General features: G+C 42.7%; 1 protein-coding gene across 1 annotated transcript; it reads right to left on the minus strand.

Annotated features, from left to right (window-relative positions):
• Nucleotides 1-460: 460 nt before the first annotated feature.
• LOC124594882 (cytochrome P450 9e2-like) lies at nt 461-43970 on the minus strand. The gene is made up of 8 exons (XM_047133354.1): nt 43895-43970; nt 34182-34575; nt 16263-16400; nt 14436-14644; nt 14146-14338; nt 13214-13435; nt 4041-4304; nt 461-2634 (listed from the first exon to the last, which is right to left on the minus strand). The coding sequence occupies exons 2-8, from the start codon at nt 34564-34566 to the stop codon at nt 2468-2470; spliced, it is 1578 nt and encodes a 525-aa protein (XP_046989310.1). The 5' UTR covers nt 34567-34575; nt 43895-43970; the 3' UTR covers nt 461-2467.
• Between the last annotated feature and the right edge of the window lie 27782 nt (nt 43971-71752).

The raw sequence follows: 71752 nt of genomic DNA on the forward strand, positions 1-71752 counted from the left end.
ATGCAGTCAGCTCCATGCACTCACCATACCTCGATCCAATTAAGAACAAACATCTGCCTCCGAGATTTAAAGCGTCCACAATAAAGGCAGACGCTTCGCACTTCGACATTCATCTGTCTGAAAGTGCTTGGATTCAATTCTCCAGATTATTAGGCGATGACGAATGTTAGAATCCCACAGCAGTTTTCACAATATGCGTATTACTTATTACTCATTCCTAGGTCCTGGCTAAGGCTGCGTACTTTCTGACAGTGATGTGCTGTGGTCCATCTTCATCTTGAAAGTTATGCTTCCATAATTTAGTAATAAAAGAACATGTTCTGCACCCATTGCGTTATGAAAAACGGTGCTCCATAATATAGTGTAAATCTTAATATCAAGCCTTGGAGTAGTAATCCTTCAAGAGCAAACATATTGTAGAACTGATACGAATAGTAAAGGGTTGTTCAAAAGATCCATGTTCAACATATTACAAAAACATTTTATTAAAAATATAGTGTACAACAAATAATTCATCAGTATATCTTTAAATCGTAGAAAAAAAGACGAATCTTCATATGTTACAAAAGTTCCACTTACAGGCAAATAGTGTTAATTATCCTCACTTACTGATGACTTGCAGGATGAGTCTGTTGAAATGTATGTCAACAGCGATTTAACTCATTAGTATGTTCTGCATTCAACAAAGCACTTAAAGCAAGTAGATACATTGAAGAGATCTGAAAGTAACATCACAATCGATGTATCGCAGATCATGTTCTGAAGTAAACAACCAGCAGAACAGCTGCGCAACAACATCCTCTTTGCCTCTTTGAGGCAACAATAATTAAAGGTTCTCGAAAACGTTTTAATGAGTGTAATTTAATTACTGCACAAGTTTATTCACAGCTGGAAATATTCCAATATAACTTGTTCTTAACTGTCAAAAGTAACGTTGTTATTGTCATAAGGAAGGTAACCTTTTCAAGCAGATCTGGGGCCTTACATTACAGGAATTATATGAAGAGACGCAAATGTCACGTTGAAGACAATGTGAAGAATTAGCAACTATAATCTGGTGTGAATGATTTACTTGGAGCGATAACTGAATGCAGATTTTATAATTATTGCGTAATTTTAACATGGGTATGAAATATACATGCTCTAAATTTTATTTCATTACCGAAGCTGAAAATAAAGAACCGACTACACAAAGCGACAAAGCACTATTTTCTTCTCTGTAAAAGAGCTTGCAAGGATGCTGCGCAAAGCCAACGTCCTGGTTTCTGTTTTAGCCTTGCTGCGAAGCCTTGTCCTGTGTTTTGTGTGTAGCATTTGTTTTCGCTGTTAAAGTATGATGCGATATCACAATGAAACAAAGCGCTATTTACAGGGCGGGACACAGTGGCGAGGACTGGTTTCCGCAGTTAAATGACGCAACGTATCACTCCACGTAGCATGACACAGCAGTGTTTCTTTTTGCCGACCAGAAACAGGAACTTCATCTTAATACTTTCTTTTGAACCATCACATGTTTTCCTCGCGGTGCCTACGTCAAGCGAGAAGTCTCCTTGACTAGGTCAGCTTTTGTTTTAGGTCAAAGCGGAAGCGCAGCTTTATAACCAGCGTCTAACACTATACTATATCCCCTAACGGATCCTCAAGCAGAAAAATGTTAAAACTCCTAGAACACCTACTTGACGTGGATCATAGAAAAAGACGAGAAAGCCATTTCTGCGACTACTTCGCCAAAGATAATGAACGGTAAAATGTAACTTGCTGCTTACAGTCACGGTTAACATACGGGTAAGTTATTAATCAAATACTTTACAGTATCTCACCTGAACCAACAAAATTGTACACAAGATAACAATCGTCTTAGAGAGAATACCACCATCCTCTTGGTTAATGTATCAAGATGTTGCAGGACATCAAGACTACAGCCTTTAAATATCTCGATAGTTGTGCGTGAAGGAAAATAAGCTATAGTAACTTCGCTATTAAAATATACGTAGTTCGGTATTCAGTATCATCCTACGAATCTCGTGTATCCCGTGCCTCTTACTGCTTTCTGTGTCTGCGAAAAACCTAACCATCCTCATGATATCCGTAAGTGCCACCACTAAACAAGTCATAAATTTCAAGCGCCCTCTTCTAAAGAAGTATGTGCTTCATTTCTCAGTGGATTACTATTTGTATAGGACGTATAGAGTGCCATTAACGTCAGTGGAGCAGCACGAACATTCTACAATTACACACATCCAAACATTTTCGGAAACACTGTGTGGTGTTATTTAAGGCTGTAATACTCATTAATTCATACTCAAAGTGCGAAGGAGCGGAAGCGCTTAATTTCATCTTCGCTGTAGTACATCATGAGGCATTCCTGTTATTGACTTCCAGGAGAAATTTGTCTTTCAGTTGCACCACAACTTCTCGAAGTTGGCACATCTCTTCTTGGTAGTTCCTCCAGCGCTGTGGAAACAGTTCAGGATCTGCGTCGAACTCCAAGCCAGGAACCGCCCTTGATAGCGAGGAACATGCTGTCAGGTTTGATCTCGAGGGGCACCGGCGTCTTGGAGACCAACTGGAAACTGAAGCGGGAGAGGAAGTACACCAACAGCACCTTCATCTCCATCATCGCGAACCTCTGGCCTGGAACAACAGAAGTTCCATAAGAAATGCAATCATCAGTTTACTCTTTTCTCTACAGTTCTGTTTTTCTTTGTTGCATTTGAAGCTCCACTGACAGAAAAAGAATGGTTCTTGAACTAATTTCGAACTTGGTTGAAGAAATGATGTAACTGGTAAAGTAAAGTGGGCTTGAATGTGAGACCTTCGTAAAGAATCGGTGGGAAATTTTATTTTATTGTAAGAGCTAAAATTGTATGTTACTGCATCGGTGGATTTGCTTTATGGTCCTCATCATCGAAACTGTTAGCACCTTTTGTGCAATTGTAACTGTGACTAGGAACACAACAGGATTTTTTGAAGAGCTTAGGGACCCCATTCCTTAGAATAGTGCCGAAAACATTACAGAGTTGAAAGAGAAATAAAGATGTTAGACAAGGACTAAGGATATTCAGTCTGATTGAGGAGATAATGAAATACTGGAACGAAAAACAGTAACGTGTAACACGATTTTGCGCAAATAGAATTCCAAAAACGCTGTTGAACTGCAAGCCAAAATACACGGTGAGGATAGCCTGGGAGAGATGGCTGAACCAAGACATTCAAATGCGGAACAAACGGGAAAAGGTTTACTGATCCATGCTGGTGATGTGCCTATTTCTTACAGGTGATTTTTTTGAAGAAGTTCCTGGGTGCATTACGCGTTACCTCTCTCGTCACTTGAGGATATCAGCGTACGTCAAGCATTGCCGGTCATGGCTTTTTGGCAGTACAGGGGTTGTAGTGTGGGAAAGTACAAATTTGCATAGGCGCACCGACCTCCAGATCTTTGAAATGCTACACTCACAGGTCAACCTCATTCGCACCGTCCTAATTTACGTTGTGACAGGGGTTCATTCGTCCATGACTTCATTGTGATGGATGACAGTGTACGACAATAGCGCAGATGGCGGAACTCTTGTAAGAAGAGGCTATCCAGCGAATGGACTGGCCTGCCTATCCCACCGACCTAAATCCCATCGAGCACGTGTTTGATGCTTTGGGGAGGGGTAATGCAGTCGGCCCACAGGCGCCAACGACCATCCAGCAGACGCCAACCACCCTGGTGCAGGAGTGCAGCGTCCCACCACAAGAACTCCTCATCAACCTTGTCGTCAGCGTGGGAGCATCTTGTAGAGAATGTATTCCCGTCCATGGTGTTCACACACCCATGGCCCATGGCTTGTAATATCCAGGCGACCATCACGAGTCGCGGTGACTACGGCGTGATTGCTATGTTAATTGGAACTGACACATCAAGCGAAGTTACTTTCGTCTTTAAATTATGCGCACCACTGTAGTTGTGAATATAATGAACAACGGAGTTCTTTCTTGTGAAAAGAACAGAACAGAAAGCAACATAACACGAGAAAATGAGGATAAATACTTACCAATGCAGATGCGAGGTCCAGATCCAAACGGGCAGTACGTGAAGGGTTTGATGAGGTGTTTGTTCTCTGGGCTGAAGCGTTCCGGGTCGAAACGCTCCGGTTCCGTATAGTATTTCGGGTCGAAATGGATGGCGCGGATGGGTAGCCATATGACGTCTCCAGGTCGGAGGTCGATCCCCGGGCAGGTCTCAGTCGCCGGCAGTCGGTAGGGCCGCACACACTGTCGGTCCAAAGCAGAGAGCGGCGGGTACATGCGCAGCGTCTCTGTGAACAGTGTAACAGCGAAGGGTGAGTGGTCCCACTGGCACTAAGTGATCTGAAACGAAAAGAATTCTGATAGGGCACTAGGTGAGATATTTGCGTTTGTTCACTTTGGGTATCTTACTGTAGTGACTAGTATTCAGACCATCGGATGTATGTGAATGCTTAATACTGTGGCTGGCGCAGGACTTGGATGTAGACACACGCTCTCTGGGAGCATAGCGCGACTGAGCTAGCCACGTACCCTTCAGAAGTCGACTCACAGTACCAACCTGTCAATCACGTCGGTCGCGGAGGACAGACGTCTGGGATTGGATGTCAGTGAGATAAACATTTTCAAATAGTGACAAATATATACACTTTGTGATCAAAAGTATCCCGACACCTGGCTGAAAATGACTTACAAGTTCGTGGCGTCCTTCATCGGTAATACTGTAATTCAGTATGGTGTAGGCCCACTCTTAACCTTGATGACAACTTTCACTCTCGCAGGCATACGTACAATCAGATGCTGGAAGGTTTCTTGGGGAATGGAAGCCCATTCTTCACGGAGAGCTGCACTCAGGAGAGGTATCGATGTCTGTCGGTGAGGCCTGGCATGAAGTCGGCTTTGCAAAACATCCCAAAGGTGTTATAAGATTCAGCTGACAACTCTGTGCAGACCAGTCCATTACAGGGATGTTATTGCCGTGTAACCACTCCGCCACAGGTCGTGCATTATGAACAGGTGCTCGATCGTGTTGAAAGATTCAGTCGCCACCCCCGAATTTCTCTTCAACAGTGGGAAGCTAGAAGGTGCTTAATACACCAATGTAGACCTCTGGTGTGATAGTTCCACGCAAAACAACAAGGGGTGCATGCCCCCTCCATGAAAACACGATTACACCGTAAAACCACCGCCTCCGAATTTTACTGTTGGCACAACACACGCTGGCAGGTGACGTTCACCGGGCATTCCGCATACCCACACCGTGCCGTCGGATCGCCACATTGTGTACCGTGATTCGTCACTCCACACATCGTTTTTCCACAATTCAGTCGTCCAATGTTTACACTCCTTACACCAAGCGAGGCATCGTTTGGCATTTACCGGCGTGATGCGTGGCTTATGAGCAGCCGCTCGACCATGAAATCCAAGTTTTCTCACATTCCCCCTAACTGTCGTAGTACTTTCAGTGGATGCTGATGCAGGTTGGTGTAATGGTCTGGATGCATGTCTGCCTATTACACATTACGTCCCTCTTCATATGTCTGTGGTCTTAGTCAGTCAACAGACGAGGTCGGCCTATACGCTTTTGTGCTGTACGTGTCCCTTTATGTTTCCACTTTCCTGTCACATCGGAAACAGTGTACCTAGGAATGTTTAGGAGTGTGGAAATCTCTCGTAAAAGGCTATTACACAAGTGACTCCCAATCACCTGACCACGTTCGAAGCCCGTGAGTTCCACGGAGCGCCCCATTCTGCTCTCTCACGGTGTCTAATGACTTCTGAGGTTGCTGATATGGAGTACCTGGCAGTGGGTGGCAGCACAATGCACCTAATATGAAAAACGTATGTTTATGGTTGTGTCCGGGTACTTTTGAGTACACAGTGTATGTATCTTGTAAACTTTGTGAATTTATTAATGTAAAACTGTATACAAGAGTATGTATAGGGATAATGAGTGGTAAATGTTTCCAGAATGAGATTTTCACTCTGCAGCGGAGTGTTCGCTGATATGAAACTTCCTGGCAGATTAAAACTGTGTGCCCGACCGAGACTCGAACTCGGCACTTGCCCGCGAAAGGCAAAGGTCCCCATGCATCAGACACAGACGGCCAATGTGATGGATCTAACACAAGTTTTTCATTTTTAGAACCAACAAATTACTACATTACTGACTACGGTACAACAACTACAGGCTGCGCAAGCTGCGTCGGCCGCACAGCCACAACGGGCCAACCAACCAGCCCAACAATGTCTCCGACCAGCATACCAAAGTTCTGGCAGTTTAAGGAATCAGAAGAGGAATGGATTGAATACCTGACTCACTTCAGCGCATTGTCATGTTCGTTGTGTGTGTTCAAGGTACTGTAAAGTTACAATACTTCCTTTCACTTATGGGATCCCCAGTGTTCAGATTAATACAAAAACTGTTCCCAGCCGTGTCTACCGACGAACTCAGCTCTTACTTGCTGCATTAACTCAATACTGCGACCAGCAAGTCCAAGTTGCTGCAGCCAGGTGTCAGTTCTTTCGCTTGCAGAGAAATCCCGAACAGACGTACCGCTAGTGGTACTCAGAATTAACGTGCATGACTAGGAAGTGTAAATTTAAATGTAGTTGTGGCAACTCTTACGGTGGCATAATGAATGTTCCGTGATGTGTCCCAGACAGCAGAATACGGGAACAGATCTTAAAGTTCTCTGATCCATCACTTCCCCCAGTATCGCAAATCTTACAGCAATAGGATTCGGGTGCCATTACGGCCGACAAGTCTGACGAGGCCGCCATTTGTCGGTTCGAGTCGGCCCTTGCTCGCGACCGCCCCGAGCATCCACAACAACGAGCGCGTGCACAGCCCCGAGAACAGCCACGTAGAAGTGTAAACAGGCCTGTGAACTTAGTGAAATCTTGCCCTAGATATTTTGTTCCCCATAAAAGACAGGATTGTCCATCACGTAACGCAACATGTTACAAGTGTGGAGAAACAGATCGTGTCCAAGCAATATGTTTGCAACGGCACAAAAACGCCAATTTTACCCGCTCCCAGAAAAAACAGGCTCGTGCACATGCAATGAACGCTGTGTTTTCAAAACCTACAACAAGTTCCGACAAAAGCAAGACTAAGGTTGTGCCCCCTCCTCGTCCTATTGCTGTGCAACGACGTTCTAACAAACTGTTTGTCTCATTACGAATTGCTGGCCGTCGTGTGACCTTTCAGCTAGAAACAGGTGCTTCAGTAACTTTGCTTACCATACAAACAGTAAGGCTCACCACACCTTTCGAAATCTAGCAAGCAACTCAGTGCTTACAACGGACAGAAAATTCCAGTGCTTGGACAAGATAGTTTGCCTGCCACTTACAAATCTCACACTAGAATGGTGAATTTTACTGTGTTGAAATCAAGAGACAGTGACAACATGTTCTGTTTAGATGCCTTTGATTTGTTTGCCCTTAGCACACAAGACAATCTACTTTCAGTGACTGCTTTTACTCCAAAATACAGAGTAACTAGCTTGCTTAAAGAACTTCCTCAACTATTTTCAGAAGGAATGGGAAAAGCTAGTGACATTGTAGCGCATCCTACATTGAATGAGAATGCACAGCCTAAGTCTTTCCAGGCCATCCGCGTTCCAATTGCTTTAAGAGAGAAGTAGCCAGTGAATTGAAAGAATTCCAAGATTGTGGTGTAACTGCTCCCATTCGAGCTAGCCAATGGGCAAGTTCTCTAGTTTGGTTGCCTAAGCCTTCTGGTCGCATTCGCATTCGTGTTGACTTCAAGTCTACAGTCAACCCAGAAGCAGTTTGACACTTCACTTACGCATTACCTCGTCCTGAGGCACTCACGGACGGGCTTGGTGAAGGCGTTACTTTTGTAAGATATATTTGCGTAATGCCTACTTGCAAATTCCATTGGATGAAGAATCACAGAAAGTGTTTGCTGTAAATTCACACTTACGAGTGTTCAAGTATTTGCGTTTGCCACTCGGCAGTGCTTTCGCACCCGCCATTTTCCAGCGTTACTTGCTACAGCTGACTGCAAAAGTGCCATTTTGTTCAAACTCTCTCTCTCGAACCCGGGCCCCCTGGCGCGGCATTCGATCGCGCTGACCACTCAGCTATCGGGGCGGACGCCATTTTGTTCAGACTACCTTGACGATATTGTCGTCTCAGGCAGTACACCAGAGGAACACACTGGGAATTTGCGGAACCTTTTTCGAGTGTCGTCTCGAAAAGTATGACACTTTTCACTCTGAACTACAGTGCTTAGATCATGTGATAAAGCCGCACGGAGTGGCCGCGCGGCTTAGGGCGCCATGTCACGGGTTGTCGGCCCCTCCCGCCGGAGGTTCGAGTCCTCCCTCGGGCATGGGTGTTCGTGTTGCTCTTAGCATAAGTTAGTTTACGTTAATGTAAGTAGTGTGCAAGTGTAGGGAACGATGAACTCAGCAGTCTGGTCCCATAGGAATTCACACACGCGCACACATGTGATAAACAATGAGGGTGTGCACCCCCTCCAATGTCATGTGCTTGCAATCCGTGACCTGTCTGTTCCTCGCAATGTGTCTGGACTGCAGTCAGTACTGGGCAAGATGACATACTGCATTCGGTTCACACCCAATGCTGCACAGGTCGCCGACCCATTGCATCGCTTGCGTCGGGAAAATGTGTCTTCCGTGTGGGCCGAAGACTGCCAAGAAGCATTTCAGGAATTCAAAAATGCCTTGCTTAGTGACTATTGTTTAGTGCAATTTGACCTGCCAAGCTAGCAGTTTTGTAAGTGGACGCTTCTTCCTACGGAATCAGCGCTGTGCTTTCGCACAGAGTTGGTGCACAAGACAGACCCATTGCTTTTGCCTCAAAGTTGTTAGCTCAGTGCAATTATTGTCTAACAGAAAAAGAGGCTCTCGCTATTGTTTGCGGTGTGACCAAATTACATCACTATTTGTGTGGTCACAAGTTATTTTTAGCGACAAAAATGGCTCTGAGCACTATGGGACTTAACATCTGAGGTCATCAGTCACCTAGAACTTAGAACTATTTAAACCTAAGTAACCTAAAGACATCACACACCTCCATGCCCAAGGCAGGATTCTAACCTGCGACCGTACCGGTCGCGCGGTTCCAGACTGAGGCACCTAGAACCGCTCGGCCACAACAGCCTGCCTTTTAGTGACAGATCACAACCCTTTTCGTCATTGTTTCATCGATTGAAGCCGTTTCCTACACGCAGTGCCCGATAAGTGCAACGTAGGGCTTTCTTGCTTTCACAGCATCAGTGTGAAATTGTGTACAGACCTACGCCAAAGCATGCCAAAGCACACACCCTATCTCGCCTTCCGATTGTCCCACACTCTGATTCCGATGCCTCTGCCGCCTCTTGTTGCCAAATCGATGCGCAGCACTCTGAATTGCTGGACTCTTTTTCCTGGCACAACAGAAGAATTGCACAGGCCGAGGAAGCAGACACAGATCTCAAGATTTTGTTGCTTTACATTCGCACGTCTTGGCGCTGTGCATTGAAGATTATCTAGAATTCAATTCTGCGTCGAAATTTTGCACGTCAGCGTAACCTTTCAGTTCAACATGGTGTGATTCTAGTTCAAAAGGACTGTGGACCATCGCGTGTACTTATTCCCAATGCGCTGCGAAAGGATGTATTGCGATTGTTCCAGCAAGGACACTGGGAATTGTTCGCACCAAACAGTTAACGCTACGGCTCCGAACTTGGCAGGGCACGGATGGCCATTCTGAACAGATGACACCACAGTGTCCCGCATGCGCGGAAGACCAATCCGCTGCGCCACAGACATTTGCAGCTTGGCGTAAGACTCAATCCCCGTGGCAACGAGTGTACAGTGACTTTGCAGGACCATTTTGGAGCACTCTTTGGCTCATATTGGTAGACTCTTTTAGCAATTTCCCATTTGCCGTGCCTATGGCTTCTACCACATGACGGACCACAATTCAAGCGTTGACCTATACATTTTGCATAGAAGGTTAGACAGAAGTACTCCACAGTTCTTTCACTTGATTTTGAACAGTGCCGGCCGCTGCGGCCGAGCGGTTCTGGGCGCTTCAGTCCGGAATCGCGCTGCTGCTACGGTAGCAGGTTCGAATCCCGCCTCGGGCATGGATGTCTGTGATATCCTTAGGTCAGTTAGGTTTAAGTAGTTCTAAGTCTAGGGGACTGATGACCTCAGATGTTAAGTCCCACAGCGCTTAGAGCCATTTTGATTTTGAACAGTTTTGTGGACGAAATGGCATTGGTCATCTAACAAGTGCTCCGTTTCACGCCCACTCAGTGGAGAAGCAGAACGCTTTGTACGCACTTTCAAACAACAGACGGTCGAGCTTCGCACCACCCACACACAGGAACAGCCGCTGGAGCTCCCTCACGCCTGCTGTCGCCCCCACCCACGAGGCGGCACCTCTGCATGGCCGCCGCCATGGGACGCTGCTACCCTTGCTACACCCACTGCAGCGTCTGGTGCTGCCACCGGTCCGCGAGTACCGTTTTGCGCCGAGCGATCCGGTTCTTTTCAAGGTCTACGGCAACCGTGGGCGCTGGGAAAGAGACGTGATCCAGGAACGCATTGCCTCTTTCATGTACTAGATTGCAGGTCCACATGGTTTGCCGCGCCGCCACCAGAACCAGATTCGTGCGCGTCATTTTCCCCGTGGTTCTGCTGCTTCTCTCCTCCCAGATTGGCGGCCTCACGGGACCGCGCGGCCTCTGCAGCAGCCCGCTGGTGACACCGGGGCAGCCCAGCAGGAGCAGGTTCTGTAGAGACCCGAACTGCCATGTATGAAACAGGCTCAGAGTCTGATTTCTCTGTTACCGGATTAATGTGTTAAATATTTGGCGTTAATCATCCAACGCCTTTGTGGTTGAAGACGCAAACCTTAATTATGTTCGTTTTATTAGTTTGGGATTAATTACCCACAGAAACAATTAAAACCAAAACTGTTTAAAGTTTGTTGAAAGGGGCTAAATTGTCTCATTATCAAACACTGGAAGACTATAATGTGTATAATTTGTGTTGCATTATACGAAAAGTTAGTTTATCACGAATGTCAATTTTTATGACGACATATGTCCATGATGGACAATGTCTGAACTACTCATCATCGGTTTCCCTCCTACATGACGAAAGACGTCTTTTCAAAGTGGAGAGTGCGGTGCTTTCATGGAGTACCACAGTAAACCCTTCCAGTTACAAACGTACCTGTTTCTCGTAACCATTGTTGTGGTCGGACGAAACTGATATGTGATATCATAAGTACAAGAGACACTGGCGATGTTGTGGTTTGGCAAGACAGCCAAGCCACTATGAGAGGAAGCCGAAAGGCACGCGTTTAAGCTCACGCAGGCTGGCGTGAGGTCTGGAACAGTTAAAGGAGTTGAGACTAGTAAAATAAGTACGTAGCTTCTGGAATACTTAACTTTAATCCATAATTGGTGAACATCGGTCTGACGGTACATGCATCACAAGATAAATAGCAAATGATAATGGTGCCTTGCTCCGTCGTAGCAAATAACGTAGCTGAAGGCTATGCTAACTATCGTCTCGGCAAATGAGAGCGTAATTTGTCAGTGAACCATCGCTAGCAAATTCGACTGTACAACTGGGGCGAGTGCTAGGACGTCTCTCTAGACCTGCCGTGTGGCGGCGCTCGGTCTGCAATCACTGATAGTGGCGACACGCGGGTCCGACGTATGCTAACGGACCGCGGCCGATTTAAGGCTACCACCTAGCAAGTGTGGTGTCTGGCGGTGACACCACAGGCGACATGGTCCTTTTCTTAGTTTATGGGTACCTTGAAGCGGGCTCCTTATCAAAACTGTACCTCTAGAGCCCTGTACAGGAGTTTTCAAACAGTGTGTAGATACGTTGAAGACGATCCATGTCGGCTTTCGTCCTATTGGTCCTCCTCCAGAGGTCGTACCGTTCGCACTCGTGACAGGGTCGCGTGGCGGCGTGCACGATCGACCGAGCGAATGTGCGGAGTGAGCGGCAGTGACACCGTGTGGCTGGTGGTGGACACGAGAGGCCGCCTTGGCGGCGAATCCCGTCGCGATGGAAACGTGCACTCGGGTCGGCGCAGGCTGCATTGGGCGTGTTTTGGGATGGACTGCGTGGCGGAGAAGTTTGGCGGTCGTCAGCTGATGCGTATTGTTGGGACGTCCTCGTGAGGTGCCAGCAGGCAACTGCAGAAGGTCAGCACCGTAGACACGGTGTCGAAGTCGGCGAAGAAGAATTTCAGCGCCTGGACTGCCGCATTCTCGTCGGTGATCTACATTTCCGATACTGTTGGACATAGACGTAAACTGACGTTATGAGGTGAAATCATTGTATTTACGTCATTCGTTGGAGACATATTTTCTTCTCTCCGTGTTGCAAGTGTGATGAACCTGAGACAGATTACGGTTTGATTCTCAATCACGAAACTCTTTCTACAATTTATCTTGTTATTCGCCGCTACGAAACTTGTTGTGCCATTTTGACTGTAGTAATACGTATTGGTGTCTAATGGCGTCAATATTCTGGTTTACCGTTGAAACCTTAAGGTTTACTGTATATTATTTCTCAATCTTAGTGTTTAGTCTGTTTCAGAAAGCCCTGTGTATCACACAATCGATGCACCAATGTATGGCCATTCAGTCAAATCGTCCTGCGTCTATCAAGGACGTTTAATTGTTGTAACTCTAATGTATCGTTTTACGCGTTTCCTTGAAGTAACCTTGTATGAGTGTGATTTTAGTTGCTTGTTTTAAATGCCAGGGGTTTGAGTGTGATTCGCTTTCTGCTTGGAGGCAGAGACAATTTGTTTAACGTGTTTTGAAGCTAATATGATGTTGTTTTATCTAATATTATTCTAAGTGGACTACTTTGGGTTCGTTAGGGCAGGACTATTTATTTAAGGAGTTTAAATCGTAGCCGACCCACTCCCATGTCCTGAAAGTAGCGCTTTAACACACCCATGCGGATCACTGTCAAACCCTACAATGGAGACTGATCGTATGGGACTCCCTTGTGTAGCTGCTTTAACCGTTATTATAGTTTGGATAAACATAATCAATGTTTCTTCCTTTCAGCAACGTACGTAGAACACGAAACAGCACCAATATAAAGACAGCCAGTGAAAGACCGTACTCCCGACAATGCAATAGATTCCTATTTCCATGAAGAGGGTTCCAGCTTACCAGAGAGCACCATGTCGAGGTACTGGCAGCCCATGACCTGCTCGTAGCTGGGCTGCCCCCCACTCTTCTGCATCAGCTCGTCCACCTCCCTCTGCAGCCGCTGTTGGACGTCCTCGTGAGCTGCCAGCAGGTAGCTGCAGAAGGTCAACACCGTAGACACGGTGTCGAAGCCGGCGAAGAAGAATATCATCGCCTGGGCTGCCACATCTTCGTCGGTGAGGCCTGCCATCATGCAGAGAAGGTAAGCACTATTCTAAAGAACACATAAATTGTGAAAAAACAGAAATTTCATTGCGACGTCTCCTACAGACGACAGTTGAAAATTAGATGGGCTGATAAGGTAGGAAATAAGAAGTCTCTTCGGAGAATCGGTGAGCACTACATGGAAAACACTGAAGAGCGGCAGGGAGAGGACGATAGGACATCCGAGACACCAGGAAGTAACTTCCATAGTACTAGAGGAAGCTGTAGAGGGTAAAAGCTGTAGAGGAAGCAAGAGAGTGGACTACATGCAGCAAAGAATTGAGGGCGTGGATTGCAGCAGATACTCTGAGATGGAGAGGTTGGAACAGGAGAGGAATCCGTTGCCGGCCGCATCAGACCAGTCGAAAGAACGACGACTCAGAAAAAACTCATTTTAACTCTCTCCATCGTCAGAAGAAAAATGAACTTAGTACATGCAACGTCTCGCGTGGGGATAGTACCTCCACGACGTGAGTTTACAGTTAGTGATGGTCCGGGGGAGTACTATTCCTGACGCGATACACTGTATCTGTTGCTGTAATTTCGATCCTGATACGAAACTTTGCCTAAACCACATCACCGTCTTACGAGAAAGCTAATTATGGTCGTAAAGAACTGCAGCCAATGCACTAGAATACTGCGTTAGTAACTAATGCGGAAAATGAAAAGTCCCCAGTGAACAGACTTACGCCTGGCCTTGTGTCCAGCCGCCCCGTCCTTCTCTCCTTCGTCCGCCGCCAGTTCGCCGCGTCGTGCCTGCATCAGCAGGTGGAGCATGTCGGGTCGAACTATTCCCTGCTTCTCTCTCGTCTCAATCGTCTCCCACACGACAGATTTAAAGTACTCCATCGCCTTCGTACTGACGAACGGTATGCCCAGCAACTGCCGCGAACGGGAAAAGTAAAACAATCGTTAAAACAGAGGTTACGATTATTCAGAGAAATTAGAAAAACTCTTTAATTCCGTGTGCTGTACTCACCACCATGAGCGACGGGAACAGCATGTAGCCAATAGCAGCAATCACGCGGATGTTGGTCAGCTCCCGGCCCATGCAGTAGAACAGGTTCTCTGGGTCCGACAGCGAGTCCACTTTGACACCAAATGCTGACGTCGCTATCACGTCGTTGGTAATGCGAGTGAAAAAGTCCTTCGTCTCCACTGTCAGAACGTCATCCTTACTGGAAGAAGCTGAAAGAAAACGATGTAAAAGAAAATCTTTGTACTCAGTTCTCTTCAAATTTCAGGTTTTGGTTTGATTGGAAGAGTACAGCAACGGAAAGTCTCCAGTGTCCAACAGTAGCATCTGTTTCTAGTTTACGTAACGCATGTTGCTTCAGACTTATGAGCGAGTGCAATGGGACCTTTGAGATACGCAATGTATACCAACATATAGAAGGAGGTATGATTTATGTACTTACTTAAAGCTAAATAAATGATTCAACAACCTTTTGAAATTTCCCCGGAACGTTTCTCTAAGGTAGTCGACAGGTACGTTAAAATGAATGAAGAAGAATATTCTGTAACAGGTTAATTTCTCTTTCTCTGTAATGTGCCTTAATCCGTCGATGTGTGTGGACCCTGGGCAAAGTCGACATCGCCAACTATCCTCGTGGTCTATTTGAATCTTGTTGAGAAATGACAGTGGAAATGAACTGCCCTCTCCTCCCAGAAAATGAAGATCGTTAATACGTTTACGTGCGTTTTTTTTACAATAACTTTAATTGCAAATATTAGTACGTGCCCCTCCATGTGCTATATAAGTAAGAAATTCAGTAATTATTCTTTTGTTTCGGGAGATTTCTACAAAACGTCCTTGCAAAAACAGTGTTAGAAACAATATCCGACCGTTTTTGCCCTAAAATTCTTCTGGGTTCTTTACCTAAACATTTTTCAATATGTTCAAAGTCATCTTTACTTCGTATCTGAATACATATTTGAATAACAACAGGAATTCTTTTATCTGAAAACTAAGTCTTACTGTTATTACTATTTCTATTGGAGTTTTAACTAATTTCAAAACTTCAGATGTGAAATTAAGATTCACTGATGCTAGCACTGGGATGGTGAAACATGTTTGGAAATAAGGATCAAGAAAGTATTTAGACTTTTGCAAAAGTAGGTGTCCTCCATTCCTGTAACTGAAAACTGACGGTGTTTGACGATGGACGAAGGATGAAATATTGCCAGGGCCATGACCAAGGGAACACTGGAGCGAAAGTCGTGTTGGAAGTTTTTCAGAACTTCTTACTGGTAATGCAGCTGACAATTCATGAGAACGGTTTTAGAGAACAATAAAACGAAATATGCTCAGAAACTTACAAAGAATGGTACATACAGATGAAAGAATACTTCGTAGCAGAAATAAATGAAGGGCAGCTTCAACTATCGGAAAAAATGAGAAGAAAAGTAACACGTTTTACAAAGGCGGTATACTTTCTCTTGGAATTTTGGATAAACATATAAAAAGTGCATCGCACCTTCTAATATCTCGCTTCGAATATAACATGTTACGAAACTGCTGTTTCTTTTCGATACATCAACTTCTAGAAAGCTTTGTCTTTACATCCTGATCCATTTACGATCACGTTAGCAATACTGTGTAGAGAAGAAGTAGAAAGAAATGTTCAAAAATTGTATTCAGCAGTGGTGGCAATCTGATATTTAATTTTAATCTAAATGGAGTAATCAGTCTTAGACTGTCAATATTCGACTAAAATACGTATGATATCTAAAGAATGTTGCCGAAATGTACCGAAGTTCAGAAAGTGAAAGCAGTGTTTTCAAAATATAAGTGCCCATTGCTCACCTTTGTATACAGCAGTTTCTTTCCATAGATAGTCGACCATCTGCTGTCCGATTTCAGTCATCAACACGAACATGTTTTTCATCTTCATTGAAGTGAATGCTGGGCTCAGTGTAGTCCGTACATCATGCCACTCTTTTCCTAAGGAAAGGCGTAAATAAAATTATTTTGCTATTATTCTTATTCATAAGGCAGATACATATTATGCGTAGGTATTGTAGCTGTTTATGTGCTGGTGAAGTCTACATTCTTGCCAGGCAGATTTCCTCCCTTTCCCTCCCCATCCTCATTCCCCATATGATGTCATCAATGACATCAAGCATAGTAACAAGATTTTCCCCCTTCCCAACATCTCTGACACACATAATTTATCCTATGTGTAAAATGGCCAGAAATTGAAAAGTTGTTGGGACACTCAAAATAGTCACTGAGTTTCCCCACCCCTATGATTTCACTGAGGAAGCATGATGCTTGTCCTAAGTGTAAATTGGTGGTAAATTAGAAAACTCAATATTGGCATATGTCCTACTTGTTTAAAATCTAAGATGCTAGGTCAGCTCATACTGCTGCAGTTCTATGACGACACAATCCAAGTTGGCGGACCTGTGGACACTGGTGCAGCCTGCATGGTTGTCAGACTTCCCAGCTCACTGGCGCCGCCAACATGCCTTCCAGGTCCCTTGTGGTAAGTACACAGTCTATTCCTAAGTTTAAGTGTTGCCAAGACTGTTCTGACTATGCTGCAGAAGTTTCGTTTGGAAACCCTTACACGTCCTCCATAGTCCTGATCTCTCCTGATGCATTTCCATATTTTTGGAGCCCTGAAGAGAGACATTTGTGGCCATCGATTTGTTTGAGACGAAGAGAAGGGGCATTCCTGGACACAATCATGGTTCTATAGGCAGTCAAAAATACTTTTGCATGAAGTCACTGATCACCTCGTTTCATAGTGGGCTAAATGTATTAACAGTTACGGTGATTGCTTTTGAAATAATAAACAGTTAACTTTTTTCCATCTGCCTTGTTTTAATTTGACAGTCCATGAACATATGCAACACAACAGCAAAAAATTTACATCTCACATACAGGAGAAATCAAGACTCCTCGCAAGTGCACACTGATGCTCTTACAGTATGTACGTGTGTGTGGTTTTGAAATACGAACTTCTAGTGACACATGTAAAACCACACGCCACAGCACTTTCAGAAGAAAATTATGTCATTAGTCGAAATATCGCACCTAAGATCGCAGTTTGGAGCCTGACAGAAGTAACTTGCATGTCTTGTACCCAGGAGCTCTCTGGATAATTCTAGACAAGTCTAACTACATACAAGACGAATGAGAGCAAACGTTGCCGGTTTGGGACCAGAGATAAATGGTAGAGCAGTTTACCCATTCGGAAATGTTGCAGAGGATATGTTTTGAGTTAACTGTCGGTCATAGAGATGGGATGTTTCAACAGGATTTATAAATTTTTACTACTGAATGCAGATATGCTTCCTTTATCAAGGTGCTTGTGTAGGAAGTTTTTAGCTGGTTAAGGCTATGGATGGTCATAATGGAGAAGTCTGCTGTTACCACTTACACTGCACTCCCCACGTACGCTTACGATCGTCGCCAGGTCGAAAGTCCATCCAGAGGTACCTGGCATCACGTGTTTACACACCACTCCTGTATACTGCGAGTGTACAGCTGACGTCCGATAATATGTTGTGCTATAATCAGATGCTCAAAACCCATTTCAAAATGATAAAAGCCAGGTACCTCTATGGAGTAAAATGTGGCAATTAACTCTAAATAGCGAAAAGTGTGAAGTCATTCACATGAGAACTAAAAGGAATCAGCTAAATTTCACGTGCTCGATAAACCACATAAATCTAAAGGATGTAAACTCAACTAAATACTTAGGGATAACAATATGAATTACTTAATTTGGAATGGCCGCAAAGATAATGTTGTGGGGAAAGCAAATCAAAGACTGCGAGTTATTGAGAGAACACTTAGAATATGTAATAGGCGTACTAAAGAGACTGCTTAGACCACACTTGTCCACCCTCTAATGGAGTACTGATGTGCGGTGTGGGATGCACATCAGATAGGATTGACGGAGGACATCTAAGTGGTTCAAAGAAGGGCAGCTCGTTTTATATTATCCACAAATAAGGGAGAGAGTGCCATGGAGGTGGTACACGAATTGGGGTGGCAGTCATTAAAGCAAAGGCAGTTTTTCATTGCCACAGGAGCTTCTCATCAAATTTCAATCACCAACTTCCTCCACACAGTGTGAAAATGTTTTACTGGCTCCCACCTACTTAGGGAGAAACGGTCATAATATAATGACATCAGAGCTCACACGGAAATATTATAGTGTTCGTTTTTCCGGCACACTGTTCAAGAGCGGAAAGATAGAAAAGTAGCTTAAAGGTGGTTCGATGAACCCTCTGCCAGGTATTTAATTGTGAATTGTTGAGTAATCATATAGATGTCCAGATCATATGAGTTTGATGACCAAGACATCGACATGATTGCTCCTCGAGGCACGTGTAAGAGATCACTCAGATATGATCATATTTTGTTCGCACGGGCCGAGGGTAGGCATCCATCGTCATCGACTGCAGGTCGCCGAAGCGCCGTCAAATTGAGAGACCGGCACCTGGCGAATGGTCTGACCGACGGGGGGCCCCAGCCATACTATCAAATAAATAAATACCAGCACGTGATTACAACATTCACGTCTACCAAGCCAGCCAATGGATTGCACTGTGGGTCAGATCATTATGATAGTGTGTAAATGATATTTCAGTTACTGAATCTATATTGAGATTAGACGTGAGTAGATGTGTGTGACAAATGTGGTGACTGCCTCTTATTGTGCTTGAAGATAATATATTATCTTACTTAGTGCAAACTTACATGACCTTATTTTCTGAAAATGCCCTATTCCTTGATTATAATATTACAAGGCACTGAAATTCGACTGAAACAGCACCCACAGCAGTTAAAACCGATCATTTGTTATCTATTCGGGGTAACAGTCATTAAAATAAAAGATTAGGCTATTAGGCTAATTCATCAGTAACAATTGTATTTTTATCGGCAGTGTTCGACATTCTAGCACGATTTGAGCCTGATACACAGTCAACTGTAATTGTGTGTGACAACGTGCTATTATAGTTCTGAAAGACATATAGTGGAGTAGTTTGTAGTGTAGTAGTAACTGCTGTAGCACCATAGTCATTCCATACACTCAAAATGTAGATCCCATAGTGAACTCAGTAAGGTAATAGCAGCATACTCATATTATAGACTCAAGTGGGTTCCCAACTAGCTATAGTAATAGTAATAGAAGTAGCAGTAGCAGTAGTTGTAGTAGTAGTAGTAGCTGTTGTTGTTGTTACGCTTTACCTTGCATGGGCATGTGCTCTACCGGCTGAGCTACCTGAACACAGCTCACGACTCGTTCTCAAGACTTTACTTGTGTCCTACCTTCCAAACTTCACAGGATTTCTCCCGCGAAACTTGCAGGATAAGCACTCCTGGGCGAAATCATAGTACGGAAATATGGCTTAGCCACAGCTCTGGTAATATTTCCAGAATGAATTTTCGTTCTGCGGTGAAGTGTGCACTGATATGAAAATTCTTGAACATTAAACCTCTGTGCCATTCTGGGATACTAACCCGGGACCTTTGCCTATCATGGACAAATGCCCTAGCAACTGAGCTACCAAAGCCCAACTCATCACCCGCTCTCACAGTTCTGCTTTCGTCACTTGCCCCAAAACGCAAAGGTCCCGCATTAGAGTTCCATTGTGGCACACAGTTTTAATCTACCGGAAAGTATCATATTAGTGCACACTCCTCTACAGAGTGAATATTCGCTCTGCAAATACCCTCCAGGAAGTGGCTTAGTCATATCTCCAAAATATCCTTTCTTCCTTGAGTGCAAGTCAGGCAAATTTCACAGGAAAACTTCTGTGAAGATTGGAAGGTAGAGGATGAGGTACTGTTCGAAGTAAGGCTTTGCACCATGTTCAGGAAGCTCAGATGGCAGAGCACTTGCCGATAAAAGGCAAAGGACCAGGCTTTCAGTCCTGGTCTGGTACAGAGTTTCAGTGTACCAGGAAATTTGACATTATTATACATTGATTTCTGCTGTGGATATGTCTTGGTATAATGGAAATTTGTTTCAAAGCAGAGGAAACGTTAAACTCCATATCACTGTTCCCGCAAACAGAAAGTGATCTCAACACAGATCAACATACCGTTTTAAGTGATTTTTAAGCGATCATTCAATGAAACTGTAAGTATTTTGCGTCATACATAAGACAACTCACATTTCCAGCGGATTTCTAAACAACTGATGACAGTTCAGGAATCAGAAAGTATGAGGATATGTGAAACGTTTTCACGTCCTTAATCTCTTGATAGGGCAGTGAGACTTCTACTTGTGAGCTTACATGATTCCATAGGCCTTTTAAATCATTTTCTGATTAATGCCAGTGTGATTCCTTCAACAACAATACTTTTGCAGTGTGGTTTTTTTTGTCATGATAGTGAGTATCAGGAGATGTAATGTGAAATGACTGTGTGTGCAGATTTGAAAAAAATCGAAAAATTCTAAAAGCCTGCTAGGTTACAGGACACTGAAGTGTAGTCGAATGTAGTGAAATCTTGTCAACAGTTCTCGAACTTAAAAGTTATTCAAGCACATGTGGAGTTTGACTTTATGGAAGCTACTCTGAAATACTTTAGGTGAAGTTTGCAGTTTCAATATTTTATATGAGCTGCAATAGGGTACGAAATCGACCAAATCATGAGTTGGTCAGTGGAGACTATATATAACTTCATCATATGCGCACATGTTACAGCGCAAGTAAACAAAATATGCTGTGCAACAGCAAAATTGTTGCAAATTATCATGGGTCACAGTGACACATACTTTAACGCTTGTTCCATGGATCAGGAACACGACATTTCGTAATGATGTGGAATGTATCACTTTAACGTAAGTTTTAATACCACAAAATAATTATTTTTTTTAATTTTATTTTTTTCTTCTTCTTCTTATTTCGTATACGCCAACTAAGGACCACGAGATTAAACTACCGCGTTTGGAGTGCCCAGTAGTTACGCATCCTCTGGCTGTGTTGTTCCTTCCTCTCCTGTGTCCAGAGGGCACCAGTCTTCTGTCTCGGTACTCTGTCTTGGAAACTCTTTTGTCTAAGCTTCTTCCTGAGTATTGTCCGATCCTTCAAGTTTCCTTCTGTTATCCCTAGTTCCTGGAGATCTTTCTGTACTTCCATCGTCCTCTTTTGCCAGTAACAGAGAAGCTGGTTGATCGATCTGTCACGATACATCCTGTAAACGTGTCCATAAAATTGCTAGATCTCTTTCCCTTTCACAGTACTCGCAGACCTCTCGGTTGGATCGCCTTTTATAAATGTCGCTTTCCTTGACTGGCCTCAGTATCTTCCTCATTATCTTTCTCTCCTGGATTTCGAGCTTATCATTAAGTCCATACCTATTGAGTAATAAGCATTCTGAAGCATATAAGGCTTCAGGAAGGATGACTGGTGGTAGTGATTCAGTTTAGTGTTCAGGAGAGATTTTTTATTATAAGTATTCTTAGTCAGCTTGTGTGCCAGCTCTAGTTCGTTGACTCGAGTTGATAGTGTTGTTCCTTTAGATAGATTAGGTTGCAGCCATTCTCCCAATCACTTGAACCTGATGGTTTTCTTGATCCCCCCCTGGTCTAGATGCAGTGTACTAGGAGATTCACCTATGTTCGTGAAGTACTGCGTTTTTTCAAGCGATGCATGAAGGGCAACCTTTGCCGCTTGCTGTCTGAGAACGCTGAGTTGTTTCACTGACATTTCTATTGAATCTGACAAAAGTGCTAGGTCATCTGCAAATGCCAGGCAATCAACAGTGAGCCCTTTGCACTTATATCACAGAGAGATACCATTTGGAATCCCTGCCACTCTCTTATTACCTTTTCCAGGGCACAGTTGAAGAGGAGAGGGGACAGACCATCTCCCTGTCTCACTCCCGATTTGATTTCAAAACTTTCTCAGCGGGTTCCTCTGAACTTCATTCGTGACCTGGTGTTGCTTAAAGTCTGTTGGATAAGACTGTCTATCTTCTCATATAGCCCTAGTTATTGCAGGATGTTCATGAGAATAGGTCTATCAATTGAGTCGTATGCCTTCTTGAAGTCAACGAAGATGACGACATACTTCTTATTAGCCATTTTTATTTCTCGTAGCACTGACTTCAGGTTCAGTATCTGTTGAGTACAAGAGCGTCCTTTTCTAAATCCTGCCTGGTATTCCCCTAGCTGTTGGTCCAGTTGAGGTTCGGCTCTGTTTAGTAAGGCCTTGGAGAAAATGTTGTATGTGACAGGTACCAAAGGGATTCCTTGGTAGTTATTAATGTCAGTCAAGTGCCCTTTCTTGTGTGAGGGATGACTCAAGGCGTCCAGTCACTAGGTAATGTTTCAGTCAGTCAGTCTTTTAGGATTTCCATCAACTTGCTTACAGTCTTGTCTCCCACCTGCTTACATAGTTCGGCCACTAATCAGTCTTCTGATGCTTTTTTGTTTTTTGTCTTTTTATTTTTTTACAGTTACTGCTTCATATCTAAGAATGCCTCTATTGAGTAGGAGTTGTCATTCAGAAATTCTTTTAATTTGCTTTTACATGTTGGTTGGCTATCTGTCAGACTTTTAACACTATTTGGCAAATGACCATAGACTTTTTGGCAGCATAATTCACCCATTTCTGTGCCAAAGTGAGATTTAATCTGGAATAGTAAAGATCATCCTTTCTTCTAGTGTTTTAGCTATGCACTTCGCTGATATTAATGACAAATTTCGTAAGTGAATATAGGTATTGCGAAAGTACTGTGAATATCCCGAATTCATTAAATAAATGTTTGCAAGGTGATCTTGGCTGGGCTCCACCTATTATTCTGATTACACGCTTTTGTGCAAGGACTACTGTATCTCTTAATGACGAATTGATCCAAAATATTATGCTATATGAAAGCAGTGAATGAAAGCAGGCATAGTAGACTGATTTACAGACACGTTTATCACCAAAATTTGCAATACCCCTAATAGCATAAGTAGCTAAACCTAACCATTTCAGCAGATCATCAATGTGTTTCTTCCAATTCAATTTCTCATCAATGCACACACACAGAAATTTTGAGTATTCTGCCTTAGCAACAGACTTATGTTCATAGTCTATATTTATCAATGATGTCATGTGATTTATTGTACAGAGTAGTATATACTGTGTTTTCTCAAAATTTAGTGAGAGTCAATTTGCAGAGGACCACTTAATAATTTTCTGAAAGGCATTATTTACAATTTCCTCAGCTGATTCTTGCTTGTTGGGTGTGATTACTATACTTGTATCATCAGCAAAAAGAACTAGCTTTGCATCTTCATGAATATATAGTGGAAAGTCAGTAATATATATTAAGATACATAAGGGACCCAAGACTGAAACCTGTGGGAGACCATTCTTGTCACCTCCCCAGTTAGATGACTCTGCTGGTTTCTGCAGACTATCTGTATTGTTAATTTCAACCTTCTGTATTCTTCCAGTTTTGTATGAATTAAACCATTTGTGCACTGTCCCACTTGTACCACAATACTTAAGTGTATCTAGAAGAACTTCATGATTCACACTATCAAAAACCTTTGAGTGATCACAAAATATCTCAATGGGAGATGTTCAGGTATTCAATGCATTTAATATTTGATCACTGAAAGTGTATATACCATTTTCTGTTGAAAATCCTTTCTGAAAACGAAACTGAAATTTTTTTAGTACTTCATTTTTACAAATGTGTGATGCTACTTTTGAATACATTACTTTCTCAAGAATTTTGGATAAAGCTATCAGAAGTTAGATTAGATGGTAGTTGTTAGCATCAGATCTATCCCCTGTTTTTTGCAATGGTTTAACAAAATCGTTTTTCAGTCTATTTGGAAAAATGCTCTGCTTCAGTAAGTAACTACATATGTGGCTGGGAATACTACTTATTTGTTGAGAACAAGCTTTTAGTACTCTGTTGGAAATGCCATCAACTCCATGTGAGCTTTCATTTTTAAGTGAATTTATTATTTCTCTGGTTTCAGTAGGCGAGGTGGGTTGAATTTCAATTTTATCATACATAGGTACTGCCTCTTCCATATACTGCCTATTTCCTCCACAAGACTTCAAAAGTGATTATTAAAAATGTTTTCTATCTTTGATATCATGTTAACAAACTTTTCATTGAGTTGGATAGAAATACAGTCTTCCTGTGCCCTCAGTTGCCCGTTTTCCCTTTTAACAATATTCCAAATTGCTTTAATTTTATTATCAGATGTGCAAATCTGCACACAATGCACTTACTTCTGGACTTTTTAATAACTTTTCTAAACACAGTGCTGTAGTTTTTATAATGTTTCACTGTTTCAGGATCATTAGTCCTCCTAGCTATAAGATACATTTCCATTTTCTGTTTACAAAGTATGTTTAACCCTCTAGTAAGCCATGACTTTTTACATGGTTTCTTAGAATTATATTTCACTGTTTCCTTAGCAAAACTGTTTTCAAATATACTCACAGAGGTATCATGAAATAGGTTAAATTTTAAATTAACATCATGTTCCCTGCAAACCTCATATGTTGCAAGACTTCCCTAAAATTTGAAATTGTTAAATCGTGAATTATAACAAACTGTCCTATGGTGCAGAAAAAAGTATAGCAAATCCTCCCCCCCCCCACCATATGTTTCACCAAAACTGTAAAAAATTGCCCTGCATTACAGTAATCAGTTTAATGTTGTCACTGCATTACAAATTAGATGAAAAGAAAACTATCTTTTAAATCAGGAGATTCAGTATATCGAATAAGAGTCACCGCAAAAATCGTAACAAAACATCTCACAATACAGTGAAAATTGTAGCATATTTCCTCATAACACCATTATAATATTCACTAAACGCCTGCCTTATAGTTATACACAAGTTCTGTGTCTTTCACATGCGAATCATGCTCGTATTGAGACTATTAATCGATGCTAAATCTTAACTTTCTCAATGTCTGGTGCTGCTACAGAAGACCTCTTAGCTGTAACACAGTCGTATCCTACAGGGTAGATTTACTGTAATGTTAATAAGTTTAAGAGTTTTTGGATCTATTTACAGCTCACAGACATTACTTAATATGTACAACCTTCGCAGTTGTCATATTTCGTACGTCCTAATTGGTTTCCACATCACTCTAGATGTATCTCAGTGCTCAGTATAGAATCCTAGATGTCCACTAAATTTAAAATCCAAGATAGAAAGCCTATGGAAACATTTACTGTCACTCACATCCAACTTTTATGTTACATCGAATAAAATACCACTGATATGTGCATTAGGCAATGTTAGCAGTTTTATGTGTTGTGTAGGTAGTGCTGATGGTGGAAAGTCAAATTCGGGAAACAATTCTGCATACTGACTTGGTTTTTGGTCCAGTATATTGGAAGCATTCCGTGATGCTACTGCCTCAATGATTGTTGCAGGCATGAGATGTACAGAAAGCATGAAGTCTGGAAACAATTCTGTTTCCTGCTCAGGTATATCAGCTAGTCTGTATGCATGCCGAGTTGATTTCTGCTGCTGCTCAAATGTATCAGGCGATTCCTCGCCATAATAAAGGAGCTGTTCTGTTGAGTGAAATATAATAAGTGAAACACACAAAGAATAATAATAATAACACCAGGTGAAGGTTCTATAATTGCTGAGATTTGGAAGTATGCAAGAGATAAGGCAGTAGCACTGAAAGACCTGAGTCGAAATAAGGCCCTGGGAGTAGACAACATTCCATTAGAACTATTGACAGCCATGGGAGAGCCAGCCCTGACAAAATTTTACCAACTGGTGAGCAAGATGTATGAGACAGGCGAAATACCTTCAGACTTCAAGAATAATATAATAATTCCAATCCCAAAGAAAGCAGGGGTTGACAGATGTGAAAATTACCGAACTATCAGTTTAATAAGCCACAGCTGCAAAATACTAACACGAATTCTTTACAGACGAGTGGAAAAACTGGTAGAAGCTGACCTCGGGGAAGATCAGTTTGGATTCCTTAGAAATGTTGGAACACGTGAGGCAATACTGACCCTACGACTTATCTTGGAAAATAGACTGAGGAAAGGCAAACCTACGTTTTTAGCATTTGTAGACTTAGAGCAAGCTTTTGACAATGTTGACTGGAATACTCTCTTTCAAATTCTGAAGGTGGCATGGGTAAAATACAGGGAGCGAAAGGCTATTTACAAATTGTACAGAAACCAGATGGCAGTTATATGAGTCTAGGGGTATGAAAGGGAAGCAGTGGTTGGGAAGGGAGTGAGACAGGGTTGTAGCCTATCCCCGATGTTATTCAATCTGTATATTGAGCAAGCAGTAAAGGGAACAAAAGAAAAACTCGGAGTACGAATTAAAATCCATGGGGAAGAAATTAAAACTTTGAGGTTTACCAATGACATTGTAATTCTGTAAGGGACAGCAAAGGAGCTGGGAGAGCAGTTGAACGGAATGGACAGTGTCTTGAAAGGAGAATATAAGATGAATATCAACAAAAGCAGAACGAGGATAATGGAATGTAGTCGAATTAAATCGGGCGATGCTGAGGGTATTAGATTAGGAAATGAGACGCTTGGATATAAAATGTAGACTGGCAATTGCAGGGAAAGCGTTTCTGAAGAAGAGAAATTTGTTAACATCGAGTATAGATTTAAGTGTCAGGAAGTCGTTTCTGTATGGAGTGTAGCCATGTATGGAAGTGAAACGTGGACGATAAGTAGTTTAGACAAAAAGAGAATAGAAGCTTTCGAAATGTGGTGCTACAGAAGAATGCTGAAGATTAGATGGGTAGATCACATAACTAATGAGGAGGTATTGAATAGAATTGGGGAGAAGAGGAGTTTGTGGCACAACTTGACTAGAAGAAGGGATCGGTTGGTGGGACATATTCTGAGGTATCAAAGGATCACCAATTTAGTATTGGAGGGAGCGCGGAGGGTAAAAAACGTAGAGGGAGACCAAGAGATGAATACACTAAGCAGACTCAGAAGGATGTAGGCTGCAGTAGATACTGGGAGATGAAGCAGCTTGCACAGGATAGAGTAGCATGGAGAGCTGCATCAAACCAGTCTCAGGACTGAAGACCACAACTACAACAACAAGGTAGTAGATAAACTAACAGAAATCATCAGCCACATTTGGGAAACTGAAAGACTCCCACATGGCTGGAATTCTGCTATAATTGATTCTCTTCATAAGAAAGGCGACAGAACAGATGTAAATAACTATCGTGGTAAGATTCTGTAGAAGCTCTGAAAACGAGGACAGAAGAACAGCTACACCCACAGCTGGGAGAGTACCAAGGAGGTTTCAGGAAGGTGTGATCATGTGTCGAACAGATAATGAATCTCAAATCCATCCTTTGGTACCTGAAGATCAGGAATAAAAATTTTGTTGTCACCTTTGTGGATTTCAAAAAGGCATACGACTGGATTGATCGTAAAACCCTGATCAGAACTCTAGAACAACGTGGCCTAGACAGGAAGACTAAAGCGATAATCCAGCAAACATCAACCAACACAACCTCAAAAGTGAAATTTAGAGGAGAAACATCAGAAGTTTTGAAATATAGACTGGAGTGAGGCAATGAGATGGGCTCTCACCTCTGCTCTTCAACTGTACCCTCCAGAAGGTGATTCGTGAGTGGCGCAAAGAACTGGAAAACCATGCAATTAAAAATGGTGTCATGCTGGGTTACATGAAACAAAATCTTGAAATCATTGTCTCGCTTTTGCAGATGACCTTGCAATTTTTTCTGATTACATGGATTCACCTGAGAGACAGCACAGAAACTGGCCTCCAAATTTCATCTGAGAAAACCGAGTTTATAAAAAAACATAAATTCACCACCAAGGGAGCTTATAGTGGGTCAAGGCAAAATTAAGCGAGTTGAAAAGTTTAAATATCTCGGAGAATGAATAACAGCCACGTTATCAGAGAAAGAAGCGTTCATATCACGCATGAGCAAAATGGAAATGTATTCCAGTTAACCAAAAACATCTACAACGAAAGATCAGTATCTTTCGATGCGAAGTTAAGGCATTACTGTAGTGTTATCCGTCCGGAGGTCTTGTTCGCTTCTGAATGCCTAGTAATGAATAAAGAAGGCCTAATAGAAAAACTGGGGGCCAAGGAAAGGAAGATTTTGATAAAGATCTTAGGTCCCATCAAGGAAAATGGGGAATATAGAAGACGTCATAACCATGAACTGTATTCCCACACAGAGAAGATAACCGACACCATCCGGAAAAGGAGGATTATGTTTTATGGACATTTGACCCTAATGAGCCCTGGAAGACTCACCAATCGTATGATCACCTACTTTCAGGGGAAGAAAACAAAATGGGCCTGGTTCACAGAGGTGGAGAAAGATCTTAAAGAGGTGGGGATCACCCATGATTACATCTTGGAGCGTGTCCCAATGAAGAAGGAACTAATGGCGTGGCAGGGTTACCAAGAAAAGCCAAATCTAAAAACAGGAAGTGCTTGGACGCAGGAGAGGAAGCAGCAACACCGAGAACGAAAGCGGGAGCTCTGGGCGAAACTGGAACACGTAAAAACAAGACAACTGAAATAACGTGGTCCGAGGACGGCCTGTAAGAAATGAATGAAAGAATAACAACAACAGCAGTAATAGTAAGTAATCGAGTTTGAGTCAGTTTTTGTCTGTCTGGAGGTGGCAGAGCTCTGATGGTGCTTCATATTGATCAGCTCTTCATTCCCTTAGCAGAACTTTAATCGCAAATAACGTTAAGGAGCTGTTTCTCACTGCCCCGCAGCTTCTCCTATCCCTACTCAAGACTGCTCTCCAGGAAATACATTTCACTGTGGATCCTTTCTCTGAATCTTCGAGGTTACTGTGAATTCCATAGGAATGACCGAAAATTACGGAACTGCCCACTAGAATCTGACTGTAATTTCGTAAATGCTTAGTGCTATATAACTCAGCAAAACCTACCAAAGACTTGTGTCATGTGATTCAAACAACTAAAGGTCTATATCGTTAACAATAATCGGTTGTGCAATTTTGTAACACGTGTTACGCCCTTTCTAGAGACAAAATATCAGCATGCCTTCAGTAAACAATGTGTGGAACTCAGCTCACCCTGTTCGTCTATGAGACGCAGAAGGCAGTAGATAACAGCGTCCAGGCTGGTTAACTGTGCAATACGACTCAGAGCTGTCACTATGTGAATAAAATACTGTATATCAAACTAGGTTTATGATTGGACTGAGGAGTTAGTAGTGAACATCACGTCATTCTTAACGTACAGGAAAGTTCGGGCTTAAAAGTAGTTTCGGGAATCCCTTTAGGCAACATTAATTACAGCTTTAACAGCAATGCTGTGTGGCGCAGTGAGCGAAATTGTGTCGGCTTTTGTCTCAGTGCTTGGCCAGGAAATCCAATGACATATTGTGGTGCTGCTCAGTTCTAAAACTGAGACGTGATCAGAGTCTTAGAACTGTAGCGCCTGTTATGTGGGGTGCCACGTTGGAATGTTTCGCATGACCCAACACACCTGAGATCGACACTCTGACAGTGCAGTACTGAGTGAATATGGCCAGAAATGAGACCATGGGGCAGAGGCTGCAGCCTTGGGGGAAAACAATCGCTTCAGTTGTGGAGGTCTGGCGTACAGTTTGGTACGGTCATGCAGCACAACAGCTTGCGATGGAAATGCCGCACAACCTGTAGTGTTCAATAGATGTCTACCTGCATTTCAAACAAAAGGTATAGATACGACAGAGCAGGCAGGCTCTTGCCTGTCAGCTGAGTGCACAAACGCTGTATGACGTCATACAAAGTACCATGGAGTTACCAGTCGATGTTGGCACTGAGTTGAGTATCAGAATTCAGCCTGAACGGATGCATCGTAGGGCGGTGGTAGTGGCTCCAGGACGCCGTAGGTTCGAAGCAGTGCCTCTCTCAAGCTCGATACTGCATGTTGTAGTGATGGCTTGCAGATGGCTGATATCTTTCTGCAGTATGCTTCACTGTGGCATGGAGGCCACTGTGTTTAAATGCATTGGAGAGTTAAGTGCATATCTCTCCTATTCCTATCGTGCAACATACAGCATGAGTGTTTGACAACCATACAGGGTTGCATCAATGAGATACACTATGTGATCAAAAGTATCCAAACACCTGGCTGAAAATGTCTTAGAAGTACGTGGCGCCCTCCATCAGTAATCCTGGAATTCAATACGGGGTTGGCCCACCCTTAACCTTTCTGATAGCCTCCGCTCTCGCAGGCATACGTTCAATCAGGTGCTGGAAGGTTTCTTGGTGAATGGCAGCCCATTCTTCAGGGAGTGCTGAACTGAGGAGAGGTATCGATGTCGGTCAGTGAGGCCTGGCATGACGCCGATGTTCCAAACCATCCCAGAGGTGTTCTATGTGATTCAGGTCAGGACTCTGTGCAGGCCAGTCCATTACAGGGATGGTATTGTCGTGTAACCACTCCATCATAGGGGGTGCATTATGACCAGGTGCTTGATCGTGTTGAAACATGCAAGCGTCGCCAAATGGCTGTTCCAGAGTGGGAAGCAAGAAGGTGCTTGAAACATCAATGTAAGCCTGTGCTGTGATAGTGGCACGCAAAACAACAAGGGTTGGAAGCCCCCTCCATGAAAAACACGACCACACCATAACACCACTGCCTCCGAATTTTACTGTTGGCAAAACACAGGCTGGCAGATGAAGTAACTGGGCATTTGCCATATCCACACCCTGCCATTGGATCGCCACATTGTGTACCGTGATTCGTCACTCCACACGACGTTTTTCCACTATTCAGTCGTCCAATGTTTATTCTCCTTACACCAAGCGAGTCGTCGTTTGACATTTACCGGCGTGATGTGTGGCTTATGAGGAGCCTCTCAACCATGAAATCCTACTTTTCTCACCTCCCGTCTAACTGTCATAGTACTTGCGGTACAGCCTGATGCAATTTGGAATTCCTATGTGATGGTCTGGATAGATGTCTGCCTATTACACATTACGTCCCTCTTCAAATGCCTGCGGTCTCTGTCAGTCAACAGACGAGGTCGGCCTGTACGCTTTTGCGCTGTACGTGTCTCTTCACGTTTCCACTTCACTGTCACATCGGAGACAGTGGACCTAGGGATGTTTAGGCGGTTGGAAATCTCGTGTGCAGACGTATGACACAAGTGACTCCCAATCAGCTGACCACGTTCGAAGTCTGTGAGTTCCGCGGAGCGCCCCATTATGCTCTCTCACGATGTCTAACGACTACTTAGGTCGGTGATACGGAGTACCTGGCAGTAGGAGGCAGCACAATGCAACTAATATGAAAAACATAGGTTTTTGTGGGTGTCCGAATACTTTTGATCACACAGTGGATATAGTTTTAAAGTTACGTCAAGTGCTCCAAGTGTGACAACCAATGAGCAATCCATCACCTTAAACTTCGAATAGGTGGATTTTTTAATTTATCGCCATTTTAAACTTAGGACAAGTCAATTTTGAATTTTCACATTTTAAACTTAGAAGAAATTTTATTGGGTTTCCAACAAGAGGTAAATTGGTAGGGTTAAGTTGTTTAAACTGTAGTATCAGACGGATGGAACAATTGTTTGATTTTATGACAGCTGATTTCGCAATACTTTAAACATGGGCAAGTAAACTGTAGTGGTAGGGAAAAATCAAAGTTTCTTGAAATTCCCACAATTTGAAACCTCGGATTGAATTCTACACTTACAGTTAGCACAAGTAACCAACCAACCATTGAGGCTGCACCAGTTAGATGAGAATCTGAACACCATACAGGCTGCGCCAGTGTCCCAAGTTCTGCCATCTTGCATTCTGACATTATATGACTGCTCCAGTAGCTGTAGGTCAGCTATCTCGAATACTGACTTCACAGAGCTGTGCCAGCATCCCCTGGTCCACCATCTTAGATTTTCAGCAAATATTATAAGTGACCATCTTGGATTTTTTAATTTCCCACCACTTTATACATAGGGGTTACATCATAGGAGTGCGGAAACTCCAGATTACTTTGAATTTCCCTCCAGTTTTTTATTTCCTGCCGTTTTATACATAGTGCAGTTGGCATATGTCACAGAGGTGAATGGGGGTAAGAAATCTCAGTGTTATTCAATAAGCGCAAAACATAAAAAATTATCACATTGTTACTATAGAATAGTCATTTATTGTTGAAAGGGATAAGAAAATACGATAATACCATCACTACTGATGAAAAAGGTATTGGTCTGTCTTCGTAGATTCACTGATAATTTGGTATCCCATTTTTTAAATGAGACGAATCTTGTTATATCATTACCAAACAGTAGTCAGGCCGTAACACTGATTGGGAGCAGTGATCTGTGCCACAGGGATGTCTTGCATTTAGCATGATACGACATGGAAGTGATGGGTTTGAAGCTTACAGTACAAGAATATTATGCAAGCACACAGTGAATATGCATTCCACTACAGTAGCTGAGCAAGTCAATTACAAACAAATCACCAATACTTTACTGAATATAAAAACCAATCTCAATTTAATTATAATAATTTAGTGCGCTCGTATTACTATTTAAAGCTCTCCCGACGAAATGAATGTTGCTGTGCTTTCGATTGTTGCATCTAATGGAGTCGCTGAAACTATGCATCGTTACAACGAAACTATTGATCGTCATCTTCAGGTGATGTTTCTGAGTATTTGTGGAGGCCCCAGCAGAGTGCATGGGAGGTAAGCAGCGACTGTCAGGTGTTTCAACACTGTCTATTAATACGTGAAGGTGAAGGTGAAGGTGAGCTGCCGAGGCTGAAGGCCCAAAAGCGCCTGAAGTGATCAACAGTACTGAGAACGTCGTGTAATGTTTTTGCTCCTTGTTTGTTGTTTCTTAAGTGTAAGACTGCTTCTTCAGTTCCACGTGACTAACGTGTCAGAGAGATGTTAACTGCAGAACGCCATACAACCTGCTCGTAACATACTAATGACGAATATCTACTTCTGTAAACATATTTTGCCAGCAGTTTTAAAAGCAATACAATTTAATAGTCGTTAGTGACTTGTAGGTTCCGTCGCTTTACTGTCTTGATTATCACAGACTAAATAATGACTAATTGGTGTATTAATTGATATCATGTTTTCCTGGTAAACGTCGTTGTGACTGGCAAATATCTTACGTTCTTGCCATGTGCTAGAGGTTAGTGATACTTGCTTTTTTTTTTCTTCAAAAATGCATTATTCTCCACAAAGTACAGCAAACTGCTCATTTCCCATTGTAAGCAATGGTTCAGTAAATACTTTACTCCCAACATGAATCATGAGCCAAGGAGCTAAAATTCGCTGGACTGCACAACTTTGGGGATTACATTACAACGAAGCCGATATCAACCGCGCTTCAGTGTCCTCAGTCGTCACGAGATGATGTAATATCATTCGTGAAAGATCTGAGCTCTGTTTCACTCTTCAAGCATATGTGCTACGAAAGCGGTATTTTCTGGTCCTTCATTCATTCTACATCAAAAATTTTAATTACGTGATAGTAGATGTTGGTATGTAATGCACAGGGATGATATTTTGGGATCGTAATTACCTGATCTTAGTTGTTTTCTTCCAGATTAAACAACTATCGCCTCTTCAATCAGAAATAAACACGCATTGTATTCATGTGACATCGATGGAGTGGCTTCAGCAGCAGTCCTATTAAATTATCCTCAAAAATTTATCTCGAGCATTCCTACTACTGACAAATTACAACACAGACGCAACTGAATAGTTGTTAGATAAACTGACGAATAATCTTACCTTTCAATATGATGAGCATCCGCTGTTGGATGGGGTTGACTTTCTCGCTGTTTATAAAGTCAGCATGATCAGTAAAGTGGTCGAAATCCTTGACTGTAACGGCGCGGATGATTTCTGGATCCCTGATCATGACCATGGACACTGCGAACGAGTAGCCCCCACCGTAGGCGTGAGGCTCGAACTTGTTGTAGAGCTCGATGACGACATCGTGCATTGACCTCCTGGCCAGCACCACGTCCAGCATGTTGCCCACCAGGGGCAGCGGGGGCGCGTAGGGCACTCCCTGACGGGCGAACTTGGTGGAGTAGCGGCGCCACCACACGGCCAGCACCAACGCGGCACCCACCACCAGGCCCGACACCAGCGTCCACCAGTCAACAGCCATTCTTTCCCTCTGCAAAAGTAAAATTTTGTTTAACGTATTGTTCATTCTCCACCCAGCAAGGAGCACTGTTGTAGGATTGTGTTCATTTAGAGACTGCTTCTTTTCAGTCAGATACGACTGCTTGGAAGTACGATAAAGGCATTGCTAATTTGGAATTTTTGAGAGGTTAGATACTATAGGAGACTGCCGTCAGGAAAAAAGTAGAGATACTGTGGATTATTGATGCATCGGCGACTAGGTTATAGACAAAACAGTAGAAGCTCTGATAAGACTTGAACAGTGAAGGAAATTGAGTATGTCAAGCTAATCATTCTGGCATTTGTCTTTACTGACTGACCTAATCCTGGATGGATAGGGGTGGGAGTGGGGGGATTTGAACGCCACTTGTAACGTGGCGTGGTCTCCTGACCTTTATTTCTTATATTCTCAGACCTCACCATCGTATTCTGCGTATCAAGACGTTTCATTCCAGCCCAAAATCGATAGGGTAGAGTCAATTTTACATATTTCCATTTAATCAATATGCAATTCTAATAAATAAATCGCAAGTGCGCACCGAGATTAAAAAGTCGATGCTAGCGTACACAAACATGCAAGACACGATGGCCACAGGAGATTTTGCTCGGCAGACGCAACCACCCCACTGGAAAGCCCGTAGGAGGGTGGGTTAGCACGCAGCTGCGCCGACCAGCCGACCGCCCATGGACCAAAACAGTTTTTTGCCAGAGAAAAGGGATAATGGCCTGCATACTCACCTTAAAAGCAAAACCCGCTGTATTGTTTCGGAGAGCCTCAGCATACGCATATTTTTGATGGACCTAGTGCACAGTTTCAGAGTGCTCATAAGTGGACAGTAAACGCCTAATGCAGATGCTATATATTTCCGGATTGGTCGGGTTAGCCATTCTCCAATTTGTAAGAGTAATGCTGATTGGTGGACTATTTCTGATGCAATGAGCTGGAGGAGTGAGAAAAAAGACAGCGGATGATATACCCTTTAGCTTTCTGTGTGGAGGGAAGTCGTTCCAGTGACACTCTTGTAGTGGGAACACGTAGTGAGAGCGAGTGCGCTCGTGTGTGTACGCAGAGAGCGAGGAACAAAGTCTCTACTCAGCACTGCACTGAGAGCACCTCTGTCGCTAGCGAATTGGAGTGATACTCTATTTTGAGTCGCTCGTGATTAAACGTTTGTTCACTCTGTTGGTGGCGACACTTAATGTGCGGTGTGAACACAGACAGAGTATTAATTAGCGCCTGTGAGCGAACATTGAGTGGCATCGCGGTGGACTGGTTATCTGACCGGTGTACCACGCCAATAGTTAGACTAGGGGCAGGTAGGAGTCCTTGACTTCATCAAGGCGTAGTGAGAGTTCGACTGGCGAAGGTCAATCCAGATAGAAAGAGATAGTTTTCTTATTTTTCAGCTGCAAGCGACGCAGGCAGCAGTCGTCGCAGTTCACTGTATTGTGCGCTACAGCGTAGGCGAGCCCCACCTTTCCTCCATTAGAAACAACGTACTTCATTCACGTCACTCAATTACATTTCTCATGCGACAGCCTCGACCGTACTTAGAAATATTCAATCGGATAATTATTCAGGTTGAGTAGGTGCGGCTCTCAGCCAGTCTGCCGAGTAAATAACATTCTGAAAGAAAAGGGATAAAAGAGCTTTCCCCCACTTTGTATATAAATGTCATTAACAGGATTCCTATCACTAAGAGGTATCCACCTATTCCGAAAAGAACCTGGAAATTTGTGTATCAGTTTATAAATAAATGTTTCATTTGATTTTCCTAAAATTTTGCAATAAATAATATTTTCCATTTGTTTAATGTTTTTCTTACACTAACTAGCAATACTCCAGTACCCAAGTATCCCAACTAGTTACGTAAGAAAATAGAATATTTTTTTGTGTCTTTCCCTTACAGCAGACGACCCCAGAAGATATTTATTGCCGAAAGTTTTTCAGGCATTTCTTTTTGGTATGTTAGAAGCGTCTGTCTGACTTCTGTAGTAGTGTGGGGTGGAAACTGTTTCTTGCAGGAGCCAAAGGTTATTTGTAATATCAATCTGTTGCGCAACTCGTCAACATAACAACCACACACGGACACACTCCCCCTAACTGTGAGTCCAGTGAGCTAAAGACGCCCTAAAATCTGACTGAAAGTAAGAAGCAGAATGCAACTAAAACATTTACGTTATCTCGAAATGGCCCCAGAAACGAAATACATATGTCTTATACGCGTACTTTCTTCCACACTTTACTGTTTATGTTTACCCAGTCCAGTCACATAAATGTCGTTATCGCCTATGTTCGACGTCAATGTGCAATAACCACTCATAGGCGGGGAGTTGTACCACTAGCAGTGGAGGGTATACAAAGCATGTCAGGGGGACGCGGAAACCAGTGCAGTCGCAATGCGGAAACTGAGCGACCCGAGAAACTCAGGGCATCTGTCTATAGCAATGGAGTCGGCGTGACTCCATATCCTTGTCTGGCACCTCCCATAACCTCACTAACACTCTTCCTATAGGTGCGCGCTGCAAAAGGTGGCTACTCAGGCTTTTGACACGTGGTCACATTAATGTAACTGAACCGTGCAATGTGTGTGTGTGTGTGTGTGTGTGTGTGTGTGTGTGTGTGTGTGTGTTTGGATACAAACCCGCGAATGTAAGCATAATAGATTGTTGTTGTTGTTGTTGTTGTGGTCTTCAGTCCTGAGATTGGTTTGATACAGCGTTCCATGCTACTCTATCCTGTGTAAGCTTCTTCATCTCCCAGTACGTACTGCGACCTACATCCTTCTGAATCCGCTTAGTGTATTCATCTCTTGGTCTCCCTCTACGATTTCTACCCTCCACGCTGAACTCCAATGCTAACTTTGTGATCCCTTGATGCCTCAGAACATGTCCTACCAACCGGTCCCTTCTTCTTGTAAAGTTGTGCCACAAACTCCTCTTCTCCCCAATTCTATTCAATACCTCCTCATTAGTTATGTAATCTACCCATCTAATCTTCAGCATTCTTCTCTAGCACCACAATTCGAAAGCTTCTAGTCTCTTCTTGTCCAAACTATTTGTCGTCCATGTTTCACTTCCATACATGGCTACACTCCATACAAATACTTTCAGAAACGACTTCCTGTCACTTAAATCTATACTCGATGTTAGCAAATTCCTCTTCTTCAGAAACGCTTTCCTTGCCATTGACAGTCTACATTTTATATCCTCTCTACTTCGACCACCATCAGTTATTTTGCTCCCCGAATAACAAAATTCCTTTACTACTTTAAGTGTCTCATTTCCTAATCTAATTCCCTCAGCATCACCCGACTTAATTCGACTACATTCCATTATCCTCGTTTGGTTTTGTTGATGTTCATCTTATATCCTCCTTTCAAGACACTGTCCATTCCGTTCAACTGCTCTTCCAACTCCTTTGCTGTCTCTGACAGAATTACAATGTCATCGGCGAACCTCAAAGTTTTCATTTCTTCTCCATGGATTTTAATACCTACTCCGAATATTTCTTTTGTTTCTTGCACTGCTTGCTCAATATACAGATTGAATAACGTCATGGAGAGGCTAGAACCCTGTCTGACTCCCTTCCCAACCACTGCTTCCCTTTCATGATCCTCGACTCTTATAACTGCCATCTGGTTTCTGTACAAATTGTAAATAGCCTTTCGCTCCCTGTATTTTACCCCTGCCTCCTTTAGAATTTGAAAGAGAGTATTCCAGTCAACATTGTCAAAAGCTTTCTCTAAGTCTACAAATGCTAGGAACGTAGGTTTGCCTTTTCTTAATCTAGCTTCTAAGATAAGTCGTAGGGTCAGTATTGCCTCACGTGTTCCAACATTTCTACGGAATCCAAACTGATCTTCCCCGAGGTCGGCTACTACCAGTTTTTCCATTCGTCTGTAAAGAATTCGCGTTAGTATTTTGCAGCTGTGACTTATTAAACTGATAGTTCGGTAATTTTCACATCTGTCAACACCTGCTTTCTTTGGGATTGGAATTATTATATTCTTCTTGAAGTCTGAGGGCATTTCACCTGTCTCATACATCTTCCTCACCAGACGGTAAATTTTGTCTGGACTGGCTCTCCCAAGGCCGTCAGTAGTTTTAATGGAATGTTGTCTACTCCCGGGGCCTTGTTTCGACTCAGGTCTTTCAGTGCTGTCAAACTCTTCACGCAGTATCGTATCTCCAATTTCATCTTCATCTACATCCTCTTCCATTTCCATAATATTGTCCTCAAGTACATCGCCCTTATATAGACCCTCTATATACTCCTTCCATCTTTCTGCTTTCCCTTCTTTGCTTAGAACTGGGTTTCCATCTGAGCCTTTGATATTCATACAAGTGGCTCTCTTTTCTCCAAAAGTCTCTTTAATTTTCCTGTAGGCAGTATCTATCCTACACCTAGTGAAATAAGCCTCCACATCCTTACATTTGTTCTCTAGCCATCCCTGCTTAGCCATTTTGCTCTTCCTGTCGATCTTATATTTGAGACGTTTGTACTCCTTTTTACCTCCTTCGCTTACTGCATTTTTATATTTTCTCCTTTCGTCAATTAAATTCAATATTTCTTCTGTTACCCAAGGATTTCTAGTAGCTCTCGTCTTTTTACCTACTTGATCGTCTGCTGCCTTCACTATTTCATCCCTGAGAGCTGATAGATAGCAGATCAAATTAATTGTGTGGGCCTCAGGAGGTGAATATTTTTCCAATGAGCAATACTCTGAAACAGGAGAACGACGCTAAGAGCTGACACAAGTATATCCCAGGTCGACATGGGGTCTGCAGCTAATACTTGGACTTGCGGAGTGACCCCCAGCTGCTGTAAGATTTGTTTTCCCCGCCCTCCCTTTTCCAACTATCAAGGCTTGGGTGGACGGTCCGCTGCTTATTTCATCCACCAACTTCCCATTTTGTCATGCAGTGCTATTCACACCCCACCCAAACCTCTTTCCCAGAGGAAGATTTGATGTGGTCAGCGGGGATCGACGCTGCAGCCCACGCGCCAGTGTCCAGCAATGCAGAACATCAGCGCAGAGATATTCGGACGCTCACGTCACGTGCCACATAGTCTACCTATCCCACTGCACAATCACAAGTAGAACCTTCACTGTATGCATGTTTTACAACTGCTTCTAGCTCAGTGTCACGTAGCGATCCTGTTCGTTATGTTGTCTGAACATAAGCTAAATACTACAACGCAATAGTCAACAAAAATGCAAAAATAAAGTGTCAATTTTATTTTTGCCATGTAATCGTAATTTTTGCAGTATTGGTGCATATTTCCTCGTAGAAACTGTTGTCTTGAGGTCTTCAGTCCAGGGACTGGTTTGACGATGATCTCCACCCTAGGGACTCTTTTTCATTTTCCATCTCTGCATAACAACTGCAACCTACATCCATTTGGACATGGCTACAGTAGTCCACCCTTGGTGGTCCACTACAGTTTTTACTAACTCATTACCGAAGTATTCAGTGATGCCTCAGGATGTGTCCTGTCAACTGAGCCCTTCTTTTGCTCAAGTTGTCGTAGAAATTTCTTTTCGACCCAGTTCGATTCAGTACCATTTAATTATTCGAAATGCCTACACAACGTTCTGCATTCTACTGTAGCTCGACGTCTCAGAAGCTCCTGCAGGACTGAGCAGAGGAAACGCACGTTCCTTAATCCGCTGGTACTCCGCGGGGTACTGAACGTGATCGACCGCTGGCAGACAGCTGAGACGATGGAGCTTCAAGCCCTACGGAACGTTGGAGAGTAGAGCATCGTGTGTTCGCGGTCGAGCAATTATTTAGAAACAATGTCTTTCTGTCGACAGCTTTATGTCGGTTGTCGAGATGCAGTTTCACTATACTCTGATGGATTGCAGCCTTTAGAAGTACTGGTTCTGCGATGAAAAAGAAACCACATTGCCTTCCCCGTTCAGTTCAAATTCCGGAAAACGTAGACAGACTGAGAACGGCATTTCTAGCTAGTCCGAAACGATCTGCTAGGCCATAGGCTCTATCGCTGAATATTGCAACTTAAATGGTGATCTCTGATATCATCTGTACAAAATAGCGACTGTCCAGCAGTTAAGTGAAACGGATTTTGAGCAGTGCAAAGGATTTTGTGGCGTAATGGACGCATGGAAGCTACTCTTAGGAATTGCAGATGTTCCAGTATTCGTGTTTGATGAAGCCCGTTTGCATCTGGATGGTTGTATGTCAATGTACAGAACTGTCGGTACTGGGTGTCCGAGAGCTCACAGGAACTATACTAAAAACTTGTCCACAGCTCAAAAGCAACAGTTGTGCGTTATCTCCAACACAGGGATTGTAGGACCTTACTTTTTTCAAGAGGGGGGAACCGCAGCTACTGTGACATAAGCGCGCTACGTCGAAATGCTAAGCAACTTCCTTCGACCAGAATTTGAAAGAGGTCTACTGAATATGACAGAAATGTTGTTAGAACAGGATGCTGGTACAGCTCTCATGGCGAGATCATCCATGGAATGTTCCCAGGAAATTTCACGACAAGGTGATGTTCCTTTGCCCCTAGTCTCATCTGACTGGAATTCTGGAGGACAACGTTTCAAATTCGCATCCGGGCATCCTGATTTAGATTTTCTGTGATTTCCCTAAATCGCTTCAGGAAAACGCCCCGATGGTTCCTTTGAAAGTGCACGGCCGGTTTCCTTCCCCCTCCTCCTGATGGGACCAACCAACGAAGCAACCCCCCCGCTCATCGGATCTATCTATCTGTGAATTATTTGAGTGGGGCTACTTGAAATCAAGAATGTACGTGAAGAAGCCCCGCACAATGGTCAGGAAACTGAAGCTGTGCCGAATGAAACGTTGTGAAACGTTGGAGAGTGCCGTGCATAACTTTCAGAAGAGGATCCAGATTTGTGTCCAGCAAGAAGGACGTTATCTCAGCGACATTATTTTCTGGACGTATTTAAGTTATGTAGATTTAAAGCGGCAATAAAAGTGCTATTACTGATTGCAAGATTTTTTTAATAAAACCAGGTTTCAGTCATTCAGTAGTGAAAAACAAGTATTTCCTCTGCTCCATGCTGTATTATCTTCTTATCTGTTTACAAACCATGTCTCACTTTCCCATAAGGTTACATCTCATCACTTTCATTGAAGGCGTCTTAACACTCGACTTTATAGTCGAATGTTAACAGATACAACTTCTTCAGAAAGGCGGACCCTATTCAAAAACATATGTATTGTTAAAGCAAATGCGGACAAAAGAGCTTCAACCTCAAGATGATTATTTTTCAGAAAACTTTTCTTGCTATTGGCACTCTTCGTATTATATCCTCCCTACTTCAGTTATTTTGCTGCACATTCTGCAAAACTCATATACTACTTCTAGTGTCTAATTTTCATTCCACGGAAAAACAAACTGGTATAATAGTTTTTACAAAATGTTCAAAATGCGGGTGTATTCCTATGGGACCAAACTGCTAAGGTCATCGGTCCCTAGACTTACGCACTATTTGAAGTAACCTATGCTAAGAGCAACACACACGCCCATGCCCAAGGGAGGACTCGGAACTCCGGCGGGAGGGGCCTCGCAGTCCGTCACACGGCGCCTCAAACTGCTCGGCCAGTCCGCGCGACATAACAGTTTTTACGACCACACTGAATAATATTCCTAATGAAGAGACTAGGAATTTAATGGGCTGAAGATGGCGCAGTTAAGTGTTTATAATTATTATCAACAAAAAGGATACAATATATCAGAGATCAGAGCTCGACAGCGAGAACACAAACACATCAACAAACGTAAGAACAGAAATGCCTATCATTTGTGTTATTTGATGTTCGAATTCTGAAAAATACGATTTTCTAAAGCAAATGCACAGTTTGTCAGTACAGTAGTAACTGCTTAAAAATGTAATATCCCATTTATATGGAGTTCTTTCTCATTATATTTGTTTTGTAAATATAAACCGCTTTTTCTTGCAATGTATTTCTCCCGGGTGCGTTTCGGCTTTTACTTCAAGGCATCTTCAATGGGATAGTTCTTCGCGTTTTTGGTTGACATTTGCGTTTCCTCTCATCTGGTCGCATGCTGGAGTTCGCACTTCCGAATTTTTTTTTCTTCACAATTTTCCTATTGTTTGTCCCTATTAGTCTTCTGTCACTAGCTGCAGACATTTGATCGAAAACTTTGATTTAAAGATACAACTACTGTAAGATCAGTAAATGTCTCTGGATGAGGCAGGGCTCAGGATGAGACATACTCGTATAGTGAACTGGCAGCCATAAGGGCAAACAATATGAAAATTGTGAAGGAAAAAATTCGTTTCGTAAGTCAAGTTACAGTGTGACCTGCAGCGTGTGACCAGACGAGAGGAAAAGCAGATGGCAGCCAAAAACGCGAAGAACTGTCGGACTGAAGGGCCTTAAAGTAAAAGGCTAAACGCATCTGGGAGAAATAAAATACAATGCATCTTAAAAAGGCGGTTTTTATTTACAAAACGAATATTTCTGTGCTTGCTGAGAGGGTGATGACCTCGCGAACTTCTAATTCTCATTATGTTTTTCTGAAACCACTGTAAAAAGGAGGTAAATTCATTAAAAAGTCTTGCTTACTAGACATTTTTACGCGACAAGTAATCTGAAAACTTTATAACGGTTCAACTAGCACGATCCTGCAGCTGGGGAAAAAAAGTTCGAAAATGCGTAAACAGTTTAGGAAAGAAATATCACGATTAAAATGAAAGGAAGTTAGGCATAACGACTGATGGCACGAGAGACAGCCGTGAAGTTCGAAAAAAAAAAATTAATGTAATCACACGTGTCTAGTCTGCTTGAAAGACTGAATTATACTTCTTAACAAGAATGTTCTAGTTGTTCTCAAGGGTGAAGGATGTCAGACATGAACATCTGGCAGAAAAGGAACCACAAGAAATCAGTACGTAGAGCTATTAAAGCAAATTCATTTTAAACTAATACTTCGCGGCAGAGTATCTTTGAGATTTAGAAATTAAAATTTATTCCGCAAATAGACATTGGAGTTTAGTGATTAGTTGTTAAATCTTAAAATATGCTGTTATACGCTGAAGTCATGATAAAGATGTAATAGTATCTTGGACTGTTCCTATCCTTGGTTTTAATTGTTGTGTTCTTATTTCCAATAGCCGACTATGTTACAAGAGAATGCAGAGAGTGGCAAGTGTTTACAGTTCTATGTCCTTGACAACGAAGTACACTCACAGCATAGAATTAGCACTTTAAACTACGAGTTACTACAACACAAATAATAGCGAATACTAACAGCGCAGTATCGAATAGAAATGAACACTCACCTTCACTATCTCTGCATGAGAGTCAACGTGCGGTTTCCAGCGTCTGTTGATATATCGAGCCTCGCCTACGGCCGGCCGCCTGGTGGGGTGGGGTGGGGGCCTCGGAGAGGGGAGGGAGTGACTTCACAGGACGGTTATAATCGCGCGTAGAGCGACGCGCAGCGCAAACTTGCAACATGGAACACAGAGCGTGCAGCGGGCTGTACGTTCATGTGAAGTGTCAAAGGAACAGCGTGGGCGTCCATACGTTAATCCCGACTTGTTATCACACCTAGCATAGGGTTGCCATCCGTCATGATACGTCGGGACCATCACCGTTTATGGATCTTCTTGTCCCGACAAGACCCAATTTAAATGAATGTATCCGTTCTTTCGGACATGTGTGCTCCGACCGGCACTCGAACCTGGGATCTCCTGCTTATATGGCAAATGCTCTATCCAACTGAGCCGTCGAAGACATCCCGGGTTCGAGTCCCGATCGGGGCACACATTTTCAACTGTCCCCGTTGATATTTATCAACGGCTGTAAACAGCTAATGGTCTGGATTTCATTGTAATTTCATTCTTCGAGTGCTGCAACATCACGCATGGTATGTGTTCTTTCGGACACGCCAGAGATAATCCCCTGCACACGCAATACCCTCTGTGGTCCCCGATGGCTCAGTTCAGCCGGCACGGTAGCTCAGTGCGTTCAGTCAGAGGTTTAGCTGCTCTGTGTAACAAAAACACTGAGTGAACAGATGAACGGTGAACCTGAATAGGTGTCATGGGACGTCCACCCCGAACAAATGCAACTAACTGTAAAGAACAAAAAGAGATAAAAAAAATGTCGGATAGAGCGTCTGCCATGTAAGCGGAAGATCCCTGATTCGAGTCCCGGTCGGAGCAGGCATTTTCAGCTGTCCCCGTTGATATTTATCGACGCCTATAAACAGCAATTGCTCTGGATTTCACAGTAGTTTCAGACCCAATTTTGTCACGATTTTTCAAAATATGGCTACGAGCTTAGCTCAAGTCCTCGAGTAACACCGTCTGTTAGCATAAAATGTGAATGCAGCCTCAGTTAGTTTTATTTATGTCAACAAGTTTATGTTGACACGGTCGTCCACAGATGTTGCATATCCTGTGTATGTAGGCTGTTTAGGTTCTTATATCGGTAACGCCACCGCCATCTAGTGCTCTGTATGAAAATCACTGGCTGTGCTGTGTGAAGTCTGTGGCTGGGTGGCATTGTTGTAATATTCGCTATTGTAGTGTTGGGCTGTTGGCTGTTAACAGCGCGTAGCGTTGCGCAGTTGGAGGTGAGCCGCCAGCAGTGGTGGATGTGGGGAAGTGAGATGGCGGATTTTTGAGAATGGATAATCTGGAGGTGTGTCCATCAGAAACAGTACATTTGTAAGAATGGATGTCATGAACTGCTATATATATTATGACTATTAAGGTAAATACATTGTTTGTTCTCTATTAAAATCCTTCATTTGCTAACTATGCCTATCAGTAGTTAGTGCCTTCCGTAGCTTGAATCTTTTATTTAGCTGGCAGTAGTGGCGCTCGCTGTATTGCAGTAGTTTGAGTAACGAAGATTTTTGTGAGGTAAGTGATTTGTGAAATGTATAGGTTAATTTAGTCAGGGCCATTCTCTTATAGGGATTACTGAAAGTCAGATTGCGTTGCGCTAAAAAAATATTGTGTGTCAGTTTAAGCACAGTCATGTATAATTTTTCAAAGGGACGTTTCACCTGTATCGTCAGTGCCAGCACCCTCCGAATCCAGAGCTGTGATTCGAGAAAGTACTTCTCCAGCTGGAACTATTTAAGGAGCGCCACGAGGAAGAATCGCGCAGTTCTCAGTTCAATAGCGATCTGATAAGACGATTATATCTAAACGTAATACGAACAACGAGTGCAAGTGAGTAATGTCTGAAGTGTTTACTTCGGGTGTATATGGCGGGAACTGAATAGTGACGTGTACTTCGATGACTAAATTGTTATTGACGACTGTTTACCGTCTAACAAACTTATCATCGCTTACGAAAATACCTAAGGATGTACAGAGAAAGTGTCACTTTTCGGATGATTTCACAAAACAGAGGTCTATTTTCAAGAAAGGACGTACGCATCGGAAGAGTTGTGTGAGATCTGTAGCTTTTTTATCTCAGTGACTCGTGGAGGTAACACAGGCTCTTCATCTCACTCAAAAACAAGATGGCTGTCTTAAATCCCCGCACTTGAGAGAATCCTTAAGCTTTGGATTCCATTAAAACAATTTTTTGACGCCGAAGCAGGTCACCTGAAATAATTTCAGATTTTGTACAGTGGTGCGATCAGTGAAATTAACTTCATGTTCGTGCAGTCAGACTTATCTATGTTAGAAAGCATATATGAAAAGCGTGGAGAAGAATGAAGTCTCGATAACTGAAATACGCAACATAGTAGTCCACACTCAAAGGTATCTGAATGAAAGGAAAACTGCCAGTTTTATTGGCATGCAAACAAAAACGAATCTGAACAAATTAAAGAATGAGAAACTTAACCAATAAATAATTTATTTTATTTAGAAATTTGAGGAAGAGTCAATGGCTTTATACACCATAGGATTGATTACTGTATTTCTTTTACAACATATCAAGTATTTGATTGGATGACGCTGTCTGAAACTGCAGAGTGGGTGATGACTGAAAACACTATCATAAACCTTACTGAAAATGGTGTGAAGATTTAGGTGAAAATTGTTTTCAGAATATATGTACCTGAAGAGCCTTTTGGACACTAAGCGTGGCTCGGAAGAATAGAAGTCTAAACACTGCGTGAAAGAAAGACGATCTACTTTCTTAAGAAAACCGAAAATCCTGAACTCAAATGCCGACCGCTGAAACTATGCAAGTTTTCGTTTCCTATTTCCGCACTCGTCGCCAACGTGGAAAGAGTATTTTCGCTGATGTTGGCCCAGTGGACTGATGAAATAAATCGACTGCTGCTAGGGACTGTGAAATCAATCTCACAATGCGAATATAAATACAAGCTGACTTTCATGGCGTTTTATAAACACTATAAAGGGAATAATGACTTGCTGAAAAAGGTGAAATCTCCTGAAAAATATGGTGTACCAACTGCTTCTGCTGCAACAAGTTCCATGTAATTGTGTTCTAATAGAAAGTAGTTATATTACATAAACCTTTTACATCTCTTATAAGCACCCATCTCAGAGTTTCCCGACGAGGTCCTATATGGCAACCCTAATGAAGCAGACAAATAGCAAATAAAACACTGTGCACAGAGTACATAAGTTAATATCATATATGACTTCCACGACGAATGTCTAGAGTTTTATTGCCTCTCATTCGTTTGAATCTTCCTAACATTACTGATATATGAGTGATGTTGGTTTCTACGAACTGTTGGGTGTTTACTGCGTGACAGTGCAGTACCAAAGAGGAAGAAAGCAACAATATCCAAGCAGTAATAGACGTCTTCAACACGGAACATCGTTTAGGTGCTTAGAGAATGTGATAACTGTGTATTTAGATTTATTAAGATGAGTTTCTGGGAAATGAAGGATGCTAGTGCGGTCAACTGTAGAGAATCGACCCAGCTTTTGAACTCCTTATCGGATAGCTGCGACAACAAACATCGAACGACTTTGAGATACGCCCTGCTAGCATCGCAACAGCCTATTTGAATGTGTAACAGAAATGCTTATCCAACTTAAATGGGACTCTTTGGAAGCAAGGAAAATTCAACGTCCCATCGTCATCGTGGTCATAAGAGGGGAAGCGCACGCTCGGAATACATGACATGTATTCGAATTGGTGGATACAGACAACTTCAGCTGTATAGTGGGATGATAGGAGTGAAAATTTGTGCCGTTCCGGGACTCGAACTGGGAATTCTGGATTATCGCGAGTGGGCGCCGTAAGGCTACCCGAGCACGGCTTACGACCAGTCCAGAGCTTCCGTATGTCGTCAAACACGTGTCTAGCACCTGTACCTGTACGTTAATTGAGTGTATTCCCGTACAGGGGACACATTGTAACTGAAAGTCGCTAGCCCGGTGTCGGTGAACAAATACGATACTGCAGAGCCTATGTTGTCCAGAGGTACGGTGCAAAGTTCACTCGGACATGCACACATGTCCTCCCTGTAGGGAAATACACGTACATTTTGAATGTACAAGTGCAGGCTGTAGACACATGCTTGATGATATATGGAGGTTTGGGTGTCGCTGTGAGTTGTGCTTCGATAGCGTACTGATGACGCCGGCACGGTAGCTCAGCGTGTCCGCTCACAGGTTTAGCTGCTCTTTGTAATAATAAAACTCAGTGAACGGAACAACGATGAGTCTGCACAGGTGTCGTGAGACGTCCGCTCCGGACAAATGCAACGAAAAATAACGACCAAAATGAGATAAAAGACAACTGGTAGCGGACCGTTTGTAATAAGCATAGGGGGGGGGGGGGGGGGGGGGGTCGAGACCCGGTCGGGTGGAAATTTTCACTGTCGTCATTCTGTTATACAGTTGATGGCTCTCCATATTCGCAAATGCGAATGCATTTTCTGAATTTCATAACGGCAGTAGTCGCTATAGTGCCCTGCATGCGTGTCCGAACGAACATTGCATCGCACTTCCGAAGAACACAGACACTACCACATCACATACACCCACGGAATGTTTCAAGGATGAGGAAGAAATTCGCGGTGCCCCTTTAAAGAAATCCTTCCTGGCCTTCGCCTTGAGCGTTTTAGGGAAATCATGGAAAATCTACATATCGGTGGGCTGACACGTATTTGAACCGTCGATCTTTGTAATGCGAGTGCGGTGGAAATCCTTGGAAGGAAGGCGACAGTTCTCCCGAAATCCTAAATAGAGATTCTGCATTTATGGAAGACTTTGCGACCACTCTGCTGCCACCATCGTATATTTCGTGTATGGGTCATGGGAATAATGAGAGATTAGGTCGTCTCAGACTTCAAGAAGAATACAATAATTCCAGTCCCAAAGAAAGCAGGTGTTGACAGATGTGACAATTACCGAACTATCAGTTTAATAAGTCACGGCTGCAAAATACTAACGCGAATTCTTTATATACGAATGGAAAAACTGGTAGAAGCCGACCTCGGGGAAGATCAGTTTGGATTCCGTAGAAATATTGGAACACGTGAGGCAATACTGACCCAACGACTTATCTTAGAAGCTAGATTAAGAAAAGGCAAACCTACCTTTCTAGCATTTGTAGACTTAGAGAAAGCTTTCAACAATGTTGACTGGCATACTCTCTTTCAAATTCTGAAGGTGGCAGGTGTAAAATACAGGGAGCGAAAGGGTATTTACAATTTGTACAGAAACCAAATGGCAGTTATAAGAGTCGAGGGCCATGAAAGGGAAGCAGTGGTTGGGAAGGGAGTGAGACAGGGTTGTAGCCTGCCCCTTATATTATTCAATCTGTATATTGAGCAAGCAGTAAAGGAAACGAAAGAAAAATTCGGAGTAGGTATTAAAATCCATGAAGAAGAAATATAAACTGTGAGGTTCGCCGATTAGATTGCAATTCTGTCAGAGAAAGCAAAGAACTTGGAAGAGCAGTTGAACGGAATGGATAGTGTCTTGAAAGGAGGATATAAGATGAACATCAGCAAAAGCAAAACGAGGATAATGGAAAGTAGTCGAATTAAGTCGGGTGATTAGATTACAAAATGAGACGCTTAAAGTAGTAAATGAGTTTTGCTGTTTGGGGAGCAAAATAACTAATGATGGTCGAAGTACAATTGAAATGGCTATGAACACTATGGGACTTAATATCTGAGGTCATCAGTCCCCTAGAACTTAGACCTACTTCAGCCTAACTAACCTCAGGACATCACACACATCCATGCCCGAGGCAGGATTCGAACCTCCGACCGTAGCGGTCGCGCGGTTCCAGACTGAAGCGCCTACAACCGCTCGGCCACACGAACCGGCAGGTAGAAATAGAGAGGATATAAAATGTAGACTGGCAATGGCAAGGAAAGCGTTTCTGAAGAAGAGAAATTTTGTTAACATCGAGTATAGATGGAAGGAGAGACAGCATTGGTCGTATTTTTTGTTTTATTAAACGCAAAATAGATTTTCGGTCGCTGAGTGACCATCTTCAGTGCTGTAATACATAATTTAAATTGGTAGGCATGTATTACAGCACTGAAGATGGTCACTCAGCGACCGAAAATCGATTTTGCGTTTAATAAAACAAAAAATACGACCAATGCTGTCTCTCCTTCCAAGTATACCCATTATATGGTCGTGGTGCGCAGGACACTCCATGGAGTCGCCAATCAATCGAGTGTAGATTTAAGCGTCAGGAAGTCGTTTCTGAAAGTATTTGTATGGAGTGTAGCCATTTATGGAAGTGAAACATGGACGATAAATAGTTTGGACAAGAAGAGAATAGAAGCTTTCGAAATGTGGTGCTACAGAAGAATGCTGAAGATTAGACGGGTAGATCACATAACTAATGAGGAGGTATTGAATATAATTGGGGAGAAATTGAGTTTGTGGCACAACTTGACTAGAAAAACGAATCGGTTGGTAGGACATGTACTGAGGCATTAAGGGATCAGCAATTTAGTATTGGAGGGCATCGTGGAGGGTAAAAATCGTAGAGGGAGACCAAGAGATGAATACACTAAGCAGTTTCAGAAGGATGTAGGTTGCAGTAGGTACTGGGAGATGAAGAAGCTTGCACAGGATAGAGTAGCATGGAGAGCTGCATCAAACCAGTCTCAGGACTGAAGACCACCAGAACATCAGGGCTTCTACATAGAAATACAGGCAGCCATTATTCTCCCGGTTAATATGCGGCTGGGTTATGACAGGGAATCACTTTGGATATAGAACAAAAGAGTGTACATGTCATATAGTGACACAAAATGGTGTTTACGTTTGAACTTTTCAAAAGGCGTCATCAAACAACTCTGTATTTCTATCTGCAGTGACAGACAATGCAGACTACAACAACGTCAAAATTGCAGCCACAGCTTGATCATGGCCGACATCTGACGTACGTTTTGGACGGTAGCCAAAAATCTATCATTTAAGAGGCATAAATTCACGGCAAATGTCGACGCTAGTCATTCTTGTACGAATATTCTGAGACAATGGAACCAGATTAAAGTTATTTCTTTTTTTTTAGGCGGCAGAGCCTCCATAAATTCAAAGAAAGACGTAGCTGTGTGCAAATGTTTATGATTTTTTTTTGCATGGGCGTTAAATTTTGCAGTGGAGACACATCCAAGAGATCTTTGCACGCTGACTGTTGCAAAATTTACAACAGTAACCATCTGCACTTAGGCAGGCACATTTAGTTAAATATGGCCACAGTAAACGTCAAATAGGTAGCCCACAACGGTGTGTCAGACCAGTTACATCGTGTGCTTCGAGGGAGTAGTCATACAGTTTCAGTTATCATCTCGAAAACGTAAAGTTAGTTAATTACTTTTACCTTTGTACTCAGGGACATGCCTGCAGTCCTTTTATTTCGAAGTGAGAATTGGTAATTTGTGACTCCAGTATGAATTTTCAGTCTGCAGCGCAGCGTGCGCTCATTTGGAACTTCGTGGGTGATTGAAACTGTACCCCTGACCGGGACCCGAACCTGGGACCTTTGCCGTCATGCGAGCACGTGGTCTACCAATGGAGCTATCCAAGTGCGACTGACGGCCCGATCTCATAGCTTTACTCCTATCAGCACCTCATCTCCTACCTTCCACACTTCACAGAAGATAATCTGGACACCTTGCAGGACTAGCATTCCTGGAAGAAAGTATGTTTCGGATACATGGTTAGCCCCAGGCTAGGGGACTTTCCCAGAATGAATTTCCACTCTGGTATGAAACTTCCTATCAGATTAAAACTGTGTGCCGGGCCGGGCCGCGAGCCGCTGAACTTTGCCTTTTGCGAGCAAGTACTCTATCCACTGAATTATCGGAGCAAAATTCCCAGCTTCGAGCCCTGGTCTCACATATAGTTTTAATCTGCTAGGAAGTTTCAACTTCATGACTGTGACTCATATGTTTACAAATTCTAAGAGACCACTGCAAACGAAAGTGCATCCCAACTTGGCTTACTCTCAGCCTAAACTATGTTAAATACAAACATGTGACCTGAGTCAGTAAAATTGCACAAATCATTACGACTATATTTCACATTTCAGTTGATGCTGCGATACACGAGTAAGAGAGATAATTCTGAAAACCAAACAGTAAACACTGAAAATATCTCCCAAAACGACTTTAACCCCCTAAATTTCAATACATTTCATCTCCACAATTATTAATAACCACAAATTATTATCATTTCTACAACAAAAACTATAATTTGCGCACAATGGCAGAAAATGGAGATGCAGAAATATACCTTTCAAAATAGACAGTAAAGCTGCATTTGGTTACACATTCACAGTCGATCACGAACGCAAAAAGAAATTGTATAATTTAACATGAGTCTGTAGTGCAATGCGTTGAGGCAATATTTCATCAAATAAATGAAAAGTAGGTTGTAAAACTAAGGATAACTTCCAAAATCCTGCTTCTATATTCTACAAAATTCAATCGCTGAAGCAGCCAAAAGAAGGTAACTTAGCTTCTAACGTAGCAGTTAAAAATATTATCTTTAACGGCTAGTTCATGTTTTACATTAAATTTCGTGTTTTGTTTCCCCACTTGACGAATCTTCCTTTGGGTGGTGATGCCCTACAACCAAAACAAGATGTGAGACAACGTCTTTTTAATTGTAATTGTGCCTCACGACGATTTTAAGAGATGTAAACGAATTTTTATTATTAAATGGTTACTTACAATGAACAATCCTCGCCATTACGTTCCAATGGCGCAGATTCTTCATTGTAAGTAACCGTAACATCTTCCAGTTAATAATAACAACTTGTTTACATCACTTAAAATCGTCGTGAGGCACAATTACAATTAAAAAGACGTTGTCTCACATCTTGTTTTGGTTGTAGGGCATCACCACCCAATAGGAAGCTTCGTCAGGTGGGGATAGAAAACAGGAAATGTAATGTGAAACGTGAAGCAGCCGTCTGAAGATGAACCTATCGGTTCGAAACCGGTAACGACCGCTACGGTCGCAGGTTCGAATCCTGCCTCGGGCATGGATGTGTGTGATGTCCTGAGGTTTACGTAGTTCTAAGTTCCAGGGGACTGATGACCTCAGTTGTGTCCCATAGCGCTCAGAGTCATTTGAATCATTTTTGAAGCGGTAACGACGCTGCTTAAATAAATAAATAGCATTGTAAAAAGTGGATGGTTTGCTGTAATCTTCCGTGTAAGAGTCAACCTATAAGAAGGATTATGCTTTGATGCCCGCCACCAACAAAGTCATTATAGAAGGAGCACATGCTCGGACTGGGGAAGAAAGTCGGCTACGACCCTTTCAAAGGAATCATACCAATGTTCCCCTTAAGCGGCAATAGAAAACCCACGGAAAACCTAAAACTGAACCACTGAACTAAATGTGATTCCACTGTGCTACCATTGCGCCACCTCAATATATACGTTATAGGCGGTGGCACTTGTAAGCTACAGGCGTATATAAACTAGACTATTTTCCTCTCTATCCATTCGTCATGTTACCTGATTAAATTGTCTCTGATACTGCTGAAAACATTTTTGTTGAACAGTTTGGTCTGTTACGATTCTTGCTTAATACTTTAATACTCAGTCGCGTTAAATAAATTAAATTTGCGATGAAGCTCTCGGAGTTGAACATATACAGTTTTTTCTCCTCTGCATGTGTTGCAATTACAATAGTTTAATTGTGTAGAAAGTAACACGGAACGAGATATTAGGATACTAGATTCCTAATCGCGAGAAGCTTAGTTGGAACTGCTGGCTGTGCAGTAGTTATAGTATTAATAGTAGTAGTAGTTTTGTTCATCTGTAGATCGCTTATGCAAGGGTATTGGACATGTCATGGTACTACACTGCTGTAAAGCCAACAAAAGTAACTTATTCGTACATATAGGCATTTATCTAATTAAAGGTCTAGGGTGACAAGAATGGGACAGGCAAGTCGGCAGTGGCCTTATAGCAGGAACTATCCCGGCATTTTCCTGAACTAATTTAGCGACACCAAGTACATAAATGTAAACTAAATGGTTGAATGAAGTCCCCACCCTCCCGAATATAAGGCCAGGCCGTTTAGAACACTGCAACCTCATCTGGTTTAAAAGTAGTGTTCTATACTCTCTTACAAAAACGTTATCCAATAATGTAAAAAGCTATTGCCACACTGTTCATTCGTTTCTCACTCCCAATTACTGCACACACTATACACAAATTCTTTCATAGCACACACACACACACACACACACACACACACACAGAACTGCACGAACGATGTGTGGTTTCCATTTTGTGTATCACAGCTTCCCATTTCCTAGCCTGAAAAACTGAGTCGCCATCCCTCTATAACGAGTGAGATTTGAGCTCAGAAAGAGGACAAGGTATTATGCATTGCATAGCTTTGGGAGTATGCTTTCACAGAAAAGATAAAAATTAGAGAAAAAACATAGTGCCATGCTGCTATTTTAACTGGTTTGTTTTATTATCATTATTATTTGTATGTGTTCATTTTTTACCAAATCTCTATTCTGTTTTATCTACACAGTCCTCAAAATTTATAGAATGTATTGCTTAACACGTACTTTTTGTGAAATTTTTATTAGTTTCTTAGCAATCTCTTTAACCTCCTTCGGAAATTGCTTGTAGAGCTTTATTCCTTAGTAGAAAATTCTGTTTGTAGTTTTTCCTTTATTTTTTCTTCGTTCAGGCCTGCTCTCTTCCACGCCCATGAACTGAGTTGTTTGTAATTATCAATATTATTTTTGATGTATACAGCTGAATGGAAAATGTACTCACATAGTATGCTTAAGATCCCCAATGTTTCGACTGCTATTTTTGTTTATTATTCTTATGGCCCTTCGTTGTAGTTTGAAAACTTTGTTCACATTTTATGTATTTGTTCCCCATTAAGAATTCCGCATTCTATAGCTAAGAAGTGAGTGTATATGTCAGTAGTAAGTACCAGACACTGGCTGTTAGACACTGATGACAATACTCTAAAGTCATAGCATGCTGATGATATTCTCTGTGCAAGAATCTTGTGTGTCCGTGCCATTTCAACGAGAATCAATATTCAGTCCTAGAATTTTGTGTTTGTTATGCATTCTATAGAGGTGCCAACCACATTTAATTTAACTGTGTCATTTTCCATCTTCAAATTGAAACTCAAGGCATTTTTTACTTCACGTTACATGACACTTTATTGCATACTGACAAATTGCAAACTACCTTGAGTATATTATCCTTTTTTTTCTGCAAGAAGTTCTCCCGTTTTGTCATACACTGTAATACTGCTATCATCAGCAAAGAGATTTTTTCCCCGAGACTAACACTATTGGAAAATCATTGATATATAACAGAAACAGCATGACCCTAACGTGCTACACTGAGGGACTGATATATTAATGTATAATGGTTTCGATAAGTGTTTCACTAGAGGTTTTAACCTATTTGAGGAATGTGTTATCCCAGTTCTTTGTGCCCTATCTGTCAGCTATGTCTCTTCTTCCTAATGCTTCCAGTGTATTTAGAAAAATCTTGTTGTTTTTGTTGTGGTCTTCAGTCCTGAGACTGGTTTGATGCAGCTCTCCATGCCACTCTATCCTGTGCAAGCTTCTTCATCTCCCAGTACTTACTGCAACCTACATCCTTCTGAATCTGCTTACTTTATTCATCTCTTGGTCTCCCTCTACGATTTTTACCCTCCACGCTGCCCTCCAATACTAAATTGGTGATCCCTCGATGTCTCAGAACACGTCCTACCAACTGGTCCCTTCTTCTTGTCAAGTTGTGCCACAAACTCCTCTTCTCCCCAATTCTATTCAATACCTCCTCATTAGTTACGTGATGTACCCATCTACTCTTCAGCATTCTTCTGTAGGACCACATTTCGAAAACTTCTATTCTTATCTTCAACAATATCAAAAGCTTCAGAGCTTCAGACTGATCTAAAAATATGCCTGTGACACACTCATCTTTATGAAGAGCATCAAGTGCCACTTTCTTAAGTCTACTATGGCTGGTTCTATGTTTCTACCACTCGAAAACCAAACTGTGATTTACGTAGAAGTTGTATTTATTCAAGTATTTGTTGTTCTACGTTTCACAACTGATTCTATTATTTTTGAGAATGGTGACAACAGAGAAACTGACTAATAGTTTTCTCTGAATTTTTCTATAGATCTTGGCAGTGCTTCAAAAATGCTGTTTCACATACTTTTCTAGATGGCGTGGACCAATTATTACTTTGTCCTCCATTTTACTAGTATGTTGTTTTGCCTTTGTTCATCTCTCCCTGTTTCGTTTTTAGTGACTTCTCACGCTAATTTGTACTTATTCTCCACATTGTATATTATTTTTTTCTTAAATGACTTTAAGGAGGAATTAATCGTCTTTCTGATTAATATTTCTATAGCTCTGACAGAAATTTAAGAACTCTAGCTCATTATGACTCTCTGTCATGGAACTGAGGAACTTAAGCCTTTGGAAGGTACCCACTGTTATCCATTTTTTGACACTGATTATAGATACTGATGCAGATGCTTCTGGAAATGTCTTTTTCAAAGTTCATTTTAAATAATGTTGAGAATTTAGAGAATTTCGCATCTACATTGGTTTCTCTGTACACTATTTACCAAGTTTGGTTTGCTAGTTCTCTTGAGAAATCCTGTATTTTGATTTCTGATAAATGTCGTTTGTAGACCACCTATTTAGGGATTTTTTCGGTACCCGATTTTACTGTTATTACTTGGCAGAAAGGCTGGACAGTCCAAGATCATCTACCGCGACACCACACTTTGTCATGTCGATACGTATCTGTGGCCATATCGGCGAATTACGATGCAGAAATTGTAGTAACTTTTTTCACGCTATTGACCAACAGAGACATGCCAAAACCTGAAGAATATTTATGAGGATGTTACTAGTTTTATTTATGATATTTGTGTTTACGTTTCCACGCAAAATTATGTCGATTCTTTACTTGGCATTTATCTGGGTGATCGATACACACACGAAATAATTGAATTCTTGGTGATGTCAAGCACTGTTAATTCAGAAGCTGATATTTCAAATTTTATCTTCACTTACTGTTCTAAGGTCAAGTCCTGTTTCCAACTGTGTCGCTTTTACGATATAAATGGATGCCATTCACCCTTTGAAGTAGTCCTACCGTAGGAGTTTGTCATTTCTTACAGTGATGCTATTGTATGTTGGATTTCTGTGTCTCTACACCACTGCTCAGTAACAAAAACTACTGCACAATTGAAAGTTTGGAGCTGATCTCCAAATTTCTGTATTTTATTTTTTATTTATTGTATGTTTTCATGAAGGATTCGTATTTCTGTGATGTGACCCATGCCACATTTTTCAATATTTCATTTTCTTTATGACATGTAATATGTGTGTCATTTGGCGTATTAGAATCTATCTTGTAAGTGATTATTTCAGAATATTTCAGACTGCCGGAGATACTTTTTAGGCAGGGGTACTTGCTGTCTGGGTTTTTTCTAGAAATGACCTACATCTCCCACTCATGACAATAGGCATTTGATCCTGAGGCCCACCTCCTCCACTTTCATGAATCAGCTCTACCATTCTTACTTTGGTTTTCCACTGAATGTCTAATTCACTTCAGGAGGCTGTCCAAGTGGTTCCTTCAACAAAGACACAACAGGTTTCTATTCTATATATATCCTCCAACCCAGAAAATCTCTCTACAGGCGTAAATTAATGTAGATTGGCTATACTTCCTTGTTGCTATTGTCCCTCTTTTCACTAAAAGAAACAAAACTGTTTTAAACTTCTTCATCAATTACCCTGGCACTTCGTTTACTCGTACATATAGAATTACTCATCCACTACAAATTTTATTTACTTGGGTATCATATAGTTTTTCTACCATTATAGCAAGCGCAGGTAGAGAACTGCGTAACGGATCATTCACAGTACAATCGATTTCGGTAATGACGGAAGATAAGAACGTCTGCCGTAGAGCTACGACGTATCGCCTACGCAGTAATCCGTTTTGCGCTCCATGTGACTGGAAAATACTTGAGATAACGTGCAGGGTGTGAGAACAGCAAAACTTTGTACTGCCGGACCTTCCTCGGAGATATCGAGATACGGGAGATCCGGCTTGTGGCAACGCGTACAGTCACAGAAAACATGCGTTTCTTATCTCCGTCCAATGAAGAGGCCGTGGCGATGTGAATCCACACTACAAACGACTTACATAAGCCACCTGAGGATTCATATTAAGTAAACGCTTATTGTTACTTTATAATTATGCATACATTGTAAGCTTGCTGTGTGTTTTAAAGGAACTTAGTTCTCTTATTGCAGGTAGTGATAAATAAGTCCTAATATCTCAATCAAAAATAGAATATAAATATTTAATGCCCAATAGAACAATGTTAGCAACGCTATTTGACTTGAATATACAAGGAAAATAGTGACACACAGCACACTTATATAAATTCAGTGCAACGGAGAGAATGGACCTGCATTTCGAAATATTGTATATGATCACCGGCAGTATTGTGCTGTGTAAGTAGGTACTCTGTGTCTCCCATTTCCTGTAATGCGTTGCTGTCTTCATAACTTCGCTGCACGTGCTGCCATCGTTGATCTGAAACCGCTTCCTCCATCGTCTCCGCTTTCCTTCTAAGACTGTTTTTTATAGGGCCCTCCTTCTTTCTTAATATATGTTCAGTTCCGTTTCCTTCTGTTTATTACACCCAGTAATTGTCTTTGCTCTCCCAATCTTCATACTACATCTTTGTTTTTCACTGTATCCATCCATCGTACTCTTTCCACCTTCCTGCATGTCCACATTTCAGAAGCCTCCAACGTTGCTCTGTTTCCTCCCTCAGCGGTCCATATCATAGAACTATACAGGAGGACAGTCCATAGGAAACATTTCATTGGTCTTTCACTCAAATCTTTGTCCATATTGCTGCAGCAAATTTTCCTGTTCTTTAAACGGCTCTCTCGCCATTGCTATTCTGTTTATAATTTCCATGCTACTCCTCCAGACGATTTCTATCTTGCTTCCCATATATTTAAAGCTCTGCACATGTTCTAATACTTCTCCATTCAGCATCCTCTTTACCTCTTTATTTTCTCCTAGTGCCATTATTTTTATTGATTTTCTTTCCATAAATCTTTCCTAAGTTAGAGTCAAAGGTATCCACTATGCCTTGTAATTCTCATTTAGCTTTTGCTAGGAGGATCATGTAGCCTGCAAACGTCAAACACCATATTCTTCTTCCTCCAGTGTTTACTCTCCTGTCATCTAACGGGCAGTCTAAGTATAGACTGACAAGGGTGAAACACAGCCAGCACCCTCGTCTTACTCCTTTCCCTAGTTCTAGGCCTATGCAGGAAGCATTTCCTCCTTTCACTTTCACTGGTACTTATTGATTTAAATATACCGAGTTAATAAGTTGCTGGTTTTCAGGTCCACTAGTGTTCATTAGGAGAATAAATAGTTTCATAAAAGCAACAGATTATTTTCAATATCAGTGTAAGCTCTCCGCTTATGGCGTCCGTTTGTGCAATGGGGCTCCCTCCTGGTAGGGTGTGCACCCGTATGGATTCAGACTGGAGAATCGTTTAATAAGTGGTCAAATTTCTATGAGACATATTAGCGTAGTAGAACTGTGAAGCAAGGCAATCCCAAGTCTCATTTCAACGTCCAACAGCACGTCATACATGGTCTTACTTTATTCAGAAATCCAATTAGCATGTATAGCGCTTCTGTGGATTATTATTTATGATTCTCAGTGCCTACTCTGCAGTTAAGTAGGACTTATAAACTGGTTGTGAATGGCGTATTTGAGCTCTAGATGGCGGCTCATCGCCGTGGCACATTTAAATAAGGGAAGTACTCTGTGATAGCTCACCATAGACCACCTTCGCCGACACACCGACAGCAGCCCAGGAGAAAGCCGACCAAACCCCACGTGGCGAACGCCCAAGACGCCGACACTGGAGTCACTCTGCAACTACACAACGGTAGGTGGGGGGATGCCCTCGCCACGCTTAAGATTGGACACCTTGCGAAGAGCCTGGCGGACAATGAGAAGCGTGCAGAAAAATTGATGAACTCCTGCAGCGGTAGGGAAAAAAAGTGTCAAGAATAGGTACGTGAAGGCATGTTAATTTTTCTGCCCTTGCACCAGCCATTTTACCTGTCTTAGAAGGCAAGTACGTGCCGACAATCCCAGGAGCCCTGCAGACGCAGAAGCGTCAAGAATTCGCACAGGGAGGCGTGTGCAATTTAAGAACAGAGAAAGAAATAAGCCTGATAAAAAAAGTTTTCTGGACAGTAAGGATGATCCTTTATAATCGCGAACGCCAGCAGGTTCTCAGACGAAATACAAACTTGAGACTGTCCAGGACTCATGCAGAGAGAGCCGTTACAAGGAAGTGTTGTGTGGGTGCGTCAGGAACAACGTAGGTATGCAGAAAACATCGAAACAACGAGCGGCCAACGCTGGGAACTGCATTGGCCGTGAAATCGTGGGAACGGCGCCAGTTCCCGACTCCCATACCATTCCACGGAAGACAGGAAATTTCCGCCCTGGGTGGAGAGGAGTGGTCATGCGACGGCGATCAGTCATTCGGCGGGACTGTAAATTTAGTCTGCCCATGGTGCTGCCGAGACGTGGAAAATGCTTGAGGAGTCGTTAAGCTGAGAGATGGACGAGCAGTGAAGAAGACAGTCAGTGAGACAGGGCGGAAGTAAGAGGACACCACGAATGACCACGAAGAATGTTGAGATGACTTTTCCCCTTTCCTTCCCATTAATAACAGTCGTGTCCTCGCCCAGTCAAATCGGCACTGACTTTTGTAATTTCTGTTTTGTGTGCAAAAGTTACTGAAATAAACGCACTCATCTAAACAGTCTGTTTCATTCGCTTTTCAATTACCTAATCTCATAATCTTTTCTGTTTGATTTCATTTAATTAATGGTGTCAGTTGTTAGCTTCCAACGTGGTATAATCTCATGAGTCACTTTCATGTAATCTCATCGCAGAAAACAGAGAAGAATTCTCAGTTCACTAAATTTGAGTGCCCAGCGCGGGGCGATCACATAGGTAATTATTTATGGCTGAAAATAATAATGATCTCATAGGTACTTTGTATGCTATGTGATATCACAAACAATTTTTGATCCTTTGTATTTTTGGCCCTCAGTGTGGGCCTCTCTCAATAGTAATTAGCGTGCAATGTGATATCACAGATAATTGTCGATTCGCCATAATACAACATAACCTACTTCTGGGAAATAAGCTCGAGAGATGTTGTATCACTGGTTTAGGGAGGACGTAGGACAAAATGGACGCGTTCACATGATCTAACGCAGTTTTTGGTGTCTGAAAGATAGAACAACCAATTTTTGCACGTGAGGTAATTATGTTATGGGCTACATTGGCATTGTTGGAAATTTTCGGAACACATGCTGTCACACAAGGAACATTTTCACAAAAATTACTTGACTTACAACTTTCATATAGTGGTAGGTAATTCTTATTAATCAGAAAAGCAAACATGTGGAATAGTTTTTTAATATCAGTTTCAGAGCTCTTACAATTTATTTAAAAAAATTATTCTTATGAAACAAAGCAATTTCCGTTTCAGAGAAAAGTAAATAATTTTGACAGAAAAACACTTGTACCACAGGAAGCTGCGTTATACTATGAACAAAGTCTGCAGAAAATTTCAGTTTTCTATCTCCAATGGTTCAGGGGAAAATGTTCCTTATTCACTGAAAATGAAAGTTCTGGGAATGCATGTAAAAGATTTTATAAGGATTTACACCATAAACCAGTACCTTAATGCTGACCATAACCATACATTTGGTTTTCTTGCTCTTCGTGTGCCTGTTTCCTTTTTATTTGATGTTCCTGGCTTGCCCTTTTGGCTATACCCTTCACAGACAGATCAGAACGTGCAAAACGCGCACTATGTATCTTCTTCAATAGCTTCTAGGTGAAGCAACTTTGCAACAAATCCTAGTCCAGTAAGGGTCCTTATTCTTCCAATGTTACCGTCACTAAACGCCAGACATGCAACATATGTGGCAATTTTAACAACAGTAGATGAGCTAAACGTTGTTTTTGGGCATCTCTTCCAAATGAGACTGTTGAAGCTTTCATTCGGATTTTGTATTCCACCATTGGTACATTTCTTTAACAAATATGGATGAGCTAGAAACTGGATGTTGGCTTTATGTTGTTTGAGACTGCTTTCGGAAGACTGTGTTACTTGAATAGATTTTGTTTTCTGCTTTTGCCAGCCTATATTTGCACCAGAATGTATCAACCAATTATGTACTGGCTTCTACTCAGTTGGCAACTTGTGAAAAAATATTGCCCACACCGCCTTCTGCATTGCCTTCAAATCGCCAGTGATTTGCCTCATTGCTTAGCCGTAATATATTTGCAAATTGTGGGTCTCTTTGTCAGTTAGGGGTTGTGGCCCACCCAGTGGCTATCCATCTTTGAGTTTTACACATTTTTATTCTCGTTTCAGTTTCACAAGTCTCCCGGCCATCCTCTTCTGAATATGCCCCACACACTCTAAAGTTTCAACGTTGCATCCATTTCTATGTGCCTTGCTCTCTACAACACATTTGAAAGCCCTCGAGTCTCCATCACCACGATATTTCACATATCTAACTCCATGCCTCATTTCGCTCCGATTAAATATTAATTTCATTCCTGATGGCTCCATGCCGGCACAAGAACCATCACAATTCTTGCTGCAAATTATTTTATGTTTTATATGCCATTGTATCTGTCTTCTTCCTTCTTGTCTAACGTCTTCCTCTGTCAGTGAATAGAGCAATATTTGGACATCACCTGCAAATCCAAGACTTTTCCTGTGTCAAATGATGAAACACCATGTAGCGAGGTATGGCCCCTTTTCATCCATTTGCTATCACATGAAACACACAGATCTGTAGAAGGCAAAGGGTCATTTACTTCTGTCTGAATGTCTTTGTTAGATAAAACTGCCTCTTTCACTGCTACTGACAAACTGCTATTGCATTCAGTTTCCAAGGGGTTCAGAAGATGATTGTCTAGTGTTGAGTATCGAGGCAGACGCAGATGACATATTCATTATTGCACAAAACAAACTGCTACCTTCCCTTCCAACACCAACGCATCTCATCCCATACCAGAATCTTATGCTGGCTTCATCATACACCAAATTCTTAGCAGCTGATGTTCTGAATTGAATGTCAGTTTCACGGCTGTCAAAAAACAAGTGCATATTACACACAATACCATCACCACTGGTGACATACAATCTTAAAGATTTACTGCCACAGTTACCACATGCACCCGAATTCTAATAAAGGAACACACAATTTCTAAATCAATTATCGTGTAATCACTATTCACTTCGTCTTTAGTGGTCTGAAACTCTACACCAGTTCCAAGTTTCTTCTGTGAACTGCTCGTCGTCTTAGCTTCGCAATTATCTTCCGCTGAATTATGTTGACTCAGTTGTAGAAACTGTTTATTCACACGTAAATGGCGAACTTTAACCACTTTCTTAAACACTTTACCGCTATATCTTGGCATTTTAAACGGTAAATCATACAAAAAAAGTTTGAACACAGTCGTAATTCTCGCAATATCAGCAGAATTGAAATGTTTACATTTCTGCACCACAGCTGCCAAAGATATCTAGAGGAAGGCAAAGATAACACGACGTAAGAGGATCCACAGCGTTGTATACTCTTCCGATGCTTTTATGCCAGCAGGGAGCAGTAAAACATGGCAAACAAGAAGAGTGTAGTCAAGAAAAGTGGGCGTGGCGCTTCGCAGTGATTGAAACAAGACTGCTTTTTTATCATTTGTAGTTCGAATTAATCTGTGAAAATTGGAGACAATATTTCTAACATCCTACAGAACTATCTGGTGGCAATAATGTTTTTTAACATTTTTGACCAATTTTGCCTACGTCCCTCATTATACTGACCTTATAACATCTAGCACAGTTTGTAACTTCGTAATGATAATCCAACCGGTATTTCTCCTTACAAACCTGGATAACTTCACCGTAAATGTAATCCAGAATCTTCAGTAGAAACAGTTATCTTATGCTCCATGAAAATTTACCATCGAAAAATTTAAGACGGTTCGTAATGAAATGAAGTTATAAATGATGCAGTAGCCAGGTTGCAAACAATTATGACTTCATCGGACCTTTTCCACTGCGCGTAAACACACGACCGAATACTAGCGCTCGGAACGTTACTAGTAGAAAACGCCAGCTTGCTTCGCATGGAAATCTTTACTTCAGCACTGAAAACAAACTGGATTGACCTCACCAGACGCCTTGTTCGTAGTAATGGCTCTTCAACAACACCCAAATCTGAGTTCATCAGAAGAGAATGTGACATCGAAAGAAGCTGTCCAACTTACGACCGGAACCAGACTAGACGTAGCACTCAAAAGTACCGTACTGTAATGGTAAACCCGCTTAGAACGAAGGAGCCACATAGCTTGCAAACCGCCAGCGAGTGCTAATGGCTGAGTGCCAACAGACACGCCAAAGACTTAATACTGATGCAGTGACTTAGTAAAGGGTTTGCGAAAGTGCCTGTATCGATATATATGGGAATTGGCTAGTGCAAGATCTCAAAGATAGTACTAAAATAAATACTACTTTTCACAGAAAGTAAAATATCATTTTTCGATGTGAAAGAGGCGATTATCAGGCACCTTTCAGTTTTCTACGTAAGTTTTCATGATAACACCTAATGCCGGAACAGGTTCTGCAATGCTGAAGCAGTACACTCTCATGTCTCATGTCGAAGTATCGAAAATCAAATCTCCATATGGCCATTTCAATTTATACACTCCTGGAAATTGAAATAAGAACACCGTGAATTCATTGTCCCAGGAAGGGGAAACTTTATTGAAACATTCCTGGGGTCAGATACATCACATGATCACACCGACAGAACCACAGGCACATAGACACAGGCAACAGAGCATGCACAATGTCGGCACTAGTACAGTGTATATCCACCTTTCACAGCAATGCAGGCTGCTATTCTCCCATGGAGACGATCGTAGAGATGCTGGATGTAGTCCTGTGGAACGGCTTGCCATGCCATTTCCACCTGGCGCCTCAGTTGGACCAGCGTTCGTGCTGGACGTGCAAACCGCGTGAGACGACGCTTCATCCAGTCCCAAACATGCTCAATGGGGGACAGATCCGGAGATCTTGCTGGCCAGGGTAGTTGACTTACACCTTCTAGAGCACGTTGGGTGGCACGGGATACATGCGGACGTGCATTGTCCTGTTGGAACAGCAAGTTCCCTTGCCGGTCTAGGAATGGTAGAACGATGGGTTCGATGACGGTTTGGATGTACCGTGCACTATTCAGTGTCCCCTCGACGATCACCAGTGGTGTACGGCCAGTGTAGGAGATCGCTCCCCACACCATGATGCCGGGTGTTGGCCCTGTGTGCCTCGGTCGAATGCAGTCCTGATTGTGGCGCTCACCTGCACGGCGCCAAACACGCATACGACCATCATTGGCACCAAGGCAGAAGCGACTCTCATCGCTGAAGACGACACGTCTCCATTCGTCCCTCCATTCACGCCTGTCGCGACACCACTGGAGGCGGGCTGCACGATGTTGGGGCGTGAGCGGAAGACGGCCTACCGGTGTGCGGGACCGTAGCCCAGCTTCATGGAGACGGTTGCGAATGGTCCTCGCCGATACCCCAGGAGCAACAGTGTCCCTAATTTGCTGGGAAGTGGCGGTGCGGTCCCCTACGGCACTGCGTAGGATCCTACGGTCTTGGCGTGCATCCGTGCATCGCTGCGGTCCGGTCCCAGGTCGACGGGCACGTGCACCTTCCGCCGACCACTGGCGACAACATCGATGTACTGTGGAGACCTCACGCCCCACGTGTTGAGCAATTCGGCGGTACGTCCACCCGGCCTCCCGCATGCCCACTATACGCCTTCGCTCAAAGTCCGTCAACTGCACATACGGTTCACGTGCACGCTGTCGCGGCATGCTACCAGTGTTAAAGACTGCGATGGAGTTCCGTATGCCACGGCAAACTGGCTGACACTGACGGCGGCGGTGCACAAATGCTGCGCAGCTAGCGCCATTCGACGGCCAACACCGCGGTTCCTGGTGTGTCCGCTGTGCCGTGCGTGTGATCATTGCTTGTACAGTCCTCTCGCAGTGTCCGGAGCAAGTATGGTGGGTCTGACACACCGGTGTCAATGTGTTCTTTTTTCCATTTCCAGGAGTGTATATCCTGATGTAGCTGTGCGTAAATCGTTTATGGTGGATATCGGATGGATGGTTCCTTTGGAAAGGACATATCCTTCGCCTTTCATGCTCTATCTGAGCTTTGGCTTGGTTTCTCATATTCTTGTCGACGGTGAAATCTTAAACACTAATCTTCATTACGAGTACATGGTACTAGGGAACCAGCACTATTGTATAAACATAAAAACTGTATTGGCATCTTGTTTCTGTAAGATGCCTTGCGTTTCCAACACTATCAATTTCCACGAAGCTCAGAAAACGATTTATCGCGACAATGGTCTTTTGTAAGGAAAACAGAGGAATACTAATTTTTCAACTTGATTTGCACTTGAAGGGACTCTCTGTTCTAGTCTACAAGAGAAAATGCTACACTATTTGGCGCGATTTTACTATCTAGGGTCGTAGGTTCAGAAATGGTTCAAATGGCTCTGAGCACTATGGGACTTCACAGCTGTGATCATCAGTTCTCTAGAACTTAGAACTACGTAAACCTAACTAACCTAAGGACGACACACACATCCATGCCCGAAGCAGGATTCGAACCTGCGACCGTAGCAGTCGCGGGGTTCCGAACTGAACGCCGGCCGGCGGGGTTATAAAGTATAACCGTCTTTCGGAAATGTCAAAGAGCAATGACGTTATTATTTAGAACGGGAAGTGACTGATATTTTTTCAAGTTGTGGAGCTCTTACGTCTATAGGCCGATCTATTTATTTTTAGTGGCAGTTACTGCTAAATATAAAAGTTACTGTCACTCAGATTCTAGTTCTAACGAGCACAACATTAGGTATAAAAAATTACATCTGCTACTTTTCACTATTATCTCACTCTCAGAGTCAAGTAGAATGTTTTGGTACTATAAATGTCTGAAGACGTTACCCACACCACGTGAAAATCGTACAAACACAAATGTTTTATCTACAAAAAATACGCTAGTATGTCTGTTCTGGGACTGTAAACCTTAGTACCGCAGTGATCCCTGTAATTCCTAAACTGCCCTCCTTACTTTCAGAACGTAAATAATAATTTTCAATTATAAGTCTTAGTATAGAGGAAATCGGCGAAGAATTGGTTAACTGGGCACAAGGTGGTCCCACTCCGTAAGTCACAGTTAGGTCTGCAGTCCGTTGGGCAAGTGCGGCCTGTTGAGACGTCACTGTGGCAGACACGTAAGTCCATTTCCGAAGATTCATTCGTAGCGAAGCCGTGATGTGTGTGTTCCCTGTTAGCCTTTGGAACATTTTATGAGTTTACCTCCAGAGTAATCTTATTAGTCTGGCTATACGACAGTGCAATATTACAGATATTAAAATTATGTGTACTGTCTGAAGTTTAACTTGGTTAAATAATTTTTTCTTCGTTTCGAAGTATCAACAGTTCCATAACGTAAATAGTGTTTGTGGAGAGAAAGAAAAGGGGAAGGATGGGGTATTAGCTAATTTTACCCCAACCGTTCAGATTAAGTAGGTATTAACAACTTAAAAAGAACACAAAAGTGCTACAAAGGAATTTTTGGTCGACAGTTACACCTTTCTACATTTTAGGTGGTTGATATTATAAGAAAGGTAACGTCTGGTGCTAGTCACACACTTCGTTTGCAGTTCATCTGAGTAGGTTTTTGACAGATTACAGAAATTCTTGATAGAAACGACGTAACTCCGGGCGTAATACGTATGTTGGAACTTAAATAGTGGCAACACAGCTGTGGAACACTATTCAATAGAATCTGCTATTGTCAATGATAGCGCACGTTGTTGACATACGTACCTTACCTCCGAGCAAATGAACTCGCCCGTCCCACGTCACTGGCGTCTGCACAATCGAGGGAAACACAGGAACTTGTGAGCGGGCGGTCTAACGTAACGGTGTCAGTATTTGACAACGGATTTGGATCAAGATTGACAGTGTGCCAATGAACAGTATTACCGTTCGTTTTTGGAGCATCACCTGCGACCAGCTTTGCGAAAGAAGCGGCTACACTTTCTGCGCAGCCCACCCATCATTTTGCACGACAATGCGCGGGCGCATACAGCGCAAGCTGTGGCTGCTCTGTCCGGTCGATGGGACTGGGAAGTACTGTACCGTTTACCACACTTCCCGGATTTAAGTCCTTGTGACTCTGATTTCATTCCGAAGATGAAGGAACCACTTCGTGGCATTCGCTTCAGAACTGTTCCAGAGATTCGACAGGCAGTAGCCGCTCCATTCGCACTATCAACAGAACAGGCTCTGCTAACGGTATACTACACCTTCCATATCGTTGGCAACGGGTTCTACACAACGCTGGTGGCTACTTTGAAGGACAGTAACAGCTGCAAATATGTAACTCTTTTGTATCGGTTGTGAATAAATAGTTGCCACTATTTAAGTTCCATCCCTCGTATTCAACTGTGAAGAAAGAGGCTTTAGAATAAATCTAAGAATTGGTCTGAGAATGCAGCTCATAAGAAAAGCGACACACAGACTGTTTACCATCGGCAGAAGCGGGAAAAACGTTTACTTGTGCTACGCCAGTGACTACTGAAATAGCGTATAGGTCTCTTATGCTTGTTATTCCACGAAGAAATGAAACAAGAATTTGAATTGCAGCTACAATCAGGGCGAATGGTCTGATGAGCAAACTACAGGCTGCATGACATCAAACTTATTTCTAGTGTGGACAAGAGAAGTTGAATTTTCAATGTCTACGAAAGAGTCACCTGTTCTTATACCAGATGGATATTCAGCTCATACGGAAAACATGGATGTTATAAGTTTGTGGAAGTAAGAATGCAGTATTGTTGCTGCCTATGCCGCCAAACTCTTACCATACGTTGAATCCACTATATTCGTGGTTCATGGAACACAGGTCAGCATGAGTTTTTTCGCAGCTTAGGGTGCCTGATGTGAAACGTCCGGGCAGATTAAAAGTGTGTGCCGGACCGAGACTCGAAATCCAGAGTTTAATATGCCAGAAAGTGTCAACCCACGTGTTGCATTATGGGTGCGAACGTGGCTGCGTTGGACCCCGAGGGATGTTGCTACTCTGTGGCAAGGATTTTTAGAGCACCATGCTTCTAGAGATCCAAGATGAACTCCGCAACCACCGCCTTTAAGGGGACTGTAATATGGTCTTCCAATAGGAACTGTTTCCTCGAAAGCAAATTTTCTCCCCACAGAGACAGCTGACAGCAACACGTCCTCTGATATGTACACTCCTGGAAATTGAAATAAGAACACCGTGACTTCATTGTCCCAGGAAGGGGAAACTTTATTGAAACATTCCTGGGGTCAGATACATCACATGATCACACTGACAGAACCACAGGCACATAGACACAGGCAACAGAGCATGCACAATGTCGGCACTAGTACAGTGTATATCCACCTTTCACAGCAATGCAGGCTGCTATTCTCCCATGGAGACGATCGTAGAGATGCTGGATGTAGTCCTGTGGAACGGCTTGCCATGCCATTTCCACCTGGCGCCTCAGTTGGACCAGCGTTCGTGCTGGACGTACAGACCGCGTGAGACGGCGCTTCATCCAGTCCCAAACATGCTCAATGGGGGACAGATCCGGAGATCTTGCTGGCCAGGGTAGTTGACTTACACCTTCTAGAGCACGTTGGGTGGCACGGGATACATGCGGACGTGCATTGTCCTGTTGGAACAGCAAGTTCCCTTGCCGGTCTAGGAATGGTAGAACGATGGGTTCGATGACGGTTTGGATGTACCGTGCACTATTCAGTGTCCCCTCGACGATCACCAGTGGTGTACGGCCAGTGTAGGAGATCGCTCCCCACACCATGATGCCGGGTGTTGGCCCTGTGTGCCTCGGTCGTATGCAGTCCTGATTGTGGCGTCACCTGCACGGCACCAAACACGCATACGACCATCATTGGCACCAAGGCAGAAGCGACTCTCATCGCTGAAGACGACACGTCTCCATTCGTCCCTCCATTCACGCTTGTCGCGACACCACTGGAGGCGGGCTGCACGATGTCGGGGCGTGAGCGGAAGACGGCCTAACGGTGTGCGGGACCGTAGCCCAGCTTCATGGAGACGGTTGCGAATGGTCCTCGCCGATACCCCAGGAGCAACAGTGTCCCTAATTTGCTGGGAAGTGGCGGTGCGGTCCCCTACGGCACTGCGTAGGATCCTACGGTCTTGGCGTGCATCCGTGCGTCGCTGCGGTCCGGTCCCAGGTCGACGGGCACGTGCACCTTCCGCCGACCACTGGCGACAACATCGATGTACTGTGGAGACCTCACGCCCCACGTGTTGAGCAATTCGGCGGTACGTCCACCCAGCCTCCCGCATGCCCACTATACGCCCTCGCTCAAAGTCCGTCAACTGCACATACGGTTCACGTGCACGCTGTCGCGGCATGCTACCAGTGTTAAAGACTGCGATGGAGCTCCGTATGCCACGGCAAACTGGCTGACACTGACGGCGGCGGTGCACAAATGCTGCGCAGCTAGCGCCATTCGACGGCCAACACCGCGGTTCCTGGTGTGTCCGCTGTGCCGTGCGTGTGATCATTGCTTGTACAGCTCTCTCGCAGTGTCCGGAGCAAGTATGGTGGGTCTGACACACCGGTGTCAATGTGTTCTTTTTTCCATTTCCAGTAGTGTATATTAGAAATGAGTACTGAAAGTGGTGTATAATATATGTCTTTATTAGCAGCTGAAAAGTGCACAGGACAGATAGAATGTAGCCCGGCAAACAAAATCAACTTTTTAATAACACTTTTTGAACTGAAAGTTGGCAAAGCTCAGATGCTGTTGGACAGCAATTTTGAAAGACTCCATGCAGAATGAAAAGTGAGAAGGAGATGAGAGGGAGACAGAGGAAACACGAAAACTGAAAGAAGAAATGATGAGATGCAGAGTAATCAAGGCCAGTTGAAAAAAGATAGTGCCAGAAGGTTGTGAACTGCTTCGTGAATACTGTAAAAATCTTTTTAAAAATTCTTCTTCATCAGTACTGTATACTGCTAGAAAAACAAATTTTTCATCCCCTACTGCATCCCATACCTGGGGCAGAATAGGAAAAGTGGGAGGCTGCATTGTAAAACGAGAAGGAAAAGTAATTTTATAACTTTGACAACTTTTCTTTACTACATATTGGGAATTGAACTCCATTCAATTCATAGGTGCATTATTTAAGCTATTTACAATCTTACAGTAAATTGTATTTCAATATTTCGTACCACCCTGACTTCCTTTACTGATTTACCTGAACTGCATTACAGGAACAGCAGTATATTTACTTTTTTTTAAGTTCGCTCCTTTCATTTCTTTGCAGTACAAAAGTACAAATGCGTCAGGAAACGTAAATCAGTAGATCGGAAATTATGGCCATGACAAACAGTATCCGAAAATAGCACCTGAATCGAAAATCTTCGAAGAGTTGGTTTCAGACCACCATTCAGAGATCCGGATACA

This window comes from Schistocerca americana, chromosome 2 (assembly GCF_021461395.2).
Source record: "Schistocerca americana isolate TAMUIC-IGC-003095 chromosome 2, iqSchAmer2.1, whole genome shotgun sequence".
NCBI classification, from domain to species: domain Eukaryota; kingdom Metazoa; phylum Arthropoda; class Insecta; order Orthoptera; family Acrididae; genus Schistocerca; species Schistocerca americana.

Coding starts and splice junctions, on each gene's coding strand:
- LOC124594882 (XM_047133354.1), bottom strand. CDS start 34,566: ATGGCTGTTGACTGGTGGACGCTGGTGTCGGGCCTGGTGGTGGGTGCC. Junction 14,645..16,262: donor AGAAACTGCTGTATACAAAG/GTGAGCAATGGG, acceptor GTTTTCTTTCAG/CTTCTTCCAGTAAGGATGAC. Junction 4,305..13,213: donor CCTCGACATGGTGCTCTCTG/GTAAGCTGGAAC, acceptor CACTGTTCACAG/AGACGCTGCGCATGTACCCG.